General features: G+C 36.2%; 3 protein-coding genes across 4 annotated transcripts; 1 reads left to right on the top strand and 2 right to left on the bottom strand.

The window, feature by feature from the left end:
* Nucleotides 1-31,252: 31,252 nt before the first annotated feature.
* Nucleotides 31,253-33,693, bottom strand: LOC145035563 (Major facilitator superfamily protein). 2 transcript variants are annotated; one of them, XM_078984093.1, is made up of 2 exons: nt 33,195-33,693; nt 31,253-32,832 (listed from the first exon to the last, which is right to left on the bottom strand). In XM_078984093.1, the coding sequence occupies exon 2, from the start codon at nt 32,819-32,821 to the stop codon at nt 31,445-31,447; it is 1,377 nt and encodes a 458-aa protein (XP_078840219.1). In that variant the 5' UTR covers nt 32,822-32,832; nt 33,195-33,693; the 3' UTR covers nt 31,253-31,444. The 2 variants fall into 2 exon arrangements, with proteins under 2 accessions (XP_078840219.1, XP_078840218.1); XM_078984092.1 differs by having other exon boundaries at nt 33,327-33,693.
* A 157-nt stretch (nt 33,694-33,850) lies between these two features.
* Nucleotides 33,851-36,258, bottom strand: LOC145035381 (protein MIZU-KUSSEI 1-like). The gene is made up of 2 exons (XM_078983927.1): nt 35,649-36,258; nt 33,851-33,903 (listed from the first exon to the last, which is right to left on the bottom strand). The coding sequence occupies exons 1-2, from the start codon at nt 36,256-36,258 to the stop codon at nt 33,851-33,853; spliced, it is 663 nt and encodes a 220-aa protein (XP_078840053.1).
* Nucleotides 36,259-70,324: 34,066 nt separating this feature from the next.
* LOC145035380 (auxin-responsive protein SAUR27-like) lies at nt 70,325-70,735 on the top strand. The gene has a single exon (XM_078983926.1). The coding sequence runs from the start codon at nt 70,325-70,327 to the stop codon at nt 70,733-70,735; it is 411 nt and encodes a 136-aa protein (XP_078840052.1).
* Nucleotides 70,736-72,089: the final 1,354 nt, after the last annotated feature.

Below are 72,089 nucleotides of genomic sequence, written 5' to 3'. Positions count from 1 at the left end.
ATTCACACAATTAACTATCTGTTCGATATTAGATTATATATAGCTAGTATAAACTAAGTGATTATAGAAGGAACTACTGTGGTTACTATTTTATTATAAGAAATAAGGGTTTTCTTAAAGAATCTTTTCATAAATTATAAAGGAACTATTACAGTTAACTCCGTGAGTACCAAGGGAATACGTCAGGGTTATATACAACAAGGATCTAACAACCAATGAGATGTGTGTCATACGCCTCATTCCATGTTCCTTGTTTGGTTGTGTGCTTAGGGCAGATACACACAATTGATTGCTTGTTTACACTGGGTTTTATATAACTTGAATCCATTTAGTACTCATAGAAAGAATTGCAGAGTCATTTTTACGCATCTTTCAGCAAAGCATGAAATATAGGATTTTCTGGAGTAACAGGCGAACTTTTCTAAACATAACTTACAACTTACTACATTTTACAACTACATTTTTCAACAACTTTCTACAAATTAATTACATTACTAACATCTTATGAACTCACTAGCTTAATTGCTGACCAACTCTTTTAAATAACTTGTATTCTCAGGAAACTAGTAGATAGGTACTCGCGCTGGGAATTCAGAAGATGAAGCAGTATAGCTTCAAGTCTTGTTTTGTTATTTGTTTATGTACTCTATGTTTTGTGAACACATCCTTATAAACACTTCCTTTCTAATAAAATGGTTGTTCATTACTTGCTTACTATGATACATGTCTTGTGATACTAAACATTACGTCCTCCACCCCCGAACGTTTCTGCCGTTCCGGTTTTGGGGTGGGACACTGGTTGTAGACTCTTATATGATTATCTGCTATATATGCATATGATTGATTGGTGGCTAAGGCTTCTTTGCTTTGTGCGTAAGCCAACAGGTCGGGGCATTCCAACCTGGTAGTTGAGGGTTGAGAGTATTCCAACCCCATGGTTGATTGGACCCATAGTATGTTGGCATTCCAACACGATGGTTGAGGGCCTAGGGTATTCCAACCTGATGGTTGATTGGATGCATAGTATGTTTGTGACAACCCGAAATTTCCATTCTGAACAAACCATATCAAGCCAATAGATGTAGATCAGTTACAGTGAAAATTCAGACTCCGAGTGTAAGTTAGGCAGTTTTCAGTATTTACACTTAAGAAGATATTAGGAGAGTGGTTGCACTAGGGTTATGTGCAACACTGTTATTCCATTACTCTAGGACATTAGAGTTCGTTCCAGGAATAAAAATATTTTCTGCCAAAAATATTTCAGGATTATAAATAGAATTCTGAACCAAATTGGTTCATTAGTTGAATTCCAATTAGAGAAAAGCCAAATTCTCTCTCACCGATCTTTGGGTTTTTATCCCAGATTGTGAGTATACTTCCCTAGTTATGTTATAATGCTTGTTTTATGCTTATTAACATAGATTATATGTCAAATATATGAGATCCGGGAGTTTACCGCCCAAGAACGTTCTTGGGGAGTAAACTCCAAAACGGAGCTTAAAGGCCATTTAGTCCCATTTCCTTGTTAGGTAACTAGCTTAGGGTATTGTGTATGATCATTAGAGACTAGAAATCAATCAAGAACACATAGGGTATATGAGTTTACGGCCCAAGAGTTCTTGGACCGTAAACACCATTTTCAAGGGCTTAAATGTGCCCTAATCATCCCAAAGGCTTGGACTCTATTTTAGACAAATACCCTAAAGTGTTTAGAACCTAGAAAACTCATGGAAACACAAGTGTGGAAGAGTTTACGGCCAAGAGTATTTCTTGAGCTGTAAACTCCTTTAAAGGGGTCAAAGGACACCCTAAATCCTTCCTTAAACCAAGAGACAATTTGGACATGAACCTAGATGAGTTTTGGACTAGTTAAAATACTTAGAACACCAAGAGTGAGAGACTTTACGGCCCAAAAGGTTCTATGGCCGTAAACTCCATAAAATGGTGCTAAATGTGCCATAAACTCTTCTAAAGCCAAGTACCAAAGCCTATATTTGTTCCTAGTTAAATTAGAGACTTGAAAGCACCATATAAACCCTCCCAAGGGAGTTTACGGCCGTAAACTCCAAGGGAATAGGGCCAATAAGCTGTAAACTCCCCAAAGGAGTTCATATGGTACCCAAAACACTTGTATAGCCTTGAAACAATTCCCCACCAGAGTTGTAGTAATTCTAAGCCTCAATTAGGGACCTTAAGGAGAGTTTACGGCCAGGAGTTTACTCCCCTAGGCCGTAAACTCCAAATCATATGGTTATTTGACCATAAACTTCCATTAGGAGCATTGCACGCCTTTGTTGCAACCCATTAACCTCCTAGCACTTGACCAAAAGTGTTTTCCTCGCGCTTAAATGTTATTACTTGTATAATTAGTGTTTTAATCACTAATTATTTATATACATATGTTTTCATATGTAATTAGGATCATTGTGTGTGTCTAAGTCTTCACTTGACACCAAGCACTTGTCCGATCCTTCCGTACGATAACAGTCCGTTCAATTCCAGTCACTTACTGCAGGTGAGTTCATACCCCTTAACTAATGTTTTAAACTGTTTTAAATGTTTTATGGGGGGGATACAAGTAGAATCATGCTACTTATTATGTCAATCACATGTGATTAGTAAGTAGGATTATATTACTTATTACATCAATCACATATGATTAATATACAACATTCAAATGATTTGGCTACTCATTAGCCGTTTTACCAAACAGTTTCCTTGAAATGACTTTTTTTTAAACATTTTATATGTTTTAAACTCCTTATTACACTGTACATCTTACTTCGTACATTACCTTTCAAACTTATTTACAACTGTGTTTCAAACAAATGTTTCCTTATACTTAAACTGTTTTATTAAACTTATGCCTTCAAATTGTTTTATAGATTGACATCAAGTCGATCTTTTCTTAAAATAATATTTATGTTTCAAATGTCTTACAAAACTTATTTATGCTTTTATATTATAAATTGCAATGCTCTATATGTATAGTTATATAAGAAATGTTTAAAAGACTTAGGAAGGCTATCCACCCTATTTCCTTTTCGCGCCTTGAGATGTGGTCTGGTGGGATATCGGGTATTCGTCCGAAAGTCGTTTAAATATTAGTTATATATCATGTGTACATATATAGTCATAAAAGGTCCTTCTAGTTCAACATATGCCCTTGGGTAGCAAGGGTATACATCCATGTCCATACTTACCAGATAGATTACTAGTAAACTACCATATGGGTAGTTTAGGAAGATACTAGAACAATTACTAGAACGCGATATCGTACAAATGAGTCAGTTCATTCATGAGTCAATACCTTCTAGAACATTATAGTTAGCACACGTAGATCATTACAGTACATTACTATACTTGCTAGATAGAGAGAACACACATTACAGCTAGCACTTTTACATAAGTACATATACATGATTACTTTTACATGATTACACTTACATGAGTACATTTACATAAGTACATATACATGATTACTTTTACATGATTACACTTACATGAGTACATTTACATAAGTACATATACATGATTACTTTTACATGATCACACTTATAGGAGTACTTTTATATAGATATATCAGGAGGAGTCCTATTACATTTTATATGTATCGACTCTGTTATCAAATCCTCATTCTTATCTTTACTTTGTGATACAATCACAAAATCGACGAGATAGATTGGATTTAATATCCTAGTACCAAAGGATACGTTGCGGGATTGACCATTCCTAGAATCTCTGTTAGCTACAGAGGTAAAAGCACATCCACGGATGTCAACGATTGATACTATTACAGGTATACTTTAAGGGACTGACTATTCTTATACCCAGCTGTTAGCAACAGAGGTAAAAGTACGTCTACGGATGTCTTAAAGTTAATAATGTTAGTTACCCTAGTACCAAAGGGTAATATTCAGGCTAGTTGTATTATTACCTTTATTTTGTGACTCTTTCACATACCAATGAGGTGAATTATATTTAAGTATCCTAGTACCAAAGGATACAATTTCTTATAATGATAATAATAGTAACACAGTTAGGTCTTGGTAGAAGACTACATTCAGAACAGTTAGGTCTTGATAGAAGATTACATTGAGAACAATCAAGTCTTGGTAGAAGACTCCTTTTGTTACTAATAGGAATCATAGGGATTTCTAGGGTTTTTCATGTTGGAATAGTGTCTAAGGCTGCAACTATATTAGGCAAGTATTTGATCCGGTTGTGCATGGTCCTTTTGGGTTGCCTTCACCATAGCAACTTGATGGATGATTTGTTAAAAGAGAGTAAATATTATAAGGAATAATATATGGTTATTTGATTAATATAAGTCATAGATTAATTGGAATTAATTTGGTGACTTAAAGGGATTAATTAAATAAGAGGGTATAAACTGTCAATTGTTTGATAGTTACACTTTAGACTATAAATCCTTATCCTAGATAGGATGGACGATTTCTAGGGCTTGGATAAGCCAAAATCGTCCATAGGGTTATCAAGGAAAGGATATGGATCAACTTAAAGTCTAAGTTATCCAATTAGGGTTAAAGCTGTAATCCTTAAGGAGTCTACAAGTATAAATAGACCCTAGGGGTGAGGGAATTCGACACACCATCCAAAGTAGAGATACTCTGGCCAAATTCCTCCCCTCTCCTCTCTCCTAAATCATCTTGCTTGCTATTGGTGTTTGTAAGCCATTAGAGGAGTGACATTTGTGACTCTAGAAGCTCCAAGACAACAAGATCAACAAGGAACTCAAAGGTATGATTCTAGATCTATTTCAATGTTGTTATTTAACTTAATTAGCCATTAGAAGTCTTGGATTCAAAGCATGTTTAATTAGAAAGCCTAGATCCAAGCATTAGGGTTTTGCATGCGCACATAGGAAAGTTCTTATGGCTAAAACCCATCAGTGGTATCAGAGCCTAGCTTGGTTTTCTTTAAATTGTTGCTTGATTAACTGAAACAAACTTGCAAAATTCGATTTTGGGTTTATGAGTCATGGACTCGGCGAGTTCCAAAGTGGACTCGGCGAGTAGGCCTGACTCGGCGAGTCCCTTTGTGTACTCGGCGAGTCCGGGCGTCAAGATTAGGCAAAACCAGGATTTTTTCATGTTTATCTTATGGAAACTTACCTTAATCATATTAGATCAACCCTAATCCGAATTTTTGATATATATGACTATTATCTTGATCTAATTAAAGATATTTATCATCTAATAAAATATTTAATTTCCTTATATGATAATTGATTAATTATTTTGATAATTATCTTAAAAGAAATCTTCGATAAATCAAATAAAGATAATTAGGATATTAATTGTTAATTGGAATTATTTGTTATTTGATCCTCCATGTTTTAAATGTTTAAAACCTACCCTAAAGTTTTTGAAATTTATATTTGTGATTAAAAGTTTTAATTTAGACAACTTAAATTTCAAACCCTAGATTTTAAAAGGTTTTAAAATACAACCCTATACTAATATGATATTACTCGAATAATATATATATGTATAACTAAATGCTAGTCTTACCGTTAGTAGGCCTCATTCACGAAGCCGATCTATAAGGTGGGTATAAGGTTGCGGCCTATAAAATGGCGCTTAATGGGTGTACACTCACACCCACCGCTTGCTTGATTGGTGGAGGGTCGTTAGCCGAACGGGTAGGATAGGGCAACCTCATCTTCTCATTAAAAGTATAATAAGAAATACAAAGTAACTACACGTTTTAAAAATTTCCCAATCTTAGTTACTTTAGGAAAAGTGAATTGATGCAATCCCATGAAATTACACTTTGCACCTTGCTAAGAAGTTAGTGGAGCGTGTGTGGTTTACCGGCACACTAATTGATTCTAAGCGAAGGTGGCAAAGGGTGATTCATTGTTTATCATAGTTCGATGGAGCGTGTGTGGTTTACTGGCACATCGAATAGGTGATCGTTACAATGAAGGCACCATGTGAATTTGCATGGTAATTCACACCCGCTTTGTGATCCTCGGCATCTCAGTCACAAACGAGAGGGGCATATCGAGATTTAAACATGCCATTGAATAGTTTCAATGAATCTCATCCGAACCTAGGAATTCTCAAAAACACTTAGGACTAATAGTTTAAGTTTTGTAATGGAGAATTAGTGAATCGTCATTCACTTACCTTCAATTTATTTGCATGTTAGATTACGGCATCCCTTTTCTAGTATGTAAATGTTATTGTTGGATCCTAGCCCTAATTTTCTTATTGGGTGATAATTAGGGATTATTATTCTAATCTATCTTTGTCCTTTTTCTAATTGAAGATGTCAAACGCAAACAACGCTGCTACTAGTTCTTTCACGTTGATGAGCCTTTGCCAAAAGGTCACCTTCGATGGAACGAACTTTAGCGAATGGATAAGATACATTCGCACCATTGCTCGCTATGAGGATAAAGAGTATGTCCTCGATGAGAAGCTCGAGAAAATCAACCCCGAAGTTGCTACTCCCGAAGAAATCACCGCCTTTGAAACTCATGAGCGAGATGCAACGAAGGTACATTGCATCATGATCGCCACCATGAACTCCGAATTCCAAAAGTCCTATGAGGACATGTATCCATATGAGATGCATCAAGACTTGTTGGAAAGATACCACCAAAACGCGAGACAAGAGCGTTATGAGATTTTCACTAACATGATCTCCGCTAAGATGGGTCATGGAGAATCTCTTACCGTGCACCTGCAAAAGATGCAAAGGTATGTCGACCGCCTTCGCAAGTTAAATGTTGACTTCGGTAAAGACTTGGCGATCGATATGGTGCTTCACTCTTTGCCTCCGATGTACAACCAATTTAGGATGACCTACCACATGAACAAAGAAGAGGTCACCCTAAGCAAACTCCAAGGTCTCTTGAGGGTCGCTGAGAGCAACTTCAAGGACAAGTCTGTTGCACCTACTCCCAATCCGTCCGCTGCTCCTGTCTTGGCTATTGGTCAAGGGAAGGGAAAGAAGAGGAAAGCTTCATCGAATAACTATCGCAAGGTGAAAGACCAAGATGGTGCCTCTTCTAGTGGGACCAAAGTTGATCCCGCTAAGCCCTGCTCCAACCCAAAGGAGGCAGAGTGCCACCACTGCCACAAGATAGGACATTGGAAGAGAAGCTGCCCGGATTACCTGCAAGCGATCAAAGAAGGAAAGATCAAGCCATCTTTCGCAGGTATATACATAATCAAGTCTAACGATTCTAATCATGTTATTTCTTGGGTTCTTGATACCGGTTGTGGTTATCACATTTGTTCTAATGTGCAGGGACTAAGAAGAAGTAGGGATGTAGAGCAAGGAAGGATCAATCTAATCATGGGGAACAGAAGATCGTCGCCTGTGACCAAGATTGGAGTGTATTCTTTAGTGCTTAGGAATAGTTTGATTTTAGATTTGAACAATTGTTGCTATTCGCCAGAAATGGCAAGAAACATCATTTCATTTCATGGTTTATATAGACAAGCATTTAGATTTTCTTTTAATAATGAGAATGGTTCTATTTTGGCTTATCTAAATGGTGTCTTTTACTTTGAAGTAATACCATGTAATGGAATATATGAAACTGTTATGATTGTTGATAACTTAGGAAATGATGTTTTGAATATTGATTCTTCCACTAGTTTGGATAAAGCATCCTTGTGGCATTGTCGTCTTGGACATGTCAACAAGAAACGCATAGCACAACTCCAAAAGGATGGAGTGTTGGAGTCATTCGACCTTAGGGAAGATGACACATGCGAGTCTTGTTTACTTGGAAAGATGACTAAGTCACCCTTCACGAGTACTTGTGAAAGGGGTGAGGGGCTATTGGACCTAATACATACCGATGTATGTGGACCCTTTAGATCAACCACGAAGGATGGGAACCGCTTCTATGTGACTTTTACCGATGACTATAGTAGATATGGGTATATCTACTTAATCAAGCAAAAGTCAGACACCTTTGAAAAGTTCAAAGAGTTCAAGAATGAAGTGGAGAATCAATTGGGCAGGAAAATCAAGATGCTTCGATCCGATCGAGGAGGAGAGTACCTAAGTCTTGAATTCCACGATTATCTCAAGGAGTGTGGAATAGTTTCGCAATTGACGCCTCCTAGGACACCGCAGTTGAATGGTGTGGCAGAAAGGCGTAATCGAACCTTATTAGATATGGTTCGCTCTATGATGTGTCGTGCTTCACTACCTATCTTCTTTTGGGGGTATTCCTTAGAGACTGCCGCCCATATCCTTAACCGAGTCCCTACTAAGAAGGTTGCCAAAACACCTCACGAGATGTGGACAGGGAAAGCTCCCTCGTTGGCACATATCAAGGTTTGGGGTTGCGAGGCTTTCGTAAGACGAGATACTCACGACAAGCTTGAACCTCGAAGTGAGCGATGTATTTTCATCGGCTACCCGCAAACATCCTTTGGATATATCTTCTATAGACCGAAAGACAATGTTGTCTTTGTTGCGAGGAGAGGAGTTTTCCGAGAGCGAGAACTCATAATCCAAGGAGACAGTGGGAGGAAAATCGAACTTGAAGAGATTCAAGAATCGATAGATGAAGGAACCTCTACCGCTGGCATTCAACCCGAGGAGGAAACTCCGGTTGAACCGATTGACGAATCCTTACCTCTCAGACGTTCCGATAGAGTTAGAGTTCATCCCCAGTTTTATGGTTTTCATATTACTACCGAAGGGGACACGTATATTAGTGATGGTACACTAGTAAATCTTGATGAACCTAATAGCTATAAGGAAGCCATGGCAGGCCCGGAGTCTGCAAAATGGAAAGAGGCAATGGATAGCGAGATCCAATCCATGTACGTTAACCAAGTTTGGAATTTGGTTGATTATGTGCCCGAACGTAAGACCGTTGGGTGCAAATGGATCTTCAAAAAGAAGACCGACGTGGATGGGAACGTACACACATATAAGGCGCGATTGGTCGCGAAGGTCTTTACTCAAACTCCCGGAGTTGACTATGATGAGACCTTCTCACTAGTTGCGAAGATTAAATCTATTAGAGTGATGCTAGCAATTGCCGCATTTCATGATTATGAGATTTGGCAAATGGATGTCAAGACCGCTTTCCTTAACGGAAAGTTGGCTGAGGATGTTTACATGGCTCAGCCAGAGGGGTTTGTGGATCCGAAGCATCCGAATAGAGTGTGTAAGCTTGAGAAGTCCATTTATGGACTTAAGCAAGCGTCTCGCAGATGGAATCTTTGCTTCGATGAGAAAGTCAAAGAGTTTGGATTTGTACGAAGCGAAGACGAATCTTGTTTATATGTCAAAGCCAGTGGGAGTATAGTAAGCTTCCTCGTTCTATATGTTGATGACATATTACTCATAGGAAACAACATCCCGACTTTGCAGGAAGTCAAGTCCTGGCTCGGGAAGTGTTTCGCTATAAAGGACCTCGGAGAGGCTTCTTATATTTTGGGAATAAGGATAGTAAGAGAAAGAAGTAAGAGACTAATTGGACTTAGTCAGAATACTTACTTAGAGAAGGTACTAAAACGTTTTAGTATGGAAAACTCAAAGAAGGGAGAATTACCGATACAAGGAAATGCCAAGTTGAGTAAGACTCAAAGTCCGAGTACCGAAGCTGAGATAGCAGAAATGAGCCGAGTACCATACGCTTCCGCAGTTGGCTCAATCATGTACGCTATGACTTGTACTCGCCCTGATGTAGCCTTCGCTTTGAGCATGGTTAGCAGATATCAAGGGAACCCTGGCAAAGCACATTGGATTGCGGTGAAAAACATCCTTAAGTACCTTCGGAGGACGAAGGAATGGTTCTTAGTCCTCGGAGGGAGTGATGACTTGAAGGTGCAAGGGTATAGTGACGCCAGCTTTCAGACCGACAGGGACAACTATCGTTCGCAGTCGGGCTGGGTCTTTACCCTAAATGGAGTAGCAGTGACTTGGAAAAGTTCCAAGCAAGAAACCGTAGCTGATTCAACGTGCGAATTAGAGTACATTGCAGCGAGCGAAGCGTCGAAGGAGGCAATATGGCTAAAGAACTTCATTGGTGATCTTGGAGTTGTGCCGGCCATAAAGGAGCCCATGGAGATTTTATGTGATAACGAAGGTGCGGTTGCCTTGACCAAGGAACCGAGGGATCATGGTAGATCTCAACATATCGACAGAAAATATCACTTCATTAGACATCGTGTAGAAGAAGGACAACTCGTAGTGAAGAGGATATCATCAGAAGATAACCCAGCAGATCCGCTTACGAAGGGACTGAGTAGGGTTAAGCACTTGCAGCATGCTAGGAGTATTGGGCTGAAGGATGATATTAGTATAGATTAGATAGTATTAGAAATGTATAATAGATAAATGTAATTAACATTTGATGATTAAATAAAGGAGTTTTATTTATAAGTAAAGTTACTGTCATATGTTAATTGTTTAACTATTGTTTCACTTTGCATGTTTTGACTTCCAGAATAATTGAGTTTATTAGGAATAATCGAATTATTCAAATTGTCCACAATCGTTCATATGTTGGAAGTAGATATGAATAAAGATTGTCATGAATTGGTGTGTAGAATGTCTAAATGGTTTTAGACATAGCAAGGGTTGCTGCAACGTTCATGAGTGCTTATGAACTGGTTTTGAGCATTGGAATAAACCCGCGCTTGCTGGAATCACTTTATGGAATATGATATAAAAGGTGATCGCAAGGCGATAATATCATATAGTCTTAAAACCTAGATATATGGTTTATTGTTTGTTAATTGATTGTACATTGATAATGCGAAAACGCATCAGTAACTTGGTGTTATAAAACGCATTGTTGTGTATAGTTGGTTAATGAATAAGTAAATGCATATAAGTCGAAGTTTATCTGTAAATTTTATACTAAGAGGGTAGAAGAGATATCTTGGCCACTCGATGATTTGATTTGACTTATGTGCCGGGCCCGATCAGAACTGAATTGATGTGTTTGATTAAGTTCTATGTCAAATAAATCAGAGATCGAGAAATCTAAATGCTTGACTAACCATTCCATAGGATTGTCAGCATGATATCTAACAGAGGACTATACGATCCCTTATCTAAAGGACAAGATTGATTAGATTAGAGTTTGATAGCGTCTTTGAGAGCTACGATTGCAAACCGAATTGTACTTGTATAGTTACTAGACTTATCCAAGTGGGAGACTGTTGGAATAGTGTCTAAGGCTGCAACTATATTAGGCAAGTATTTGATCCGGTTGTGCATGGTCCTTTTGGGTTGCCTTCACCATAGCAACTTGATGGATGATTTGTTAAAAGAGAGTAAATATTATAAGGAATAATATATGGTTATTTGATTAATATAAGTCATAGATTAATTGGAATTAATTTGGTGACTTAAAGGGATTAATTAAATAAGAGGGTATAAACTGTCAATTGTTTGATAGTTACACTTTAGACTATAAATCCTTATCCTAGATAGGATGGACGATTTCTAGGGCTTGGATAAGCCAAAATCGTCCATAGGGTTATCAAGGAAAGGATATGGATCAACTTAAAGTCTAAGTTATCCAATTAGGGTTAAAGCTGTAATCCTTAAGGAGTCTACAAGTATAAATAGACCCTAGGGGTGAGGGAATTCGACACACCATCCAAAGTAGAGATACTCTGGTCGAATTCTTCCCCTCTCCTCTCTCCTAAATCATCTTGCTTGCTATTGGTGTTTGTAAGCCATTAGAGGAGTGACATTTGTGACTCTAGAAGCTCCAAGACAACAAGATCAACAAGGAACTCAAAGGTATGATTCTAGATCTATTTCAATGTTTTTATTTAACTTAATTAGCCATTAGAAGTCTTGGATTCAAAGCATGTTTAATTAGAAAGCCTAGATCCAAGCATTAGGGTTTTGCATGCGCACATAGGAAAGTTCTTATGGCTAAAACCCATCATTTCAAACATTTATTGTTGTTCTACAAACATTTTCATACTTATACGAGCTTTCTTTCAAAACAATGTCAAGTCTTAAAAATTATAAGTTTTACAAATTAAGACACATTAATACTTATGATCTCACCAGCTTCAAAGCTGATACTCGCTTTCAAAATTACTTGTATCCTCAGGTCATCATAAACAGGTACCGATGCAAGGAGAAAGGAAGATGGAGCTTGTTCAAGACTTATCTTTCATTTTGATTTACGCTTTAGTGTTTATCAAAATTTGACAGAACACATTTGTATAATAATTATATTATTAATGCAATGGATGATGTTGTTGCTTGTTTACTACTTTACATTGTTTTTGATACTATACATGACGTCCTCCGCCCCAGAATGTTTCCGCCGTTCCTGGTTTTGGGGTGTGATAATGTTGGCATTCCAACCCGATGGTTGAGGGCCTGGGGTATTCCAACCCGATGGTTGATTGGACCATAGTAAGTTGTTTTGTATATGTGCTATTGTTTTTGTGTTAGTACTTTGGGGGAACTCACTAAGCTTCGTGCTTAAATTTTTGGTTTATGGTTTCAAGTACTTCAGTAGATCGTGGCAAGGTGAAGGCGTAACCGTACACATCCTCGTGTTTTTGGAACTTATGTTTTCTAGGATACTCTGATAACATGAATGTTTTTGAAAACTATGTGTAAATGATTCCGGTTTCAAATAAATGTTTTGGAAACAACGGTTTTGTAAACACCTCTTTAATAAATGGGTTGTTTTGAAAGGATTAAATTTAATTGAGAATTTATGGCTGTTACATCATCTACACATCCTTTGCCATTTTCATGTCAGCAAAAAGTCCTTCGCCATCGATATTTTTGTTAGATTTTTGGGATGTAATAACACTTTGAAATTTTGAAAATCATGTAACACTTTCAAATTGAAGTGTTTTGGTGATACTCCCGAGATCAACAGTTGGATAAGACTCAAGATGAGAAACTAAAACAAATGAAAAGATTGTTATGAATTTCATAAGTACTAGAAAATTGATCAAAATTTGGTGAAGTGTCTCCCTTGTTTGAAAATATTCACAAGATAGCTCAACCAGGGGCTCTGCCCCTTAGACCCCACTCCCAGGGGTGCTGCCCCCAGACCCCCGTTCGTTCCATGACTACCTCAAGGAATGTGGAATATTTTAACAATTGACTCCTCTTAGGACACCACAAATTAATGGTGTGGTTGAAAGGCGCAATTAAACCCTGTTGGACATGGTTCGTTCCATGATGAGTCAAGCCACTCTTCCCATTTCCTTCTGGGGGTATGCCTTAGAGACAGCCGCCCATATCCTCAATCTTGTCCCTACTAAAAAGGTTTCCAAAATACCTCATGAGATGTGGACAGAGAAAGTTCCCTTGTTAGCACATATAAAAGTCTAGGGTTGTGAAGCTTTCGTTAAACGAGAGACTCATGACAAGCTAGAAGCCATAAGTGAAATATGTATTTCCATTGGCTACCCACAAAAGTCTTTTGGATATTTGTTCTATAAACCTAATGAAAATGTAGTCTTTGTAGCACGAAGAGGAGTCTTTCAAGAGAGAGAGAGAGATAGATCACATACAAAGAGGACAGTAGGATCACAATTGACCTTAAAGAGATTCAATAGTCAACCAACGAAGGAACCTTAGAAGACACTAGCACTCAACCATAGGAAGAAGTTCTAATTGAGCCAGTTGATAATGTTCTAGTAGAGTTATCATGCCACCTTAGTTCTATGGTTTCCATATAACTTCATATGGTGATATGTTTATCAGTGATCAAACACTGATAAATTTGAATGAGCTAGCTAACTACAAGGAAGCAATGGCAGGCCCTGAGGATTCTAAATGGAAAGAGGAAATGGACGACGAGATCAAGTCCATGCATGACAGCCAATTTTGTAATTTGGTTGATCAACAACCTGGTTGAAACAGTTGGTTGCAAATGGATCTTTAATAAGAAGACCAACATAGATGGAAACATGCATACCTTCAATGCATGACTGGTTGTGAAGGGCTTTACTCAAACCCAATGGGTTTACTATGATGATATTTTCTCACCAATAACTAAGATAAAATTAATTAGGATAATGCTTTCCATAACTGCCTTTCATTATTATAAAATTTGGTGGATGGATGTCAAAATCATTTTCCTTAATGGGAAGTTGGCTTAAGATGTCTACATGAGTTGACTAGTGGGAGTATAGTAACTTTTCTAGCATTGTATGTTGATGACATACTACTCATGGGAAACGACATTCAGACCTTGCAAGAAGTAAAATCTTGGATTGGAAAGTGTTTCGCTATGAATGATCTAGGAGAGGCTCCCAATATTTTCAGGAGAAGAATTTTGAGAGATAGAAAGAACAAACTAATTGGACTTAGTCAAAGTTCATATTTGGACAAGGTACCAAAATGATTTAGTGTGGAAAATTCCAATAAAGGAAAGCTACCTATTCAGAGCAATGCCAAATTGAGTAAGACTCAAAGCCCAAGTACGGATGAAGAGATAGCTGATAGGAGTCAAGTCTCTTATGCTTCGGTTGTAGGATCGATCATGCACGCTATGACATGTACTTTCCCTGATGTGTCTTTTACTTTAAGCATGGTCAATCGCTATCAGGTAAAACCTAGTAGAGCTCATTAGACAGCAGTTCAGAACATTCTCAAGTATTTGCAAAGGACAAAGGTCATGGTTCTAGTCCTTGGTGGCAGTGATACGTTGAGAGTCACTGGGTATAGTGACACCAACTTTCAAACAGATAGAGATAACTTCTGTTCTTAATCTGGCTGGGTATTTACTTTAAATGGAGGAGCAGTTACTTGGAAAAGTTCCAAGCAAGACACAGCGGTTGATTCTACCTCTGAATCAGTATACATAGTGACAAGTGAAGCATCAAAGGAAGCAACATGGTTGAATAACTTCATTCGAGATATTGGAATAGTTTTAACCATTTAAGAACCAATGGAACTTTTCTACGATTATAAATGAGCGGTTACTTTAACCAAAGAATCGAGATATCATGGAAAATCAAGACATATCAACAGAAAATACCATTATATCAGACATAGAGTTGAAGATGGTCATCTCATAGCGAAAAGAGTCTCGTCGGAAGATAATCCTATAGATCCTCTCACAAAGGCTCTAAGTAGGATTAAGCATAGACAACATGTTAGGAACATTGGATTAAGAGATGACATTAGTTTTAGTAGTTAGATGATTAGTTTGAAACTTGTAACAAAATAAATTTAATTGACTTTTAGTGATTAAATAATATGGATTATTTATGAGATCGAATTTAATCGGATGTCCCCGAAGGGACATATTATTTATGAGTTTCTTTACTGCCTTTGTCAATTATTTATTCTTGTGTTTCGTTTTGCGTGTTTTACTTCCCGAATAATTTAATTATTCATATTCCACGATCGCTCATACCTTGGAAAGTAAGTAGTGAATTAAGACTATCATGAATTGCATTGCAGATTGTCTAAGAAGGTTAGACAAGGATATTGTATTGCTACATGCTCAAATAATTAATTCATGGATTATATCACGAGTAATTCTGAGACGATAATATCTTATATTCTTGAAACGGATATATATGAATTGTGATTTACAAGTCGGTTGTGCATTGGTGTTGTGTAAACGCATCAGTAACATGATGTTATAAAATGTAGTATCATGTATGATTTGATGAGTAAAAGATACAAGCATATAAGTCAAAGTTTAATCGTTCCTTTTTCCCTAACGAGAAAAGCAATATATTTGGGCCCCTCGGTGATTTAGTGTTGACTTATAGTGTTCGGCCCAGCCAGGACTCAATTGATGTGTTCAATTTGAAGTCTTGTGTAGTCATCACAAATCAGGAAATCGGGAAACAAAATTTGGACAATGAGATTAATTCTAATGCATGTCTCATGTTTGTATGATATCTAGTAGAACGGATGAATATTTGATCACTTATCTAAGGACCAATGTCTGTTTAAATTAGAATTCGGTAGATGCTTGTAATTGTAGTTATAGACTTATCCAAATGGGAGACTATTGGATTATATGTCTAAGCCATTAACTAAATTATTATAAACTTAAATTGTTCGCAAAGTCTTTTCGGGTTTCCCTCAAACCTAATAAGAGACTGGAATGCTATTTGGAGAGAGAGACTGATTTATTAAATTATTAATTGGTTATCAAACAAATCAGAAATCAAAAAATATAATTTATTAATATATTTTGAGAAAAATACATTAATTCGAAATTATATTGTATAATTTTATATTAATCATAAATTAATTGGAATTAATTTTGGGATTAATTGGAATAATTAAAAGTGGAAGGACTAAAGGTGACCATGTTTAAATATTGAGAATTAGCTAATTCTAGAACCTCTTTAGAGGTTGGACGAATTATAAGGGGTTCTAGAAGGTTTATCGAGTTTTTCTTGGACTTTAAGGAAACTTGGGGGAAAGAAAAGGGATAAGGCTTATCCAAGGAAACCTGCCTTATCCAAGCCCCTTCTAGTCACCTATATGAATCGTCCCAAAGCCTCATGTTTTCGTCACTCATTCTAAGAAACTCTAGAGCCGAAAATCCTATCCCCTCTTCTTTCTCTTCAATAACCTTCAAGCTCTAGTGTTTGAGTGTGAGCCATCAGAGGCACGAGATTTCAGGTGCTGGCTTTCTAAAGTTCTACTAACAAAGAATTCAAAATTATTTATAACAATAAAATAAAAGGTATGTTATTCTAATAACCCTTCTCAATTTCGAAAATAGCAATCTACTTTAGGGTTCTTGAATTCAAATTGTTGTTTGCAAATCATAGTGAGAACATAGTTCCTTTAGGGTGTTTGTAAACTTAGGATTTTATTTTTCTGCCAAAAAATATGTTTTTGTTATGTAAAAAACCCATCACCTAGTTCCACAACCTCCTAGTTGGTTACCCCTAGCCCACAGCCTTCTGGTTGGAATGCCCTGACTCACAACCTCTCGGGTGGATTACCCCGGTTTGTTGACTGACAACACAAAGCAGTACAATCCCAACCCCACCATACCATGTCCACATATACATAACAAATAATATCTAGCAAAAAATAATCATATAATCAAATAAATAGGAAAATCTACATATCACTACCGCATAGCAACATCCTATATACCATGACACAGATCTAACATATCACTACAACATAGCAACATCCTCCATGCCAGGATACATAATCTAGTAGGTCAGCATTAGTACCTTCGACCCACAAGTATAGTGAGTAAAACTCACCTCTTAGTCTGAAAAAATAGTTGAATAGGTCATTGCTCCGAATATCAACTCTACCAGTCAACTATTCATCAAATTGTGACAAATCTCAACTTCAACTCAAAATATCCAAAATACCCTTAGGTGAAACTTGGCCAAATCCTGGTTAAAGTAAAAAATTCAAACGTGTCAACTTAGTTAAGTACTCCTAACGTAGTCAGCTTGTATGCATAGCGTGCTCGAGACTTGACCAAACACGGGGTGTTTGACCATGTATGTGCAACGTACCACATGTACACCGAACACACACTGATACCACCTTCTCCTTCTACTAAGAGCTTAATTATTAAGCTCTTTTGTCCAAAACCTAGATCTGTTCATCAAATGACATCCTTAACCATAAAGTTTCCAACTGTATGGTCTTGCATGGCTATAAAGTGCTCAATACCAAAATATCCTAACTTCTTAACTCATTAAGCCATCCTAGTTCATGCATGGAAGGAAACTAAGGTCCAAGATTACATTTTTATGATTCTAAACCCTCCAAAATGTCTTGAATGACACCTTATATAAATTAAAGTAACCCATAGTCATAATACCAAGCTTATGGGACCAAAAAGAACACAAATCAATGGCTAGTGAAGATCTAAACAAAACTTCATCAAGATCATAGCTTTTTTCCTCCAAATGGTGCCAAATGATGATGTGGTTATGGATCTAAAATTTTCTACTCTTATAATATGGTATCATCTTCTTTCTTCCTCATTTAAGATCGCCAAAATACACACCAATGGCTCAAAGATGTTATCAAAATGGATTAGGGTTTGTAAGGGTCGAAGATGGGGTTGGAGGTTGATGAATGAAATGGGTAGTAGGAGTTAAGGATGTTTAAATAGGGTTCAAACCCTAAAAATTAGGGTTTGACCCCTGACCACGTAAGCCCATCATACATGAGTAACTCCATGTATGTCCAGCGTATCAGTATGTACACCCAACATACCATATTAAGTCCGAATTTTCATTTAAGTCCCATTTGTGACCAATTTGAAAACAATTCTCATACCAATGGTCAAAATGTAAAATATTTGGAAATCAAGATGTTACAGAAGTCCTTTCAATACCTGTTCTATAGACCTAGTGAGAACATGGTCTTTGTAGCTCAAATATGAGTCTTTCGTGAAAGAGAGCTCATATTCAAATAGGATAGTAGGAGTGCTATTGATCTTGAAGAAGTTCAAGAGTCATTCAATGAAGGAACCTCAAACAACACTAGCATGAGAAAAAATCCCAGTTGAGCCATTTGACAAATCATTACCTCTTCGTCGATCCAGTAAGGTTAGTATGCCAACCGAGTTTGATGGTTTCCATATTACTACAAATAGTCATATGTTTGTTAGTGATCGTACACTAGTAAATTTGGATGAAATTGCTAACTACAAGGAAGAAATGGAATGCCTTGAAGCTACTGAATGGAAGGAGGCAATGGAGAGTGAGATTCAGTCCATATATGATAACCAAGTTTGGAACTTGGTTGATCGTGTACCTGGTCGAAAGACAGTTGGGTGAAAACGGATATTCAAGAAGAAGATCGACATGGAAGTGAAAGTACACACTTTTAAAGATAGACTGATTGTAAAGGGAATTACTCAAACCTAAGGGGTTGACTATGATAAGACCTTTTCACCAGCAGCTAAGATAAATTCTATCCATATAATGATTTCTATAGCTTCATTTCATGATTATGAGATATGGTAGATGGATGTTAAAACCCTTTTCCTTAATGAGAAGTTATCCGAGGACGTTTACTTGAGTCAGACTAGAGGGTTTTGTGATGGGTTTTGAGCATTCTAACACTTCCTAGGTGTACATGCAACCCTAATAACCTTGGATCTATGTTTGTCTAATTATTGTGCAAAGTTGAACTCCAAGGTTATATTCCTACCTAGCATACATGGGGAACATTTTTAACTTGAATAAAAGATAGAATAACTTACCTTGTTGTTGATTATGATCCTTGAAACCTTGTGAGCCTAGCACCCCAATTGTGATGCCTCAAATGCTTCACACAACACCAAACGCAAAGGAGTAAACCTTGAGAGAATCTTATACTTGCAAAATCGGCTCTAGCCCTCTTATTTCTTTATATGTAGCCGGTTTTCGTGGATGAGATGCTCTTTAAATAGTGTGACACATCTAGGGTTACACCATGTAAACCCAATGTGTCATGGCTCTTCATTTCCATGACCCATGGGTTTGTAACTCCCATGAAGCATCCATGGAGCATCCTATGGGTGTAACCCAACTTGATAATCCATGGAGCCTCTTAGCCCACTATACAAGTTATGGATGATTTACATAATCAACCCATATATTTAATTAGTTATCTTTTGATCACTTAATTAATTCTAAATTAATTCTTGATCAAACTAATTAAATAATATTATTAATATATTAGAACTTATTATATATTAATAAACCACAAGTGTTATTTCTCCCATTTAGTCTATCCAATTGCATGGTGCCCTACAACCCAAATGGACCATTTCGGGTCAGGTCAAGTACATACCAGAAATAGTTATGGACTTAGATACCTTATCGAACAGTCTCCCACTTGGATAAGTCTAATAACTATAACTGCAAGTATGACTTCAGGAACCAATCAGTAATCGTAGCTCTTTCAAGGTCTCTTGGAACTAAGAAGATGATGATACGCCATTTAAGATAAGTGATCATATAATCCTCAGTTCTAGATATCAGACGGACAAATACATGGAACAATGTCTTACTTATTGTCCAACAGTTTGTTTCCCGATTTCCGATTTGTTTGACAAAGAACTTAATTGAACACATCAACTTAGTTCTGACTGGGCCCGGTACATAGGTCAAAAAAAATCATCGATGGGCACAGATATCAGCTTCTAATCCAAGAAGGAACATATAAACTTCGACTCATATGTTCGTACAATCGATGCATAACCAACTCATAAGTAACAAATCATATCTCTAGGTTTGAAGACTTATATGATATTACCGTCTCACGATCACTTGAGATAAATTCCATGAAGTGATTCCAGTGAGTGTGGGTTGAGTCCAATGCTCAGAACTTATGAGTACTCATGATTTTTGTAGCCATGTCTAACAACTTAGACCTCTACAACCAATCATAACAGTCTTGATTCATACCTACTTTCGACATATGACCAACTGTGGAGGTTCGAATAATATGATATACCAAACATAATTATTCTGGAAGTCAAAACATTCAAAAGAAATATAGTAAACGATCGACAAGAGATAGCATCACTTTACTCATAAATAAAACACCTTTTATTCATCATCTAATGTCAATTACACTTTACAAATTTCAAGGTTATCTAACTACTAAATGTAATATCATCCTTCAGCCCTATGCTCCGAGCATGCTGGAGATGCTTAACCCGAGTCAGTCCCGTCGTGAGGGGATCTGCTGGATTCTCATCCAATGATACCCTCTTTGCCACGAGGAGTCCTTCTTCTATTCGATGTCTGATGAAATGGTATTTTCTATCGATGTGTCTGTATCTCCCGTGATCCCTTGGTTCCTTGGCTAAGGCAACTGCACTTTCACTATCACAGAAAATTTCCATTGGATCCTTAATAGCTGGTACAACTCCAAGATCTCCAATGAAGTTCTTCAGCCATATCGCCTCCTTTGCTGCCTCGCTCGCTGCTATATACTTTGATTTGCAAGTTGAATCAGCCACTGTCTCTTGCTTGGAACTCTTCCAAGAAATTTCTCCTCCGTTTAAGGTAAAGACCCAGCCTGACTGAGAGCGGAAATTATCCCTATTAGTCTGAAAGCTAGCATCACTATACACTATAACTCTCAAGTCATCACTCCCACTGAGGGTAAGGACCCAGTCCTTAGTCCTTCGTAGGTACTTGAGGATATTCTTTACCTCAGTCCAGTGTGACTTTCCAGGATTCCCCTGATACCTGCTAACCATGCTCAAGGCAAAGGCTACATAAGGTCAAGTACACGTCATAGCATAGATGATCGATCCTACAGCCGACGCATAAGGTATTCGACTCATTTCTACTATCTCAGCCTCAGTACTAGGGCTTTATGTCTTACTCAATCTGGCGTTACTCTGGATAGGTAACTCTCCTTTCTTGTAGTCCTGCATTCTGAATCTCTTCAGCACCTTATACAAGTAGGTACTCTGACTAAGTCCAATTAGTCTTTTACTCTGGTCTCTCAAGATCATTATCCCTAGAATATAGGTAGCTTCTCCTAGGTCCTTCATAGAGAAACACTTCCCAAGCCAGGACTTAACTTCCTGCAGATTTGGGATGTCATTTCCTGTGAGTAGTATGTCATCCACATACAATACCAAAAAGCTAACTATACCCCCACTAGCCTTGACATATACACAAGATTGATCTTCACTCCTAGAAAAGCCAAACTCTTTGACTTTCTCATCAAAGAAAAGATTCCATATGTGAGGTGCTTGCTTTAATCCATAAATGGATTTCTCAAGCTTACACACTCTATTAGGGTACTTTGTGTTGACAAAACCCTCTGGCTGACTCATGTAAACATCCTCAACCAACTTTCCATTAAGGAAAATGGTTTTGACATCCATTTGCCATATTTCATAGTCATGAAATGCGGCTATGGCTAACAGAACCCTAATAGACTTAATCTTGGCTACTGGAGAAAAGGTCTCATCATAATCAACTCCCGGAGTTTGTGAGAAACCCTTTGCAACCAGTCGTGCCTTATAAGTGTGTACATTACCATCCATTTCGGTCTTCTTCTTGAAGATCCATTTGCACCTAACAGTCTTACGACCTGGTACATTCTCAACCAAGTTCCAAACTTGATTGTCATACATGGACTGTATCTCGCTGTCCATTGCCTCTTTCCATTTGGCTGACTCAAGGCCTGCCATGGCTTCCGTGTAACTGTTAGGTTCATCCATACCTATTAGTGTCTCATCACTGATAAGTGTATCACCTTCCACAATAATATGGAATCCATAGTAATGCTCAGGTGCATTGCTAACCCTTGTGGAATGCCTCAAAGGTACAGACTTGTCAATTGGCTCAACAGGAGTTTCCTCCTCAAGTTGAGTGCTAGGGTTTGAAGTTCCTTCACAACTTGACTCTTGAATTTCTTCAAGGTCAACTTGCCTCCCACTGTTTCCTTGGCTTATGAACTCTCTTTCTCGAAAGATAGCCCTCCTTGCTACAAAGACCACATTTTCACTAGGTCTGTAGAAGAGGTAACCAAAGGATTGTTGTGGGTAGCCGATGAAAATACACCTCTCGCTTCGAGGTTCGAGCTTATCATGAGTCTTGCGTCTCACGAAAGCCTCGCAACCCCAAATCTTGATGTGGTCTAGTTTGGGTACTTTACCAGTCCACATCTCATGAGGATTTTTGGCAAATTTCTTTGTAGGTACCATATTAAGGATATGGGCGGAAGTCTCTAAGGCGTACCCCCAAAATGAGATTGGTAGCAATGCTCAACTCATCATGGAACGAACCACGTCCAACAAGGTTTGATTACGCCTCTCAGCCACACCATTCAACTATGGTGTCCTGGGAGGTGTCAATTGTGAGACAATCCCACATTCCCTAAGATAGTCGAGGAACTCTGAACTAAGATACTCACCACCTCGATCGGATCGAAGCATCTTAATGTTCCTGCCCTATTGATTCTCGACTTCCTCTGTAAACTCTTTAAACCTTTCAAAAAGTCAAATATCTACTGTAATCATCAGTAAAAGTCAAATAATAAGTCAAATATCTACTCTTTAAGTCTCTGACTTATGCTTGATTAAGTAGACATATCCATATCTACTGTAATCATCAGTAAAAGTCAAATAATAACGATTAGCATCCCTTGTGGCATGTTTGAAGGGTCCACACACATCCGTGTGTACAAGATCCAACAAACCTTCACCCCTCTCACAAGAACCTGTGAAGGGTGAATTTGTCATTTTTCCAAGTAAGCATGATTCGCAACTATCATCTGACCTTAGGTCAAATGACTCCAAGACTCCATCCTTTTGGAGTTGTCCTATGCATTTCTTGCTTATATGTCCAAGACGACAATGTCATAATGACGCTTTATCCAAGTTATTATCATTAACATAATCAATACACAATACATTATTTCCTAAGTTATCAACCACAAATATAGTTTCATACACACCATCACAAGGTAATTCTTTAAAATAAAGGACATTATTAAAGAAAGCATTAATCGAACCAACTTCATTATCAAATGAAAAGGTAAAACTTTGTTTATACATTGCATGAATGGAAATAATATTTCTTGCCATTTCTGGCGAATAACAACATTTATTCAAATCTAAATTAAACCCACTACTTAGCGATAAAGTATAAACTCCAATCTTGGTGATAGGTAAAGCTTTCCTATTCCCCATGATTAAGTTTATTCTGCCATGCTCCACATTCTCACTTCTTCTTAGTCCCTGTAAATCAGAACAAATATGAATACCATAACCGGTATCAAGGACCCAAGAGTTAGAATGAGGTGAGTTATTAGATAAGATAGTGTAAATACCAGCATGGTTGGGTTTAACTTTCCCATCCTTCACATCTTGCTGGTACTTTGGGCAGTTCCGCTTCCAATGAGACTTTATATGATAATAGAAGCATTCAGCCTCTTTTGGGTCAGAAGAAGGAGTGATGAAACCTTTCTTTGTTCCACTTGAAGAAGAGTCATCAAGGTTCCTAGCCTTGGTACCCTTCGAAGAGCTCTTTCTCTTCTTCCTTTACCTTTCCCGATTGCCAACACAGGGGTGGAGTTTTGAGTAGGAGTCTTAACAACCGACTTACCTTTAAGACCTGTTTTTGCGGTCTTGAGGAGTCCCTGAAGTTTGCTGAGTGTGACCTCTTCCTTATTCATGTGATATGTCATGCGGAATTGATCATAGCACGATGGTAAGGAGTGCAAAATGATATCTATTGCAAGCTCCTCAGGGAAGTTCACATTAAGTTTCAGCAACCGATTCACATACCTTTGCATTTTCTGCATGTGACTCGTGATGGATTCCCCGTCCTTCATCATGGTTGTTATGATGGAGCAGATGATTTCATACCTCTCTTGTCGTGCACTTTGATGGTATCTTTCCATTAGATCTTGGTACATTTTAAAAGGGTAGAAGTCCTCATAGGACTTTTGGAGTTCTGCTATCATGGTGGCCAACATGATGCATGTTACTTTGGTAGCATCCATTTCATGTGCCCGGAAGTCAGCGATCTCTTGGGGAGTTGCAGTGGTCTCATCAATCTCCTGAAGCTCCTTATCGAGGACATATTCTTTGTCCTCATAGTGGGTAATCATCTTGTTGTTTCTGATCCATTCATTGAAGTTGGATCCATCAAAAGTGACTTTCCCACACAAGTTCATAAGGGTAAAGGAGCTATTAGGATTAGAGCCAGAAGCAGCATTGTTTGAAGACATCTGAAAGAAGAGAACAAGATTAGTTTAGATATTAAGAGAGTCCTTAATAAAACACCCAAATGTAATATTAAGGCTAGGATCTAATCACAATATATTATAACTTAGAAGATGTATGTCGTAATCCAAGCTATAACATATTTGAAAGGTAGGTGAATGACGATTCACCAATTTCATGAAAAACGAAATATTGATATTAGGTTTTTAATTTGTTCTTAGAAATTCCTAGATTCTTTTGAGATTCAATGAACATTTCAAAGGCATGTTTTAATCTCGAGTGTGCCCTCCAAATTTTGTGACTGGGCTATCGAGGATCACAAAACGAGGTGTGAAGTAACCATGCAAATCACTTGGTACCCTTAAATTTTATCACTTAATCGATATGCCGGTAAACAACATACGTTACACCGATACTATGATAAACCTTAAGTCACCCTTTACCTACCTTGTTAAATCCAAGTTAGTGTGTCGGTTAACCACACATGCTCCACCAATGACTTAAACAAAGTGTAAAGTGTAATTTCATGGATTAGTACCTCATTCACATTTTTCCTAAAGTAACTAAGACTGGGAATTTAATAAAAGTATTTAGTTACTTTATAATATTCATCATACTTTTAATGAGAATTCATAAGTCCTTGTCCTACCCGTTCGACTAACGACCCTCCACCGATCAAGGAAGCGATGGGTGAGAGTGGACACCTATTAAGTTGCCATTTCATAGGCAACAACCTTATACGCCCCTTATAGACCGGCTTCGTGAATGAGGCGTACTAGTAGTAAGACGACTTGATCTTATATATATATATATATATATATATATATATATATATATATATATATATATATATATATATATATATATATATATATATATATATATATATATATATATATATGTATATATATATATATATATATATATATATAATATTATAAAGTATAAGGGTTGAATTTTAACTTTTAAAATTCTAAGGGTTGGAACTAAAGTTTTAATCAAGACTTTACTTGTTCTAAAACTTTAGGGCAAGTTTTGTAAACTTTCAAAACTTTTTATTTCTTATAACTTATGAATTAATTGAGTAATAAAAATGAAGACACTTCATTTTTTATAACTATTGTGTTCTTTTAATGGCTTTAATAAAAGTGTGACTTTTGGTTTTCCATAACATGAGGACAAGTTATGGACTCCATTAAAACACATTATGATCATGAATTAAACTACCATGAAGGTTACAAGCAATTCATATGATCATCTAATCTTCATAAGTTCAAGAACATGAATATAAACACTTTCAAGAATAAAAAATTACACTTAAAAACTTGTAATTTTGATAATTGCCATTGAAAATGGGTTAGCATAAACATTACACCATCTAAAACAGGTTTTCAAGTACCAAAACAGTTTAGGGTAACGTTTCTAGTCCATTTCCAGCAACAAATGTCGAAATTCTGAAAACTGCAGCCTCTACTCATCGAGTGCAAGAACATACTCGACGAGTAGCTTGCATTTGTTCATGGACTCGTCGAGTCCCCCCATGGACTCGGCGAGTTCATATGAGCAGAAAACAGAAAAACAATTTTTTCAAGCAGTTTGCACAAAAAATCAACAAACAAACCTGGGCTCTGATACCACTGATGGGTTTTGAGCATTCTAACACTTCCTAAGTGTACATGCAACCCTATTAACCTTGGATCTATGTTTGTCTAATTATCATGCAAAGTTGAACTCCAAGGTTATATTCCTACCTAGCATACATGGGGAACATTTTTAACTTCAATGAAAGATAGAATAACTTACCTTGTTGTTGATTATGATCCTTGAAACCTTGTGAGCCTAGCACCCCAATTGTAATGCCTCAAATGCTTCACACAACACCAAATGCAAAGGAATAAACCTTGAGAGAATCTTACACTTGCAAAGGAGTAAACCTTGATAATCCATGGAGCCTCTTAGCCCACTATACAAGTTATGGATGATTTACATAAGCAAGCCATATATTTAATTAGTTATCTTTTGATCACTTAATTAATTCTAAATTAATTTTTTACTAAACTAATTAAATAATATTATTAATATATTAGAACTTATAATATATTAATAAACCACAAGTGTTATTTTTCTCATTTAGTCTATCCAATTGCATGGTGTCATGCAACCCAAATGGACCATGTCGGGTCGGGTCAAGTACATACCAGAAATAGTTATGGACTTAGACACCTTATCTAACATTTTGTACATGCCAAGTTTCCTGATAGAGTATGTAAGCTAGAGAAATTCATTTATGGATGGAAACAAGCATCTTGCAATTGGAATCTTTGTTTCCATGAGACAGTTAAACAGTTTGGATTCTCTAGAAGTGAGGATGATTCCTATGTATACGTCAAACCTAGTAGGAGTATAGTGACCTTCCTAGTCTTGTATGTTGATGGCATACTCCTTATATGAAACAACATTCCAACTTTGTAATAAGTTAAGTCTTGGCTTGGAAAGTGTTTCGCTATGAAGGATCTAGGGGAAGCAACCTATATTCTTGGAATTAGAGTTCACCAGGATAGATAGAATCACGTTATTGGTCCTAGCCAAAGTACATATTTGGATAAAATAATGAAGCGTTTAAGTATGGAGAAATCAAAGAAATGAGAAATGCCCATTCATAGTATTGTTAAGTTGAGTAAGACTAAAAGCCCCAGTATTGATGAAGAGTAGTTGACATGAGTCGAGTCCTATATGCTTCAGTTATAGGATCGGTCATGTATGCAATGAAATGTACACACCCTGATGTGTCTTATGCTTTGAGCATGGTTAATCGATTTTAGGGAAATCCTGGTATAGCTCATTGGATTGCGGTGAAGAATATTCTTGAGTATCTGCGAAGAACAAAAGACATGTTCCTAGTCCTCAGCGTCAGTGATATGTTAAGAATGAGTGGTTACAGTGACGCCAACTTTCAAACATACTGATACTATTGTTCGCAGTCTGGCTAGGTATTCTTATTGAATAAGGGAGCAGATACTTGGAAAGTTTCCAAGCAAGAAATGGTGGTTGATTCCACATGTGAGTCAGAGTACTTTGTATTGTAGCAAGTGAAGCATCGAAGGAAGTAGCTTGGCTGAAGAACTTTATCGGAGATCTCAGAGTTATTCCAACTATTCAAAAACCAATAGAACTCTTATGTGATAATGAAGGCGTGGTTGCTTTGATAAAAGAACCAAAGGATCATGGTAGATCCAAGCATATCGATAGAAAGTACTATTACATTCGACATCGGTTTAAAGAAGGACACCTTCTGGTGAAGAGAGTATCATCAGAAGATAATGTTACAGATTCGCTTACAAAGGCTCTGAGCATAGTCACACACTACCAACATGCGAAGAGCATAGGCTTAGGAGAAGATATTAGTTTTAGTAGCTAGGTGATAGTTTTGAAACTTGTAACAAAATAAATGTAATTGATTTTGGTGAATGAACAATAGAAAATTATTTATGAGTATTGTATTGTCTTATTCAATTATTTATTCATGTGTTTCATTTTACATGTTTTACTTCCTGAGTAATTTGAGTTATTTAAACTTCCACAACCGTTCATACTTTTGGAAGTAAGTAGTGAATTAAGATTGTCATGAATTGATTGTAGATTTTTGATTGAGGTTCAGACATTGCAATTGGAATTGCTACCATATTCATGAGTACTTTGAAAATTGAGATTTTATGTATTAGATAAACCCACACTAAGAAATTACTTCATGGATACTGTCACGAGTAATTCTAAGACGATAATATCAACTATTTTTCAAATGGAGATATATAAGTTGTAATTCACAAATTGGTTATGTATGGTGTTGCATAAACGTATCAGTAACTTGATGTTATAAAACGTAACATCATATATGATTTGGTAAGTAATGGTTACAATTATGTAGTGAAAGTTTATTCGTTTCTTTTTCCCTAATAGTAAAAAGCGATATCATTGGGCCCCTTGATGATTTGATGTTGACATTATAGTGGTGCGCCCAAGCATGACTAATTGATGTGTTCAATTGAAGTCCAATAAAGTCTTTACAAATCGGGAAATTGGGAAACAGGATCTTAGACAATGAGATTGATTTTGATCCATTTCTAATGTCCATACGATATCATGAAGAACGAATGAATACTTGATCACCTATCTTAGGGCCAATGGCTAACTTGGATCAGAGTTTGGTAGTGGATTTAGAAAGCACACTTTACTATTTAATTCATGGTCTATACTTGCAATTCATAAATTGGTTATGTATTGGTGTTGCATAAACGTATCAGTAACTTGATATTATAAAACGTAGAATCATATATGATTTGGTAAGTAATGGTAACAATTATGTAGTGAAAGCTTATTCGTTTCTTTTTCCCTAATAGTAAAAAGCGATATCATCGTGCCCCTTGATGATTTGATGTTGACATTATAGTGGTGGGCCCAAGCAGGACTAATTGATGTGTTCAATTGAAGTCCAATAAAGTCTTTACAAATCGGGAAATTGGGAAACAGAATCTTGGATAATGAGATTGATTTTGATCCATTTCTAATGTCCATACGATATCATGAAGAACGAATGAATAGTTAATCACTTATCTTAGGGCCAACGTTTAACTTGGATCAGAGTTTGGTAGTGGCTTTAGAAAGCACACTTTACTATTTAATTCATGGTATATACTTGCAATTGTAGTTATAGATTTATCTAAGTGGGAGACTATTTGATTAAGGTGTCGAAGCTCGTAACTAAATTGGTATATTATTGAATTAGAAGCAAAGACTTTTTTGGGTTATCCTCATAAACAGTAACTAAATAGAACCAAAAATTTGCTCTCTATCTTCTTTCTCATAAAGTCTTCTAATTACTAGGGTTTTTGATACAAGCTATTACAGGCATTCAAACTTTTGGTGCTTGCTTTTCAAGGAACTTCAAGATGATTTGTGGTGATTATTTGCTATAATAATCAAAATGTATGTAACCCTAATCTTTGTGTGAATTTTGATTTTCATAGGCTTTTCTTAGGATTTCTTGATATTCATAATTTATTGCTCTCGGTATAGAAACCATTGATCCTTTCTATGTTGCACGCGAACTTAAGGATTTAAGTGTTTTCCACTCATATGTAATTTTATTACCTAGAAAATCCAACAAATACATGAAGGTAATACACACATCATCAGTTCTAACTTCAATATTTTACTAGCTCATGTCCTATCCGTCAATAGCCATAACAAAGTCAAGTTTCAACTTCTGGAAACAGCTAAACTTCATATTTATATAGCTAGTTGTTTTGTTCTTACACCTACAAAAACAATTTTACAAACTATAAAAAATTTTAAAAAAAAAAAAAAAAATTCCAGCCTTTTTTACTTACGGCACTAATACCTCATGATGATACTAATAATGTGTTCCTATTTTTGTCGGTAACTGTACATGATCTAATTTTGAATGTATATGGAATAATGGAAATCACTAGTATGTGGCAATTAAAACTCTTTGATAAGGTTTTCGCAAAAGGGCTGAGGTAAGAACATAGTGGTCACAAAGACACAAAGTTTTAGAGAATTGTTAAGAAAAAAAATATTGAGTGTTTGCTTTCCATATATACGACTGTTTCAGTTTTAATAATGATGATTTTTTGTCTATTTTATATATTTCTTTGTCGTTTCATCTACTAGTTGTTTGGTATGAACTGATCGATGAAGGAATAGTGATACTATTACATTATAATGAGAACAACTATTAGTTTTGTCAATGAATACTTTTTTAAGGATTTTAGTTCTTCTATTTTGTTAATTTTAAAATTTTAAATTAGAATTTTATTATTTAAAAGTAATTTTTTTTTTTGTATTATTATAATCTATTTGCTGTTTAATGTTCTGCTTATTATGTTTTTTTTGTTTGTAACTAAAAATTTAAGTAATTATAATTTAATAATATATAAATTAAAGTTGAAACTAATCACTTTTGTTATATATAAATTAATTTTTTTTTATAATAATTCAAATCACGTAAGGCTAACCAAACATATAAGAATAAGAAAATAAGAATAATCACAAAAAGATCATATGATTATGGAAAGTATAAAGAAATTATGGAAAGTATAAAGAAATGACCTGATTTTTAAATATTTACCAACATTATTAATCACGAATTTGGATATGGATTATAGTGTATTTTAATAATATACAAAAAGTTTTTTTTTTTTTCTTTTTAATTTGCATCGAACTTTTTTTTTTTTTTTTTAAATCTCTACGCTTTAAATTTGAATTGTTAATCACTGTTTTTAATAAAAAGATAACTTTATATCAAGTTTCGGTAAAAACAAAAAAAATCTTGAAATTTTTGATTTATTCATCGAATTTCGACGATGTTTTTAAAACTGCGGAGTACGTTTTCTTTCTATCGTAACACTTGGTTCAAATATTGAAATTCATTTTTTTATAGATAAATTATTTTTATTGTAACCTGAAGTTTGTGCAAAACAATATTTGATTTCATCAGAGAAAATATAAAGATTTATTTTGATTACTTTATGTAATGCAATAGTTACAACAAAGTATAACAAACATGGCAAAATCTTTAAAACAACGAACACATTCTTTTGTTTAAATGCATGTTTCGACATATCCTCTTTCTCAAACATTTACGTGATCAATACAAACACCAATAACACATCGCTACTACTCCCGTTTCCAAGGTAAAAAAATATCGTCAACAATTTACAACTTCCTATGCATATAGTATAACTCATTACGACATCTAAAATCCACTTAATTCCCTTCGTTTTTCACCAACTGTTGAGTATCCGATAACTCTACTTCCTCTTCATTCCAATTCCTGTCCTTTTGGAACAACAACTCAATCTGTTCCAACGACTTCCCTTTCGTTTCCGGAACAAGTTTATAAACAAAACCAACCGACAAAAACGAAAGAATTGTGAATATAAGAAACGTTCCCGCCATTGAAATTGCACGAGAAACCGATAAAAACGACATTGCCACGACTCCACTGCAAACCCTGTTTCCGACCGCTCCCAATGCCGATGCCTGAGCTCGAAGACGTAATGGAAAGATTTCCGATGTTAAAACCCAACAAACCGGCCCGATTCCGATCGAAAAGAACGCTACGTTTCCACATATCGATAGAATCGCTAATTCCACTCCGAGAGTTGTTCCTTTGAACAACGAAAGACTTATCGCTAGACCGCATAAACAAACGGTCATTCCGATTGTGCTAACGTATAACAACGGTTTTCTCCCGATTCTATCGATGAGCATAATGGCAACCAAAATGAATAAGGTTTTTGCAATTCCGACGGCTACGGTTGCGGCCAAGAGTCTCGACTTTTCCTCAATTCCGGCGGTTTGTAGAATCTCGGGACTGTAGTATACGGTCGCGTCGATTCCGGTGATTTGTTGGAAACACTGGATTCCGAATCCGGTGATGAGCATTCTTCGTAAAGAAGGAGACGGATTTAGTAATTCCCGCCACACGGCTTTCTCTTCTTGATTCTCTCCGGTTCCGGTTCCGGTTCCAGTTCCGATTCCGGCCGCCTTCAGGATTTCCGATAGTCTCTCCTCTACCTCGGATTCGATTTCGTTTGTTTTCATCAAAACGGATCTAGCTTCATCGACTCGGTTTTGCATCACTAACCATCTTGGAGACTCCGGAATTATGAACAATGCGAATGCTATGAACACCGATGGAAGGATTCCGACAGCTAGCATGATTCGCCAGTTTATATGTGAAGAAAATCCGGAAAATGCATAGTTGGACACATATCCCAAGAGAATCCCGATATTAATAAATATTTCAGGGAAGGAAGTGAAGGAGCCTCGAGAGATAGTCGGAGAAATCTCGGCGATGTACACCGGAGCAATCATGACACCAAAACCGATACCAATTCCGGCGAGGAGGCGACCCATCATCAGAACTTGGAAACTAGGAGCTAAAGTCATTATAAGTGCTCCGATCTGAAATATAATTGCAGCTATGCCCATTGTCCATTTCCGGCCAAGTGCATCGGAGGCACGGCCGCCGCCTAGACTGCCCAATAGGGAGATGACACTCAAGATTCCGACGAGAATTTCTTCTTGAAACTCGGTGATTTTTAAATCTTCTTGGATAAATATGATTGCACCACTCATAACACCCACATCTGAAAATTCAATAGTTCTTGAATCAAATTTCAACATCGCATTAATAATCACATTGACACAATACGCAATTAGCACAATTAGCACAACGGGATACGCATCGAATAATGTACGATATGCATCAGGTATCTGTACGTAACAGTTTTTTTTAGAATGCATTTAAAATTCCAATGAATTAGGCGAAATTAGGTATTATAGCATTTATGTCGTGTAGCTTGGAAACGGCTGACAGCCAAAACACATGGATCGCATGAATCTTTGCTGTTTCGATCAAGAACATGATTCGAAATCTCGGGTTTTTTCGGGTTTTTTGGGGGATTCAAACGAAAGATCAATTAGATGTAGGGGATGAAGAAAGTCAAACCTTAAATCCAGCCCAGAAAAATGGTTGTAACATCAGCTGAAACAGTTGTACATTTGTCTGTCGGCTACAGACTTCTAAAGCTGGATTTGAAGGTTTGAGATACCATTAAAGAGATAAGAAAAGATCGAGTACCATAACCAAGGAGAACATTGTTGAGAGATGCAAATACAGCACAGGCGAATACATATTTCCTTGTGCTTTTCGTCCTCTCCTGCTGTGTCTGCTTATACGGTGCAACCTCCAAATCATCATCACTGTAATCGTTAAGCTCAGAATCCATTCTTCTGTATTTGTTCTTCGCTCCAAGAGGAACACTAGACATACCCTTATCGCCACCACTCCCATTTTCTTGGACACCCATACTGTTAACGATCGGAAAGATACTAATCGATTGAACGAAATCCCAATTAACTTATGGGTTTTCCGATTCGAAGTCCGATGAGAAGAACCCAGTATGGATTTGGGTTAATTCATCTCATCCGATGAGATCTGGATCGGGAAGAAATCAAGAAGTTGAATATGTATCTTTATTTGAAAACTATGAGCAAGTGGGACCCTTTAAATGCGATGTAAGGTGATATTTGTGTAGGATTGGGAGAGAAAAAATAAAGAATTGTATGACTTTATGTATAACGCGGTTTGTGACCCTTTAAACCTTAAAGAAGAAAAGATGAAGATGAGCTTTCGAGGTAACCGTAGTTGATTGCAACTATTTCCATTAGAAAAAAAAAAAAAAAATTGAGATTTATCTACATATTCTAATAAGATATAATATCAATATAAACGTTTACTTTCTTAAGAAAAAAAGTTTACACATAAAAAGAAAATATTAAATGCATATTTATACAACTACGTGATATTCTATCTATCTGAGTTAACAATTTAACATCAAGGATCTGGGCCTGAATGTCTGACCTAATGGGCTAAGCTCAAAAAGGCAGCGAGCCATATCTAGTCTTTATGGGTCCGCATTTTTTGTTGGATATATAAAAAAAGTCTAGTTTTTTGTATAAAGGAATAATAAAAATTAGGAAAATTATGCATAAAACTTCTCCACTAATAAGCAATATTCTGATCAATTTGATTTTTTTATCTAATTGATTATGATGTGGTTTACGATCAAAAACTTCAGAAAAAGACATTACATATCAAGTATGACCTAAATTGAACAAATCAAATTAAACATACCATCATCATCATAATAATAATAGAAAATGACAAAAATAACCAATTATACTAATTACATTACAAAAATAATAAAAAAAAAATCGAAATTACAAAAATAGCCCTCAATTTCGTAGATGAAATTGCCCCATCTGCGAAATGACCATTCCATCTGCAAATGTACAAGCTGCTAAAGCACAACTGTGCTTTAGCAGCTTGTACATTCGCAGTTTTTTTTTTTTCTGTATATATATTGAAAATGTAGGGTAAAATCGCAGATGGAATAGCTCCATCTGCGATTTACTCTCATTCCATCTGCGAAATTGTGATTTTATTTATTTATTTATTTATTTATTTTTTTAGTTTCACTATGAAATTAATACATGTAAAATTATGTCTTTGAAACCACCATTGTTTTATTGTAGCACGAAAAAAATCGATCAACATAAGTGTTGGCACCTTACGTGCATGTCTACAAAACTTTTTATATAGCAACATGATTTCGTAGTCAAACTAAAAAAAAAAAAAAAATCACAATTTCGCAGATGGAATGAGAGGAAATCGTAGATGGGGCTATTCCATCTGCGATTTTACCCTACATTTTCAATATATATACAGGAAAAAAAAAAACACCTGCGAATATACAAGCTGCTAAAGCACAACTGTGCTTTAGCAGCTTGTACATTCGCAGATGGAATTGTCATTTCGTAGATGGGGCAATTCCATCTGCGAAATTGAGGGCTATTTTTGCAATTTCGATTTTTTTTTGGTTATTTTTGTAATGTAATTAGTATAATTGGCTATTTTTGTCATTTTCTCTAATAATAATAATAATAATAATAATAATAATAATAATAATAATAATAATAATAATAATAATAATAATAATAGGTGTCAACTACCTAAGTGGTGTTTTTACATGGATTCATAAATCAAATATTTATTTGCTCCAAACAAGTATTTGAATTGTAGACTAGTTTCCATTTGGATAAATTATAGACAAAACTATAAATTTAGTCCCTGTGGTATTCAAAAAACTTTGGATGGGGTCCAAAAACTTTCTCACTTGCATGGAAGGTCCAAAATCAAAACATTTCCGTGATTTTGGTCCAAAAATATTTGAAAAGACGATTATGCCCTTTTATTTTCTATTTTGTATTTTTTATAATTATTTTAATACTATTCTAATTAAAAAATAAAGAAAAAAGAAAAAAAATATCCCACATTGTAGAAATTGATATTTTGCCTTTAGATCTCGTTTCGTCTTCAGATCTCGGTACATCATCTCACCTTCATCTTCTTCATCACCTGCAGGCAACACACCAACTCCCATGGAGATCGGCTCTACAGCTTTCAGAACTCTCCATTCTTTCTCTCCACACTCCCTTTTAGTCGCAAAACCACACTTCTTCCCATTGCAGAAAGTCCTCCAAACACCCTCTTCCAAGAGCCTTCTTGAATTTCCAACTTTCTTGATCTTTTCATCATCTTTATCACACTCGAGAGCAATTCTAACGAGCCCAGAAGCCATTTCTCTCACCAAACCACTGATCGGAGTTTGAAGCTCGATCAAGAAAGCAGGTTGGGATGTGGGGTTCTTCTGAAATGCAAAATGGACATGGCCACGGCGAGACCCAAATAGGGTTCCGACGACCTTCGGTCCCAACCCATGCAGCAAATTTGGGCAGTTTTTACTGAGTGAAGTAAGAACTGTTCGAAATCTAGCTATTGTAACGGTTTGAAACTTGTTTCTTGTTAATGGTGATGGTGATTCGTTCAAGTCTTTCTCAATCTGGTGACAAGGATTGAAGGAAGGGGCTTCTTCTTCTTCTTCTTGATCTTCGTTCCTGACTTTGTTTGACCAGTAGAAGTGTTTCTTGTCTTGAGAGGTTTTCGCCATGGCTGTTTTCATATAAAAGAGAGATAATAACCGAAAGAGAAGAAGGCGACTCCTTAAAAGAGAGAGAGAGAGAGAGAGAGAGAGTATCGGTAGGGGTGGTGGTGGGCCCAATTCTTTTATTTATAATTTTTGATTAACAAGTTATTAAAGAAAATATAAAAAAATACAAAAAAGAAAATAAAAAGGGCATAATCATCATTTAAAGTTTTTTTGGACCAAAATCAAAGAAATGTTTTGATTTTGGACCTTCCATGCAACCTCGAAAGTTTTTGGACCCCATCCAAAGTTTTTTAAATACCACAGGGACTAAATTTGTAGTTTTGTCTAAATTATAATATGGTCTAGTGGTTTGAGGTCTTCCTTGTTTGGTTTGGTTTTCAAATTGGTCTTTACTTAACGCAAAATAACGCAAAATAACGCAAAATGATTGATTTGTCTTTACTGGTTTTTTAATACTATTAATTAATGGAAAAATATTAATTAATTATATTATAAATATAGTAATTAATAAACGGGTACCTTTTAATTGAAAACCCAAACGACTATCATCTTCTCTGTGACCGGAAAACCAACTCTGGCCACTGTCACATTAAACTCCGTCACAGTAACGAGTCTAGAACGTAAACGTTCACGGTTGAAATGAAATTGATATAAAACAAAATAGGTGGGTCAAGTGACCCACCTTTACCTCAACACGGAGCTTCGTGTACCAGCACCACTAAATTCTAGAAATGCAATTAGGAAATTGAACACTTGTATAAACAAACACACACGCACACAAATACACACACATAGGCACAAAACTTTCAATACCACCAATCTTTTGAAATAATAAACATCTTATTCTATACACCTATCATTCATCTATAAATCTGAAACACAAACAACCATCCCTAAACGAGATTAAAGAAGGACATGAATGAGACAGAATGTGATTCAAGAGAAGAACAGGTGGAATGGTACACAAGAACGAGACGTTAACAAATCGGGATATTAGAATGCTTGGATCAATGAGAGTTGTAACAACACTTTCATATTAAAGCATTTCGAGGGTACATTTGAAAATCTCTAATAAGATAAAACTCAATGTTCAAGAACAAAGAATGAAGAAGATGATATGATCTTATATGTACCAGAAAAATTATAAAAAAAAAGGCATATAACCCTTGTCTGGAAATTGACAAGAAAACCTATTATAAATAGTTTCACAACCACCATACCTTATCATAAAACTGCCACTAAAAACGGGTTCAAATACAAGATCACAAAACCGAGTTTAAGACAAAAATTCGACCCAGACAGGGGCTTTACCCCTTAGGAGATATTTCTCAACTCTCTACTTGAGCTCGTCCCTCGACTGAGGTATCATCCATTGTATCTTCTTTGACCTTGGGAGAAAGCACTAGTGACAAGGAATACCTCGTGACCTGGGACGTTTAGCGTTGCTAGAGTAAACCTATCGTAATATGCTATTATTGATTCTCCCTACTTTTTCTTTCATGTCTTGATTGAGTTCGCATCTCCCTTACCCTTCCTTAATTATATTAAATTATTGAGGAAAAGGTATCGTAATTGCTCAAAGCTCGAGATTCTTCCAGGTCATAGTGCCTTGAACCATTTTCCCGCATATCCCGATAGCCTAACATGGAAATACGTGCATGTAAACCGATTATCCATCCTTAGTGAAGTCATCGTCCACTCGTTATTGTCGATGTGCTCGTCTGGATCAGTGGTAACGTCGTATTTTGGGATGTTCGGTATCATCGTCGAGTGCATAATCTCATATTATAAGAGTTCCTGGCTGAAAGCAGAGTTGGAAATCCTCACCGGGTTTTCCATATATGGATATGAAAATCCACTATACATCATGAATTGTTGAGCATAATGTGGGTTGCCATATGTCTGATTATACAACACTACCTGCGATATGTATTGTTGCTGCTGTGAGCTCATTTGCATGCTTTGCTGCATTTGTGAGCTCGATCCTGGCTACTGGCGGATGTACAGATTTGGTCCTTACGATTGTTGTGTGTGGGCACTCAACTGTTGTGCCAATGATGAGTGAGGATTAGATTCCTGCACCGATGGTACTTGAGGAATGGATCCCTACACTTACTAAATGTAAGGATTGAACATTAGCGGCTGATGTGTGATGAATGGAACGTGTGACATGCCTACTATTAGGGAGAATTGATAGTTCGACATTGGTTGTTGCACGGAGGACGACATGGTTCTTAGGGACCAACTATTTTCCCCTACTTGCTGCAACAATGACTGTAGCTGAGAAAATGGTGGTTGTGAGTATTGAGTCGGTGGTTGTGACTGGTGTGGGTCACTGTTATCTATGGGCTGAAGTTGTGGTTGTGATTGGATGCTCTGCTGTGACGGGTGGTAGTCACCATAAGGCGGCTATTTCTGCCACTACTGTTTCCGGTGTGGAGCCTGGTGCTTGTGCGATTGGCGTTTGGGTAGAGGCTTGTCCTTCTAATAAAAAATCTTTGCATGTCGTCGAGCGACGACATAGATTTGAGTGGACTTGTCTCTCCTACGCCGGACGTCGTAGGTGCTTTTCCTGTCATCGCCGGCGTCTAGTGTCTTATCAAGGTTGTGTAACTCTGAGTACATGTCCAGATGACGTTAAATGTCGTGATATGTACTTGGGGCTTAACTCTGTCACTTGATGGTACCAGTTCGGTTGAACCTTGTAATCACAACAATGAAGAAAGAACGTTAGCCGTCGTACGGGGGGCAGTCTTGGGACAAAGCTCCGATGGTCTAGTTAGTATATGTATGAGGATATGGAGATTAGGGTTTAGGAGAATAGTGAGATCATTCCTCCTTCTAAAAAAGAAGGGTTCCTTTTATACCTATTGTCATTCGCACATGATCCCAACAGTATCATTTGTCCAATCTCAGCCGACAGGAATTGGAGGATTCCTATTGGTGGATCTTGCACCACTAGTGGTCATATGCCACTAGTGCAGAAGAAACGGTGGACAGCGCCCTGAGCGCTACACTTGTCACTATGAGGAGTGACCAATGATGCTTTGGCTTATTATAGATCGGAGATTGTCGTCTAGAGTCGAACCTAGGCGCAAGAGTGCCATGTACCAAGGTTCTAGCACGAGACTGCACGGCCGACCCGTGGGCATGGGCAAGTTGGGCGACCGGCCCGGGCCCCCAAATACTATAGGGCCCCAATTTTTAACTTGTTATTTTGGTTATATATTAACAACTCATTACTTTTTAGCTAATTGGACTACTTCAAGCTCCAATACTCTTATCAGGAACTAATCCAAAAGATGGAGCGTGGGAGAGAATGAGACTTACCTGGCATGCGTCCTAATTACAAGGCGTCGTAACTCTTCAACAGTCAAATTTCTATAGAAAATCCAAACATTGTCATGGAAAATCCAAACGACGTCTTCTCCAAAAGCAAGAGTTAACGATCATTCTTCTATTTCTTATTCAAGATTTCAATTTAATCGATTTCTTTCATTCTTTTCTGATTTTTCGAATTCGTCCACAACAACCATTAGTGAATCGAATGTTATTTTAGAATTGAGAGATTGATTGTGTCTCATTATTCTCACGATTTCAGAAAAAGGGAAACTCTATTGTTTCCCTTCTTGTTGTCGATTTCCTTTTTCTAATATAGCACCCATGGGAAGTTAATCAGGTTATTTGATTTATTTTAGGAATCTGGCCTAGAGGTTTGAATTGAGAGTACCAGTCATTGCCTCAATTGGATTTCTTTCTCAATTTCTAGAAATTTGAAGGTTCAGTTTTCAGAATCGAGTGTTAGAGGTGAAATTGATTTCTGATAATATGACTGTGAATCTTTGTATGTTCTATCGCTCTTGAAATTTCTTATTCTTTTTTAAATTTCGATTTTTATGAGGCTGATCAAGTTAGAGACATAATCAAATGTTAATATTTTCGAGTTAGAGACAATTCTTGAACTTTATTGCTTAATTTCGATTTGTAATGTTAATATTCTTATTTTTTATTTATGAATGATATTCTTTTTTATTTCTATTTCTATGTTTTTGATACGTATAGATTTTTCTGTTGTTGTATAGTTTTTTCAACTACTTCCAGGTTATTAACAATAAGTATTCTGAATTTAAGCAATTCACCTAACAACTTTTTGTCGATGATAAATCTACTTCTGTTGGAGGTCAACAAGTTATGTACAGGAACAGAACTGAACAAGTTAATGAAGAAACAAAGGGGATGAGATTTTAGTATTTTTATACTTCTTATAGCATTGTATTTTTAGTTTTCCCCATTCTATGGTATATGAATTTAAATGTATTTTTATGTATGTATAAAATACTGTAATATACGAATCTATAATTTTTTTGAAAGGGCCCCATTTTTTATTTTGCTCCGGGCCTCCAATCGTGTTGGCCCGGCCCTGACGAGACTACGGGGGGTGAGGGCCTGGATTAAGCGCTAGGACAGGCAACGACTGTTAACTAGGTCATCCTAAAGATAACGGTCCTGCTATTTTTAACGTATTGCTAGAGGGATACGTTAACAATAACGATCAAATGGTCTTCATCCGCAAATGCAATCAATCTGCTAATATGTGATGGAAACCTCTATTTAAAATTTGATAATAATATAAAAAAAATATACATGGAAAACTTAAAACAAGATAATAATATATTTTCATTTAATAAAGATATAAGAAAAAATTGATATTTTTTTTTAAAGAAGCTACATGTATATAAAAAAAAAGTTACCAAAAGGTTTTTAACCTACCGGTACTAAGTAACAGTCTGAAATGAAAGGTTATGATTTCAAATCTCATTAGAAGATATAGGTGATTTTAAGAGCATGTTAGTTCGGTTAAAAAATTATAAAAGAAGTTTATGAAAATGAATTTAATTGAGTAAACATTATACACCCGGTAATAAGGATATATACTAAAACAAATTGTTTATTACCAGAAATTTACGAAAAAAGAGTTTGGTTAAACTAAAAAATATGAATAATTGCATAGTAAATTTCAAATTTCTCTGCTGAAGTCTATTTTGTTATATTAAGTTATTAAGTACCCTTAGCTTTTTATTGTAGATGGATGAGGTTTTTTTTGTATAATCCAGTTGCTACACGTCTATATCAATTATAGCACAACATAGGGACTCATTTCTCTTACACATAACTAATAAAAGAGAGATGCAACTCTTAATAACCATCTTCTAGTATATAACAAGAACAAAAGAATATTTCGATTCGGGGTTAATTACAAGAGCAAATTCCTCAATTTTAGTTACAAGTCTCAATCATTTCTAATATAAAATAATTGATTACTCTTGTAAAAACTATAATATATATATATATATATATATATATATATATATATATATATATATATATATATATATATATGTAAGTTTAGAACAAGCCAATAAGACAAATTTAGAAAGAAAACAAACACAAAATTCAAATGTTTTAATTTAAAAGCCAAACATGAGCATTTCCCTTCCATATCCACTGCACATACACTGCTGTTTCTTTCTGATAAATGCTGGGGAAGAAGATTAGGTCCTTCAGAAAACTAGCAATGAAGATTAAGGTCAAAGGCGCCTGGTCAAACCACGAATCAAAGAACCAGGAACATTTGCTAGGGACATATGATGAAAATGATTGCAAACTATCAACCCCAAGAGGTTTTTTTGTGCTTTATGTTGGAGAGGAGAGGAAACGATTTGTTATCCCTACGCGTTATCTTTCCCACCCACTATTCAAAATGTTGTTAGAGAAAGCTCATAATGATGAGCACCAGAAGAACCGGTTGGTGGTGCCATGCAGTGTGGCCAATTTCCGTGAGGTGGTTAACAAGGTGAATTGTTCTAATGGCATGTTTGATCTTGGGAACTTGGTTGAACAACTTATTTGACCTCAGCAACGTAAATAATTTGGCCTATTATATTTTGATTTTGTTATACTTTTTTAACCGTTTGAATTTTATTAAGTCATTTGACTATTGAATGGAATTTTCTGGACATATTTTAATACTATCAGTCGACTATATTGAATGGATTATTTACTTATGAAGATTAGGATAGAAAAACACTGAATTTACCACTAGATTCATTAATGTAAATTTATACACATTTTTTTCTTTTTAGTTGTTATGCACGGATCTCTCTCTCTCTCTCTCTCTCTCTCTATATATATATATATATATATATATATATATATATATATATATATATATATATAAATGTAAAAGTTCAAATATTTCTAGCAACTATTGTGTGCATGTATGTATCAATGAGAATTTAAGAAAATAATAAATCATTAAATAAATCATGTAAGAGTATTATAGTAATCTTTGCATATTTAATTATGGCAATTTCATTAACTTCCTAAAACCTAGTCTTCTCTCATCTTTAACGTCAAACGATCGGCCTCAAAAATCTATGGCCTCACCTCAATCGACAACTTCAATGCCGCTCCTCTACCAGCCGACCATCAGCACCTCGAAATCAAAGCTTTTAGTTTCATCTTGCATTCCTGCACCACCTCTGTAATAACCGATGTACATCAAATCCATCGCAACAACCTTATACCACCGAATGATTTGAGCAGCAACCTATCACCCACAATCATCATCTAGGTAACCTAATTATTTCATCCTTGCTTTTTATGGTTGTTTTGTTTATTCATAGGTGTAAAGCCCAAAACCTAATTGCGATAATTGCCTTTTTTTCCAGATCTTCCTCCCTCTCCATCGTCACCTTTTTTCTAGATATTCATCCCTGGTATGTTCTTGAACTAAATTTTTAATTTTTAAACCTAATTTCTAATTTTACAATCAAATTTCTTTTGAGAATGGTGATGTTCGTTCTTTCCTATCATTTTTGATTTCCAAGGTTTATCAATTTTGACTTTGGAATGGGTTAAGATGGAAACGGTTAAGCACTCCATCACAACTACTCAATTCTTCCATTATTCCATGAAATATTTGATTTCTGATTCTTCTACTTCTTGATTGCTTGCAATTCTTCCTCTGAAAGGGTTATAAATTAACTTTTCAGGATTGAATTATGTGATTACAAAATATATATGGATCTACGTTCCTTTTCAGTCGAATGCTTTGGGCGTTTTTTAAGTGTCATATAACGATGAGTAGGTAGAACTTAAGTGGGGTATAATGTGTATGACTACCCCAAGAAATCAAGAAAGCTTTCTTTCACTAAAATACCAATTTTTACCTATCGTTTTTTTGTTTGCAGGTTTTCGAATTACATTTGTTGGAGCTGTTTGACAAGATGAATGGGGCTGCATTAGTTGTTATCATTGCCACAAATGACAATCTTTTATAGGGTTGGGATAATGCTACAATTATAGGTACTCAATTTGTTTCTCTTGGTTTTGAATCCAAATGAATTTCACTTGTCTTATCAAACTTATTGGGGTTCAAAAGCATGGGATCCAAGCTTTAGAATATCTATAACATGTTTCCTAATGAATATAAGAGCTGTAGTTTACATAAAGAAGGAACTAACTCTAAGAAGTACAATAGAAGGTCTTGCCGTTGCCATGTCACTAATATACTTCCTATTAATTTCCGATTTCACTAATATACCCATTGTGCTCTCATTCTTCTTTAATTTTAAATACCCATCATTCAAGTTGATTTTGCAATTTAGAATCTGACTTAAATAATGATAGATTGTTCTTGATTTTCCATTTATTCGTGATACTTGATTGTTCTAAATTTGTCTTTGATGAAAAGGGTTAAGTGAAAAGGGTAAAGCTGGGGATTTTTTTTTCATATTAGAATGTAAACACATGTTTATTCTATGAGAATATATATATATATATATATATATATATATATATATATATATATATATCATAAAACATGTGTTGCTAGTAATTCTAAGAGAATACATTTATATATGTTTTAGAATGTTTATGCATATAGAAAAAAAGACTATGATTTAAGTGTTTTCTGTAATGTATTCTATTAGAATTTATTTATATATATGCATTATGTTAGAATGTCTTTTGAGAATGTTTGTTAACAACAAGTATATTTGTTTAACTGGTAATACTAACGAGAAATGTATGTTATTCTTTCAGAATTGCATGAAAAAGGAGTTTAATATTGATCATACAAGAGAAATATTTGGAATCGAGTTCAACAAGTATGTATGCGAAGATCAAGTGGATTATATGGACCACCGAAGAAGATCAAGTGTATTTGTTCAATAATTGTATATTCAAGAATGTTATTTTTTAAGAATTTTTTTTTTTTTATGATATTTTGTTAGAATATGTATAAATATATTAAAATGTATAAGGATATTAGTCTGTACGAATATGTATTAATTTGTATTTTATTTCAGATGTGTATTAAGAATAAAATCATAGACCTAATTTGGATGTATATGAAGAATAATGTAGAATTCTTAAATCAGGTTAGTTATTAAAAATATCTGCATTGGAAATATATTCTACAAGAATGGAATTGAAAATATATTTACTAGTTTATTTTTGGCATTTTGTCATTCTGACAGAATAAAATCGGATTTTTAAATTTGAATTAATTTAAAATATTTAGATTTTTAAAAATAAATGAATTAATTATCCCTAAAAATACGAAAATTCCTTTTGTTTAATATAGGTTAATTCACTAAAATGCCCTTATGTTGAAATTTGTGTGATTATATGATACATGTTACCCTACTGTAATAACATAGACCCTTAGATCATGAATTTTGATTCTATTCCATCCGGTGGTCCAAATCGATGCATTCCATCACATAATAGTTAGTAAAAACAAAATAACCTAAGCCTATATATATATAAAATAGATCATTTGAGAACTTATAGTTTCCCGAAAAACCAAAAACTAAATAATAGCCGTTAGATCAAAATAATAAAAGGTTAATATGTTTCATAGTATTTTTATAAATAATTGGAAAAATAAGACACGATGGGTATCTTATGAAATTAGATAAGGGCATTTTAGGGATAAATTAATTAATATACTTCCCCCAAATTAAATCTCGTAGATTCAAATCAAATGCAATCTATCTAATTTTTCTTTCATTCTACGCTTCATCTCGCCTCCTTGACGGTGGAAGATTTGTGATATCCAATGATGTACCTGATCTTTCTCCGATGGTTTTGATCTTTCCTTGATGGCTTTAATCTGTTGCACATCTAACTTTAACGTCAACAAGAGAGAAAAGTCGAAGATTGTTTTATCAAATACCTGGCTATCATGAGATTCCTTCCACTCTGATCGATCACACCAGACTATTCTATATGTTTTCAATCTTCTTCCTCTGGTCTTCGCTCCTTCATCACCAGAGATCTCTCTCCTGCACATCGATCTCGATTTTAGAGATAGTGATCCAAACTGATCAGTGATGATGGTCTTAGCTTTCAATTCTTCCACATAATCTACCTTTTTCTTGATGACATATTACTAGGACACTCTAGATTTCGTTCCCCACCTCTAAGGGAGGTTATAGAATGCTTCAATTATCCTATTCCATTGCTAGGTTTGAAGGCAATCCAAAAGGACATTGCTACTATCAATTCAAGTACATGTCAATTATAGTTATGGGCGTAGACACCTTTAGATAAGGGATCATATATTCCTCCATTGTAGATATCGTATAGACATGAGACATGGATTTTGATCATTCTCTCAGTCTATGTTCTATTTCCCGATTTCCGATTTATAACGGCCATGAATGATTGAACAAATCAAATCAGTCCTGGCTTGGCCAAGCACTTTAGGATGTCATCACTAAATCATCGAGGGGCCACAGATAACGCTTTTATCCCACTTTGGGTAAAAGGAATGGATAAAATTTGACTCAAATACTCGCTTGCACCTACTGATCGAATCACACACAACAATAAGTTTATAACACCATATTACTGGTGTGTTTACTTATTATCAATGTGCAACTGACCAGAAAATAACAATTCACACATCTCGATTATAAGAATATACAATATTATCGACTCATAATCACTCGTGACAAAATCCATGAAGTGATTTTTCTAAGCGTGGGTTTAATCCAATACTCTAATCTTATTAAAGCACTTATGAACTCTGAAGCAAACTTGTGCTATGTCTAAACGCTTCAGACAATCTACAGACTCTTCATGACAGTCTTCCTTCATACCTACTTCCAACGTATGACCGTCTGTGGAGGTTCGAATAACCCAGTTATTCTGGAAGTCAAAACATGCAAAGAGAAACACAATGATAATACTTAATCCTATATGACCCCAAACTTGTGAGTATAAATAAAACATATTTATTTAATCACCATATTGATTACTCATTATTCATTGTTTAATGTTTCAGATAATCAACTTTATACTTGAATTATAACCACAATTATCCCGTGCTCCAAGCATGCACACTTTGGTTTCCTATGGTCCATACTTTATGAAATAGATCAATAGAAAAACTTTTCCAATGAAACTCATTTCACAATCCCCAATCCTCATTATTAGTGTAAGAATACCAAATTCTTGCCATTTTTAGAATATGTCAGATTCTAATATTTTATGCAATGATCTTTTCGTGAAGTCATGACACAAAAATCACAAAGACTCGGTCAATGAAATCACAAGGTACTCTATCAGAAATTGTTACAAAACAATTCTATAGATGTGATGTCTCTCACTCAAAGTACATTCCTTTGAACATCCTTTTTGCATAAAATTTTCTAATCTAGACATAAATTTTTAATTTCCAACTCCCAATTATGGAGACATTTCCATATTTTCCATATGAAAACTCATTCTAAATAGAATCTTATCTATTCATAATAATGTTGATATGGTCCATCCAATACTATACTTCGAACTACTCACAAGCAACCAATCCTCAGCGAACTTTGGATTGTCCTTTGATAGTTGTTTAATTATTTTAGTCAAAACCAGTTCTAGTCCCATTTCCCTCTTAATGCCCTTGGCATTTGGAAAATTTTAGAACGATCAAATATTATAGCATTTGCAATCGATCCTATACCCCAAGCGTATGGGACACGATGCATAATGTCTTACATAAAGATATAATACTTTATCAATATTCTGCCATAATATTTTATGTGTCATGTTCTCACTATTCGAACTATGAAGAGGGATGTCGTAATCATAATCGAAATTTGAGAACACACTATGTATCCTTTGACTAAATTTATTAAAATGTCTCAATCTAAGCTTTAGATTTTGAAACGAAGTACAATATTCTCTCCTTTAATTATAGCAAAACAACTGTTCAACCCCTACAACTTTGCAAAGTGAATCTTTGTTTTCTATAATTAATATTGCTAACTTGCAATACTTACCAAAATAATCATACAAGCATAACACTTATTCTCCCACTATTATGATGATTATTTGAAGCATAACACTTATGCTCCCACTAGCTTTGACATGTATTAAAAAAAAAGTTGAACTTCCAGAAAACAATGCTTATTGAATTCCTTAAGTTCATATTTCTAATACCAGATGCTTTGATAATCCTTTATCTAAGCTTCTTAAACTCATACACATTTTCTTAGAAAGCTTACCTGTGTGTCTAAACAAATTCAGAACTTATGTTACTAAGTCCCAAATGTTCAGACTAATTGCCAAATCTCACAATTCGAACTATGAAGAGGGATGTCGTAATCATAATCGAATTTGAGAATACAATTTGCACAACTGCTATCTCCTTAAAATCTCTCTTAGTGAAAGCATTTCCTCACAATCATTTTCATGAAGAAGGGAAACCTTATGACACTTAGATTTTATGGTGTATGCGTTCCTATCCATGTAAATTTGTCATAACAACAATCATAAGACAATGTTTGTGACAAATCCATCTCTTATGGACAGAATTTGTTCAATCTCAACGTCCTGCCTCATGGCAGCACGCGTGCCCACCATTGCTTCCAGGTTGTTAAGCAGCTTACCCTTACCTATCAATGTACTTTTCATTGATCAAGGTGCTTGGCTTTATGAGTTCAAATGAGAACTCACAGAACTCAATACATAGTTAATTCAAATGGAATGGCACATAAACTAGAGTATGTCAGTCATGATAGGTTATAAACCTCAAGTCGTGTGCTAGTGATGATCAACTAGGTTTATTCTTGAATTTGTTCTTGAAACTTTTCAAGACATTTAAGACTCCCACTGACTCCTTGACATATAAGGTTCTCTTGTCAAGAAACTTTTCTTGATAAAAAAATATTCAAGAGTCAATGTAGCTTTTATCAAGACAAAACACTTCACAAAATTGGTCCTAGTTGGTCTTTGTGTTATCCAAGACATCACAACTTACCAATTTCAAATGTGCAAGAATAAGAAAAATTTTCCAAATTCCACATTTGATGAGTGTTATAAACCTACTTAAGACTTTTCACTCAAGTCACAATCCTGACTCTAAGACTTGATATGATTGACTTCTTGATTTAACCATTTCTACAATTCTCGATTCCTCTTCTTAGACATGCAATTGTACTAAGACTCGCTTAGAGGATCAATTGAGACATGGTTCTTAATCATTAAGACTTATCATAAAACACAATAAAAGGTAATCTCCCTTCTTCTTAGAATAGAACAACTTTTATTATTCTGCCTACTTGATTCTTCTTATTCTTTCTGCTATTGATTGAAACTCTTTCAATCAACCCAAAATTATACTCAATCTTATAAGTATAACCATATTTACTAAACTTTAGTAAATCATGATGAATATCTTTGTCACTCTTGTGGTAGACTTGATAAACATACGACCTAGTGCACTCGATCTCCTAGTCCTCCAATTGACACTTTGTCAAAGAATTAGTCTAAATTTTCCAAATGTGAAAGTTTTTCATTCATTATACAATACTCGTGGCATGATTCCAAGTTTCTATCCACTTGAAACTTGGGCAATGAGAAACTCTCCCTATTTGGTAAACTCTTGACACTTCCACAAATATCCTAATTAAGACTCAAATCCATTTTGCTAATAATAGAAGTACACAAACATCAAGTTTTCATACACACCATTGTAAGGATAAATAAATAAGATAAAACCAAAATTTATTTTATTGTGGAAAAATTCGTCCTTACAATGCAATTCAATTGAAAAACTATGTTATTTCATATTTCTTAACAATCTATTCTAAATCCAAGTAGTAGCTCAACAATCTAATCTTCAAGCAATGCGATCGAAATCCATTTCTTCACGATTAGATTCAGCTCACTTCTTCCCTTAAGCTTCCTCTCTTTTCTTTGATCCTACAAAACATCAAAATCTAATCTTATCACATCATGTATTAAGAATCTAGAATAGGAACTTAAAAGAGTTAGTTAATGGATTTTACCTGAAGTAGAGTCATACGTCTTGACTCTCCCATCTCTTAGATCTCTCAGGTAAATAGGGCAGCTTCGTCTCCAATGCCCCTTCTTTTGGAAATAAAAGCAAATGGACTCTTTTGGAATGGAACAAGGAACTATCTAAGAGTTTACCTTTTTTGGATTTCCAATGTCACCATTTTCAATGTCCATTGAAGTTTGGGAGTTTCATTCACCAGATAAATTTTCTTGACCAGTACGCTAAATCATTGCTGATTCAGCAGCTATAAGATAATAGGTGAGATCAATGAGGGTCACATCATGATCCATCATATAGTACTCTCTAACAAACTCACTATATGACTCAGGAAGCGACTAAAGAACCCAGTTAACAGCCGACTCGCCTGAAATCTTGACACCTAACATCCTTAACCTATCAATGTGTGACTTCATCTCTAAGACGTGTGCATACACAGGTTTCCCATCTTCGTGTTTACTTACCAAAAGGGCTTGAGTGATCTTGAACTTTTCAAGCCTTCGAACTTGTGGGTTAGGGAGAATAATTGGAGGAGGTGGAGGACGTGAAGCATGATTTCTTGTTCCTCGATCATATCGTGGAACATCATCTTCATTTGGAAAGCTTGTTTCATGGAATTTGGGAAGACCATGATCTACAAAACGGGAGAAAATTCAAGTTAAGATTATTAGAATCCTTGATGTAACACCCAAATGAAACATCGAGGATAGGATCCAAGACAATACTCTACAACCTAGAATAGGGATGCCGTAATCTAGTTGCAAAATATTTGAAGGTAGGTAAATGACGATTTACCAATTTCCACCATGAAAAGCTAAAAGGAAATTTAAGTTTTAAATGAATTGAAACTCCTAGATCCTTTTGAGATTCATTGAACTTTTCAATGGCATGTTTAATCTCGATTATGCCCTTCTATTTGTGATTGGGATGCCGAGGATCACAAATAAGGTGTGAATAACCATACGAATCTACATAGTGCACTCAACGCTACTATCACCTAATCAATGTGTCGGTTAGCCACACACGCTCCATTGATCTATGATAAACATTGAGCCACCCTTTTCCACCAATGTCAATCCCAAATTAGTGTGCCAGTTAACCACGCACGCTCCACTAATGTTTGACAAGGGTACGAAATGTAATTCCATGGATTAGCATACAATTGCTCATTTTTCCTAAAGTAACTATGATTTGGGAATTTGTAAAAGCATTTAGTTACTTTGTACTTCGTTATACTTATAATGGAAGGTTAATAATCTAATCCTACCCGTTTGGCTAACGACCCTCCACTAGTCAAGAGTGCGGTGGGTAAGAGTGAATACCCATTCAAGCGCCATTTTATAGGCAATTTCCTTAAACACCCACTTATAGACCAGCTTTGTAAATGAGGCCTACTAACGGTAAGACTGACTCTATACTCATATATATATATATATATATATATATATATATATATATATATATATATATATATATATATATATAATGTTAGACTTTTAATGTTACATATAGTATAAGGGTGTATTTTATACTTTTAAAATGCTAGGGTTTTAATCATATTTAACTTTTTCGAAAATTAAAACCTTTTAATTTTAAACTCTTAAATATTAAAATATTGATTTAATAATTATCCAAAATTAAACAATTAATTTAAAATTATTAAATCTTGTAGGATTATTTATTAAATTAAACAATTAATTTAATCTAATCCAATATCTCCTAAGATTTGAAAATTTATGGAATGGAATAATTCATAAGATCTTTAATTATTTGTTTAAGGAATCAAGGATAATTACAAGATATGACATTATCCAAATCTCTAAAATTTGGGAATCATATCTTGGGGACAATGCAAATTTCGAAATTCTAGGGTTAGACAACCCTAAAATCGAAATCTTGGGGCCAAAGGAAAAGGGTTTAGGAAACCCTACCAAAATTTCAAAATCTAGGGTTTAGAAACCCTAATTTCGAAAATTAAGCCTCCAGGGTTTATTAGCCATAAACCCTAATTGTCATATTCATACATTTGTATCAAATTTGAAAACAAAAAACCTAAGGCTCTGATACCACTGATGGGATTTATACATAACAAACATTCCTATGTGTGCATGCAACCCTAATTTGAGGATCTATGTTTTTCACTATTAGACATACAAGCATTGAACACAAAACTAGAAAACCCTAGGAGGAACATGTAATTTTCGAAACTAACATATAATTAGGGTTAGGATACATACCTTGATTGTTATATTGTAATAACAATCAATTCCTTGAAGATCTTTAACTTTAGTAGCAAGCGCCACAAGTGTTGCGCCTCTAATGGCTCACAAACAAACCTAGCAACCAAGGATTACTACGGAGAGAGAAGGGAAGTCGAAAATTTGGCTTTAAGCCTCTCTTGGAGTGCCTTTTTATGAAACCCAACCCTATAGGGGTTTATATAGGTGATAAGGAAGGTTTAGGATAAGGCAGGTGTATCTTAGATAACCCTAATCCCTTAACTTCCTCCCTAAGGCTTCTAAGGCACCTTTAGAGCCCAAGGAAACCCACTCTAGATTTTGTTCCCCACCTCTAAGGGAGGTTCTAGAATGCTTCAATGCTCAACTTTTGAGCATTGTCACCTTTAGTCCCTGCAGTTTTAATTAATTCCTTTAATCCTAAAATTAATTCCAAATTAATTTATGATTAAATATTAATTAAACAATATGATTTCTAATCAATATATTATATCCATAATACATTAATAAATCATTTATCTTGATTTCAAATTAATTTATTATCCAAGTAATAAATTAATAAATCATTCTTCTCTCTCCAACAATTATCCTATTCCATTGTTAGGTTTGAAGGCAACCCAAAAGGACATTGCTACTATCAATTGAAGTACATACTAATTATAGTTATGGTCTTAGACACCTAATCCAACAACTCTTGCATCTTGGAATAAACCAGGATATCATCAATAAAGACTATCACAGACTTATCCAACATCAGTCTACATATGCGGTTCATGAGATACATGAATGTGGTAGGAGCATTGGTGTGCCCAAATGGAATCAACACAAACTCATAAAGGATATGACGAGTCTGGAAAGCTGTCTTCTACATATCCTCATCCCTGAACCTCATTTGATGATAGCCCGATCATAAATCAATCTTCGAAAACCAAGATGCACCTTGAAGTTGGTCGAAGTAATCATCGATCATCGGGATTCAGTAACAGTTCTTCACCTTTACCTTATTCAACTCCCGGTAGTCAATACATATCCGATGGGATCCGTCCTTTTCTTCAAAAACAATATTAGGACTCAACAAGGCGAACTGCTCGGTCTAATGAGTCCCTTGTCTAATAGCTCCTTCAGTTGTGTAGACAACTCCTGCATCTCGAGGAGGAGACAACCGATACGGTGCTTTAGCTATCGGAGTCGCACCTGGGATCAAATCGATCCTGAACTCCACCTACCTCTTCGGTGGTACCCCAGGTAAATCCTCTAGGAATACATCCAGATACTGATACAAAATCGTGTAATGCTTGTTCCAGGTATCATTTAATTTTCTAAGTAATTTAGGGTTTTAGATTGAAACTCGACGAGTTGGGGAGCTCCAACTCATCGATTAGAAATCCTTTTCGGACGCGGGACTTAGGATCTACCCGACGAGTTGGATGGCCCAACTCGACGAGTAGACACTGTAAAAGTGAAACCCTAATTTTCAGGGATTTGTACCATATTTAAAGAATTTATGGCTCATTGTAGCCTCTCTCATTGTCATTACATCCTATAGAAACCCTTCAGTCATCATCATTAAATCCCGAAAAATGGGTGAACCTTGTCTGACTCGTCGATTTGGCTAAGCAACTCGTCGAGTCCTTGGAATCCACTGGAAAGGATTGGACATGAAAATGACGGAAGGGACTCAACGAGTTGCTTAGCCAAATCGACGAGTCAGAAAAGTTTCACCCATTTTCAAGATCCATAGTGATCTCGGTGAGCTGGTTAGGGGTTTTGGTCTAGATATTTCGATATAGAGTTTTCAGCCCTTGGACACTAGTGAACTCGACGAGTTACTCGGCGAGTTGACTTGTGATTTCATATTTCTTGACTCTGAAGGAACTCGACAAGTTCCTAGATGCACTCGATGAGTTCGGGTCAACATAGACTCTTGAACTTGATTGTTGACTTGGACTTTGACCAGGGTTGACCAAGTGTGACCTAGAGGATATTTTTGTTATTCCGGAGTTTGATAAACTAGTCACATGATGATTGCATGAAACTGAGTTGTAGCTATGTGTGGGGACTTATGCGATCTTATCTTATCAGTTCAACATTTTTGAGAGGTGGGTCTTCTCACCATACCAATGTGTCGAAGGCACCAAGGTCGGCCCATTACTTGCTATCTTTGTGCTAGTTGATTACGTGATATGCAATATGCTAGTTGTATCTATGATACTTGCATGAAAGACCTCGAGGGGTTCCCATGGCATGTAGGTGTAAGACCTTGGAGGGTTTCCACGACATCCTAGGTAAAGACCTCGGGGGGGGGGGGGGGGGTTCCGAGGAATTTAGGTGTAAGACCTTAGAGGGTTTCCACGACATCCTAGGTAAGGACCTCGGTGGGTTCCCAAGGCATTTAGGTGTAAGACCTTAGATGGCTTACATGGCATCCTAGGTAAAGACCTTGGGGGTTCCCTAGGCATTAGGGTATAAGACACTCGATGGTTTCCATGACATCCTTAATCTAGACCTCGGGGGGTTCTTGAGGCATTAGGCTAAGACCATGTGGGGGTTCACATGGCACCCGGAGTAAGACCCTGGAGGGTTTCCAAAGCTTTCCTATATGTTTGTATGCATGGCTTATGTGGTTATGTAGCTTTTATAGCTAATATGGATTATGTGATTATGTAGATTGTGTGGGGTGTGCTCTAGGGAACTCACTAAGCATTGGACTACAGTTTGTTGATTGTTTCAGGTACTTCTGAGCCTAAGGGCAAGAGCAAGGCTTAATGGTGTGACATGCACTCTCTCAGACGTTTTTTGTAGGACACTCTGATATTTGAAATAAAATTGTTGATATTATGGATTTGAAAACAATTGTTCTTGAGATTTTATGGATAATTTGAATCTTTTTGGTGAGTTAAAAATGAATTTTTTTTTTGAAATTTGGGTAGTTACAAGTTGGTATCAGACCCTTGGTTTGAGGGATTTCAGGCAAACTCTCGGGTGTCTCAGGACTCAAACTAAGGAAATGGTAAAATTGTTTTCAAAAATAAAAGTTAAAAACTTCTTAAAATGGAAAAGACGAGAGTGTAATGCATGTGATCGGCCGAGCCAAGTAAGTAGTTACCCAATATGATAGGTATGTTATACTGCTATATGAGTTATGATAATATTATGAATCTTGCTACGTGTATGCTTTCAAAATTGTATACGTTAAGGGTCTTATATCCTCAGAATGATTGATTTGGCCTTATTTCATGTTCCTTGTCTGGTTGTGGTCTTAGGGTAGAGTCTGGTATACAAAATTCTATTTGATCTTGTTCTATGTATAATTTTCATGCATAAGGCAACCTCTTATGATTGGGTTATGGTTTGATATGGATGGAGGAAATCTTAGGATAGCATAGGATTTGAGCTATGTGGTAGCCTGTGAGATTGGGATGAATTAGAGTTATCAGGTATAACCTTGGGGAAGGTACAAATAGGTGTGGAAGGTTGTATTGGGCCCGTACTACTGAAAGCACATGACATATACCCAAACCAATGTTAGATCTGGGAGCTCTAAGGAGAAATGGTGTGCGGGAGAATCCCCTCTTTGGACATCTTGATCATTATGTTTATGGTATTGCAGAGCAGTATGGTGGTGACACGATGTGGAGCAGGGGGATCTGGATCCAAGTCTAGGTTAGGTGACACTACAGAGCCCATTGATGAGAGGTTGTGCGAGCTTATTGCAGCCGAAGTTATGAGGGGCATCCTTGACGCTACCCCCATGATTTTTGGGACGGTCAAGGAAGGAATGAAAAAGATTATGGAGGAGAGGATTAGGACATTCAAAGCCAAGATTGTTGTGGACCAGGTTGGGGCCCAAAATCCCTCATTCCAAGAATTCAAGGCGTGTGGGGCCTCGAAGATCTTTGGGGTTAGGGACCCCATAGTTAGCCGACGTTGGGTGGTAGACATGGAGAACACCCAACACACTAGTTCTTGCAAGGTGGGATTCGCTTCATGTATGTTGAGAGACCGAGACCGTGACTGGTGGAGAAAGGTGAACAATCAGGTGGGGGAAACTGGAGTAGCAGAGATGACATGGGTGGAGTTTTTCAAACAATTTGATTTGGAGTTTGCGCCATCTGTTAAGCTGCAACGACTAGTGAGAGAGTTTCATGAGCTCCAGCAGACCACCGAGACTATGGCAGAGACCACCACCAAGTTTTGGGAACGAGCATTGTTGATCCCACAGTATGCTACAGATGAGGACATGAGGAGGATGAGGTATCATTCCATGCTGAGGGATGATATCCTAGAGTTTGTGAGCTTCACAGGGTGCATAACCCTGAATGAGATGGTGGCGAAGGCCTGTGAGTGGGAGATGAAGTTGGAGTTCTGCACCAAGCGGAAACCAGAGCAGGCACAAACAGTTGTAGGTTAGGCTAAAAAGCCTAAGTCCTCTAATTCTTTTAGTAGGGGGGCAACAGGGCCGTTTCTGGTGTGCCAATTGTGGGAGATCTCATGGTGGAGCTTGCCGGGGAACGGGCCCGATATGTTATACATGTGGTCAGCCAGGCCACGTGAGCAGTGATTGCCCCAAGAAGGGCTTGATTTGTTTTCACTGCAACCAGACTGGGCACAAACGGGCCAATTATCCGAGCTTGCAGGGAGGAGGAGGAGCAATGGCGGCACCTGCACCCGCCATAATGAGGATCACTGATGGCCGCCCTGCTATGGCGGAATCTCCAGCGGTGAAGAGCTGCGCGTTTCAGTTTACTACCGAGGGGCTCCTAATTCGTCGAGTAGGGTCCTTAACCCACATCTAGAAAAAATCTCTACATGATGAGTTGGAGCTCCCCAACTCGTCGAGTTCCTATCCAAATACCTAAAACATGAAAATAAATATATATTACCTCGACCAAGTGTTACAAAAATCCCCCACTTGAACTATACTTCATCCACAAAGTCTGTTGATGCGAACAGATCTGGTTAGTGCTCCCGCATCTCATTCTCCAGCTACCATATTCATTTCGAGTCCCTTCGGTGCTACCATTACACCTTCACTAGCTTCACGTATTTATTACGAATGACCTTAGCTTTCCTATCCAAGAAAGCAACGGGCCTGCCAATGTAGTTCAAAATCTCATCCACCTGAATGTCATCCAAAAATAGAACCACACCCTCGTCAATAACACACTTCCATAGCTAATACATATAGAAGGTGTTGTGATTCTGGCTAAGCTCCTTTGGCAGATCCAAACGGTAAGCCATCTTTCCCACCTAGACGGTAATCCTTGGTGGACCAATATACCGGGGCCCTAATTTACCCATCTTCTAGAACCGAATAACACCCTTCAATGGTGACACTTTCAGCAATACGAAGTCTCCCACCTGGAACTCGAGATCTGAGTGATACCGGTCAGTATAGCTCTTCTGACGGCTTTACATGACCTGCAGCCTGTTGCGCATGTGCTGGATCCACTTGGTAGTCTTAAGCACTACCTTGGTGCTTCCCATGACTTGGTGCCCAAATTCTCCACAACAAACCGGGGTCCTACACCTCCGACCTTACAACATCTAAAACTGGGGTTGGTCTATACTAGCATGTTAACTGTTTTTATATGAAAACTCTGCTAGTGGGAGGTATGTATCCCAACTCCCTTTGAAATCTAGAACGCATGCGCGCAACATATCCTCGAGCATCTGGATTGTATGCTCACTCTGGCCATCTATCTGGGGGTGATATGTAGTGTTGAGGTGTAACTGTGTGCCTAGTTCCTCATGGAACTTCCTCTAAAATCTGGATGTAAACTGGATGTCCCGTTCAGAGACCACTGACACCGGCACCACGTGCCTAACCACCACCTCTTTCATATAAATATTTGGTAATTTCTCAGCAGAGATTTGAATAAAATGGGCACTCTTCGTCAATTTGTCCACACTAACCCAAATGGCATCCACACCCCTTGTTGTCCTCTGTAAATTTGTGATGAAGTCAATGTTGATCTCTTCCCACTTTCACGTAGGAATGGGTAGCGACTGAACCTTTCCATAAGGCTGTTGATCTCCTACTTTAACCTTACTACAGGTCTAGCATCGCTCAACAAACCAGGCGATCTCTCGCTTAATGCAGGGCCACCAGTAGCTCAGCCGAAAATCTCTATAGATTTTTGTAGCTCCCTGATGTATATAGAACTTGGTCTTATGTGCCTCCTCTAATATCTTCTATCTCACTCCCCCAGTCACTAGTACCAACACCCGACCACACTGTGTCAAGAGTCCCCGACTGTCCCATACAAATAAGGGAAACTAACCCCAAATCCGCTATATCTTCCAGTTTTCTTTCTTCAAACCCTCCAATTAAGCCTTATTGATCATATCTAATAGTGGAGAGACCACCATTATCCTCAAATAAACGTTCCTGATTAGAGAACCCGTCGTCTTGCGGCTCAAAGCATCGGCCACCATGTTGCCCTTTCCTGGATGGCATAAGATCTTGCAGTCATAGTCTTTCAGTACATCCAACTACCTCTTTTGTCGTATATTGAGGTTATGCTAATCCATGAAATACTTATAACTTTTGTGGTCAGTATAGATGGTTCATTGCACCCCGTATAAGTAATGCCTCCAAATTTTGAGGGAAAACACCACTGCCCCTAATTGCATGTTATGGGTGGGGTAATCTGCCTCATGTGGCTTCAACTGCCTCGAGGCATACGCGATCACATGCCCCCTCTGCATCAAAACCACCCCTAACCTCGAGATTGATGCGTCACAATACACCACCAAATCATCCAACCCTTCGGTTAGTACTAGAATCGAGGACTCACTTAACCTCTGCCTCAAGGTCTCGAATGCTGACTGTTGGTCTGGGCCCCACCGGAAAGTCACATTCTTCTTTGTCAAATGGGTCAATGACACAACGATTTTGGAGAAATCCCTAATGAATCTCTGATGATACCTCGTTAGACCCAAGAAGCTGTGGATCTCAGATGCAATCTTCGGTACTTCCCACCGCATCATTTCCTCAACCTTGGCCGAATCAAACCGAAATACCCTCTTGGTTGATGATGTGCCCCAAAAACCGCACCTCTCCTAAATAGAAATCACACTTTGAGAACTTGGCATAAAGCTTTTCCGTTCTCAGTGTCTCCAATACCTCCCTCAGATGTTGCGCATGTTGCTCCTTGGCCTTAGAATAGACCAGAATATCATCAATGAAAACGATCACCGGCCGATTCAACATCGGTGTACATACCATGTTCATGAGATCAGTGAACATTGTTCGGGAATTGGTGATCCGGAATGACATCACCACAAACTCATAGTGTCCGTACCAAGTCCTGAAAACTGTCTTCGGTATATCCTTAGCCCTAATCCTCATCTAATGATACCTCGATCGAAGATCAATTTTGGAAAACCAAGACACACCCTGTAGTTGATCGAACAAATCACTAATCCTCGGAGCGGATAACGGTTTTCACCATTAGCATGTTTAGCTCCCTATAGTCGATATAAATCGTGTGTGACCCATCCTTTTTCACGAATAGGATCGGTAGTTCCCCACGGGGAACTACTCGGACGAATAAACCCTCAGTTTAGCAGCACCTGAAGCTGCATAGATAGCTCCTATATCTCGGGCGGAGCTAGCCGGTACGGTGCCTTAGCTATCGGAGCGGCAGCCGACACCAAATCAATGTGAAACTCTACTTGCCTCTCTGAAGGCACCTCAGGCAACTCCTCGGGAAATACAACCCGATAATCCTGTACAAACGGTACACTTCCCAAATCTATCGGGGTCTCAACCCTCATATCCAAGACATAAACCAACAATCCTGAACAACCCTGATGAAGAAGTATCCTAGCCCTCGCAGCTGCACAACTTAGAGTCGGCAGGGAAGGACTGAGAAAGTCTTCAGACGTTAGTGTTTATTCAACAGATTACTCAGAGGTTGCAGACAGCTTAGAGTCGACAGGAGAGTTATGCCGACAAGCGTCGATATGAGTTGGAGTTTCAGGTCGGTGAGATGGTTTTGCTGAAGGAGTTGCCCTGGAAGGGTGTAATATAATGTCATGATTTTCACCTCAAAATTTTCTTTTATCATTTTAAAAACCTTTTAACGGAAAATCGCAATGGAATACTTTATTATATTAGTTTAAAACATTTTCAAACCACAACGTTACTTAAAAATTCAAACATTATTCCAAACCAATTAAAATGTAGCAGAAGCAAAAGTACTTTAAAGTAAATAATAAAAAACGTGTCCAAGATTGGTATCGATATTGAAATCTATTACCCATTAGCAACCCCTCTCACCAATCCAAGCTCCTAAGCTACCTGTACCAATCACATGGCACAAAGTAAAAGAAACAAGTGTCAACCCCTGCTGAGCGAGTTAATAAAAGTTGCATATAGTCGTAGGAAAACGTACAATTTCCCAAACAAGCCAACAATTCAGTTTATGAGATCATAACACTAAGCAACACAAACTCACATATAGTAGGAAATTTATCACGTAACACCAAAAGCATAACATTTCACCGAAACAACACTTATCACCAAAAGCAACATATATCACCAAAAAGAAATAAATATCTTCAAACGCATATCACCATAAGCACATCACCAAATGCATAATACCAAAAGTATGTCACCAAATGCATATCACTAAAAGTATGTCAATAAAAACATATCACCAAAGGTATGTCACCAAAAGAAGAACACTAAAGAAATGTCACCAAAAGAATAACACTAAAGGAATGTCACCAAAAGCATAACACCAAAGGAATCTCACCAAAAGCATCACATATCACCAAAAGCGTCCTATGATAGTCACGAGACTCTATGTACATCCTACCCTAAAGGAACCACCCAGTTCACTACTTGTGTGCCCGCATTGTTGAATGCTCTAAGTGGCTCATGACTTCCACATGAAACACCAACCTCAGACAACCCTTTCGCTACTCCGACTATGCGAAATACAAGTATTCCGCGGTATCGTTTAGGATTGGTACCAACAGTGTCGTACATCCATAACACCTCCCAATTCCAACGTGAAGTTTGTACTAGTCCTCCTTGCTAGGACCACACAACTCCAGTCCACGAACACTGTAGTGATAGTGTACGTGTACCATGTATCGCGAGATCTTCTAGATAGACGAGGTGACTAACACCAAAACGGCTTAAGCTCTTTTGTATGGGTTCTCTTTCAACCTAATATGTCACCAAATTTATTCCGGATAGGGTTTAAGGCAAGTTTAATAAACTACCCTACCAATTACGCAACTCCCTGCAAGATTCAACAACACGCCATATAAAGCATGAAATTTCATACAATCAACCAATATCATAACACCAAATACATCAACAATTCACCAAAGCATAACAAACTATCATCATATTAATCAAATTTATGCTAGCATACCATAAACAACATAATCACCATAATGGAGTCGATTATCAATTTAGACCTTAAGCATGGAAACTAGCAAGCAAGCATGTTAATTGTACATATCATACTCATACACAAAACATTGACTAATTTATACATAAAGTGAATCAATGATCCATGTGTGAAATGTACTCGGGAATTATGCACATTTAGTGAGTAAAAATTACTAACTCACCTCGGCCTTGACGAATCATTTGTGTAACTCCAAGTTTTGAGCTCTCTTGAAGGCGTCAAGACCTCACCTAATGGCATATATCATCAAGTTACTAAGTACATTCAAAGTCTATAAGTTTAGCTTAACATATTTTAATTTTATATTGTATTTTTTTTTATAATTCCAGCCATGATCATTGTTCAGTGTTTTTATCATAAAATAGAATTCGTAACTCCGATTGATCTGATTCTGGATTTTCTGAAAACTAGACTCGATTTCCAACAACTTTCCTCTTGAGGTCATTTCCTAATTCGGGACTGAATGACGTTTATATGCCCCGCGAGACAGGTTAACGTTGCTGTGCAGAATCCCGACATTTACCAAAAATCACCATTTACTTTAAGATCAACACATGTGGTGAAATTTTAAACATGTAATTATATTATTAATATAATCCGAAACTAAAGGATTAAAAATGGTGATAATTATGAGATCTAGTGTAATAAGCCTCATGTTTAATAATAAGTTTTCCAAAAGTCAAGTTGCATGGTGCAATATCTTCTTAAATCGTTAACGGTTTCTCCCAAATTAATAAAATGGAAAACTTCATGTCTTATTATTTTATTGAATATTTCATTTATTATGCTCACCATCACAACTAGTTAAAAAGACTACATGTCGTCTATATTTATTGTATTTGTTTTTTATGGTAAAATTGTGGTTTAGAACACACTAGGTTATCACAGTTCAAGGTTAAGCAAGAGTCATATGTCAAGCATCCCATTTGATCATATACTCGATCAAAGGTACATAAAAAAATGAAATCGACCATGCACATGAGTTTATTGATGCGGTTTGGGTGAGATAAATGGGTTTATTCTATCCCCCTGCTTTGTTGTTGGATCAATGATAGATCATGATGTCCAAGAAAAAGAAAACACAACATCGCAACGATGCCTAGGGGACAGATTATAATAAAACACAGCAAGCTTTTTCGTTTTGGATACTTACTAGGAATTTCAAATCCCGTTCTTGTTGCTGGATGCTAGTTCAAGGCTTACAAGATTTGGGTTCGGTTCTCAAAGCTTCGATGCGTCACTAAAGAAAAACCTGTCGGCCTCACCTCAATTCTCCCCGACTTCCTCTCTCGCTTTACGATCTCTCTCCCCTCGCGAAGTAGCAGCCCCAAAGAAATGAAGATCAACGACATCTTTAATTAGGTTACAATGCATAGGACGTAACCGAAGGAAAAAGAGCGAGGAATCGACGGAGGTTTCAAACTTGAAACCTATCTAAGTAATTGCAATTCCCAAATTACAATAGCAGTCCCTTTTCTTCCTTATATTGATCCATAATATCCCCATTCTTATTTTATTTTAAAGTTTCATATTTTTTTAAAATTACATTCTAGCCCCTCAACCTTAATAATTTTTACATAAGTTACATTTACTCTAAATACTCCCACAAATTAATTTGTTAAATTATTTCTTCTTAATTATTGTGTAATTCTTTTATATATTAAAGACAAAACTTCAAAAATGGTCCCTGTGGTTTCCGAAAATATCAAGTTTAATCCCTAAGTTCAAAAAACCTCACAGATGGTCCCTGTGGTTTCAAAACTTTTAACAAATGGTCATTCCGCCTAACTCCGTCAGCTTTCTACCGTTAAGTGAGGGGTATTTTCGTTATTTCAATACACAGGGACCATTTATGAGATTTCTCTATTTAAAAAAAAATTATATAATTATTTAACTAAAGCCCCCCCCCCCTCCCTCTCTCTCTCTCTCTCTCTCTCTCTCTCTCTCTCTCTCTCTCTCTCTCTCTCTCTCTCTCTCTCTCTCGATGTGATGAAGAACACAAGTCATGGCGGCGTGGAATTAGTGGCGACGCTGCTGCGCTTGCTTATGTTAAACCGGATAGTCCTTACTCCATTCATCAAAGGTTGTTCACTGCCTTTGATGACATATATTGTTTGTTCATGGGGAGTTTGAACAATCTCTGCTCCCAAATCAAACAATACGGACTGTAAAAGAACACCAACGAAGCCATGTTTGTGATTGAAGCTTATCGGACGCTACGAGACCGTGGGCCTTACCCCGCTGATCAGGTCATCAAAGATCTTGAAGGAATTTTCGCATTTGTTTTCTATGATAGTAAATCCGGAACTGTTTTCACTGCACTGGTAAACTTCCATATTCATGGTTCACAAGACTCTGTGTTTTCTTTTTACTTTGTCTCACCTACCAATTGTTCGTGAAAATGCCTAAATGAAAAAAAAACTATAATTACAGGGTTCAGATGGAGGAGTACAGTTGTATTGGGGAATAGCTGCAGATGAATACCATGGAAACACTAAAATGGAAGGGATTAAACATTTCACAGGAAGAAGACGAGCCTTTGTTCAAACTGAATCCGGATGTGTCTTAGGAATGGAGCTAGATCAAAGTGATAATGCTTATACAGTCAAAAGAAGGTTACAAATAGCTCTCAGTCTCCCAATTGAAAAAAGTTCTTTAACTTTTGGAGACATGGTTTAAAAAATCATAATCAGATAAAAGGGAAGTGGGGGGGATTTTTTCTAGAGGAAGAAGAAGAATGGAGAAGAATAGAGAAGAAGAGAGAAAGGGGAAGAGATGAACGAAGAGAGAGAAATGGGGGGGGGGGGGTTAGGGGTGACCAAACAGTTGAAGCTTTTGAGTTTTCTTGGGATGAACACACAATGGGAGAGAGAGAGAGAGAGAGAGAGAGAGATGAGTGAGACCCCTTGCATATTTATTTATTTATTTAAAAAAAACAATAGAAAACCTCATAAATGGTCCCTGGGTAGTGAAATGATAGAAATACCCCTCACTTAACGGTAGAAAGTTGACGGAGTTAGGCAGAAGGACCATTTGTTAAAAGTTTTGAAACCACAGGGACCATCTGTGAGGTTTTTTGAACTTAGGGATTAAACTTGATATTTTCGGAAACCACAGGGACCATTTTTGAAGTTTTGTCTATATTAAATAACACCATTTTTATTTAATTCATTTCATTATAAAACGTTAAAACCAAAAATCATTTGCATAAACACTTATTGAGTAACGGATGTTGATATTGCTGATGGAAGTAAATTTGGGTCGTTACATGCATGTAATGTGCTACAGGAAGAGGAGAAAGTTGGGGCCCCGATATATTAGGCTATTTCGCGTGATTTCCAAGGTAGCTTATAGGTTGGATTGCATGAGGAGCTCAGTCAGATTCACAACACCTTCCTTTTTTCACAGCTACGAAAGTGTATGGATGATGATTCAGTGATTATTCCTTTGGATGATGTTCCGGTTGATGATCGCTTGAACTACATTGAGAGACTACAAGCGATTTTAGATTGAAAGGAGAAGGCTTTGCGCAACAAGGTGGTGTCTTTGGTCAAGGTCCAGTGACAACATCAGAAGGGTTGTGAATGGACTTAGGAATCCGAGTAAGTGATTATGGAGCATTACCTAAAGTTTTTTTGAGTAGCCGATTTCGAGAACGAAGTCTGATTCAATTGGGGAAGAATAGTAACATTTGTGGTAAAGGAATCAGGCGATGTGGCAATGGTCGTGGTATCATCGGTTTTAAATGGCTGCCACGATGTGGTAGCCTACTGCCATGTATAATGAGAAACTCTAATTTCCGGGGTTTGCTCCATAATATGAGGGCTACAATTTCTCACCCTCAGCCGCCATCACACTCTCTCAGTCTCCAAGAAAACCCTAACCTCCATTTTTGTTCTCTATGCCTTTTATGTTAATTTTTGGCGATTTATTCAGAAGGATGTAACTTCTATGTCAGGATTCAGCAAGCAAATCTTCTCACCATCTTCTTATGCATCTTTTGGACTCTTGTAAGTCCCTATGTTCCAAGCTTTTTTGATTAAAGTGAATAGATCTTGGTTTTTATGCCTTAATCTTCATGTCCCAGATTATTGGGTGATGAGATCTCATATAGTTTGTTACTTTATGAATCTCCAGGTCATTTTCGATCTTAGATGCTTTGGATTTGGAATATCACTGAGTTTTAGCAATATGCATTGAAGATTTGGCCAAAAACCCTTATTTTTTTCCTAATAGAGTCCAAGACATGCATTGAACATGAATATCTAAAAGGTAAGGTTATATTTTGATGCTTGAACATTTTGGAAAAAATGGGATCTAGTTGTCTTTAAGAGAAAGTGCTTAATGGGTTAAGCCAAGCTTTGTTCTTACCCTTTTAGGTCTAGAAATAAGGATATCTATCCCTTAGAGATTCTAGAGGGGTAAAGTTAGAAACTTTATCCACTTAGACCTTAGAATGGACTAGATATGGGCCTTGGAGCTCTTTAGATCAAGGAAATCGACTTAATCGATTAAGCTATTTTGGAGCCCAGTTCAAATGACGTGGCCAAGGTTCCCACAACTCGACAAGATTGTCATCTAGTAGCCACGTCATAGCCAAGGATGGCCACGGTGTGGTGACCAACTGTAGTTGACTTTGACCTTGACCAAGTTTGAAGTAAAGGCATTTTGGGTATTTTGAGTGGTATTTGAGAATGGTCACTATTTGATGAATATGTGACGGGTAGAGTTGAGATTCGGAGCAAAGACCTATTTAGCTATTTGTTCAGACTGAGATGTGAGTTTTCATTACAGTACTTATGGGTCGAAGGCACGAAGGCCATCCTATTGGATTAGATATTCAAAAATTTTGTATGTTATTATACGAAGATATGTGGTTACTAGTTTTGTGATTAGATTCGTAGATCTGTAGGACTACCTGTGTTTTTTGCTATTGATTGATAAGGTTTATATCGATATGTTCTGGTTTACTGGGTTGAGGCGGACCAGCTAGTACTAAAGGCCAAAATACCGAGGGAGGTCCAGATAGATTGAAGGCCTGTGAGGCAGTCAAGTCAGGCCAAAGGCCCAGAGAGCGGTCCAGATAGGCTGAAGGCCGATGTAACTGTCCAGTCATGCTGAATGCTTTGTATGCATGTTGTTGTTGTTGTTGTTATCTTTTATGGTGGTACTTTAGGGAACTCATTAAATTTTGGCTTACAGTTTCAATTTATTGTTCCAGGTACCTTAGATGACCGTGAAAAGGCAAATGCATGATCGTATACATCCTTTGGTTTTATGTTATTTGGATTTTGGGATACCCTGATTGCGGAAATACACTGTTGAAACAATGTTTTCATTAATATTTATGGTTTTGGGTTATTTTTTAAAAGTTCAAATTTGTTTTAATTTTTGATATGTTACAACAATTATTCAATAGTTAAACAAGAAAGAGTCCAGAACTGTCCCCGGAAGGAGGTGGACGAATTCTAGGGTATTTCATGGTATCTGGAATATTCTTTGTAGATAAATAGGAAGTTGGATAATTACAAATTTGTATAAATATTAGTTTATTCATTTAGAATTATCTAGGGTTTCCAAGTTGCATTATAAAAGGACCCCTTGAGCTTAATATTTTGGCCAACTCCTCCTGTTCTAAAGATAGCTGAAAATCTCATATCTCCTCTCCTTTTTCAAAAGCTTATTGTCGCTAATTTTGGGTGTAAACCATCAGAATCACGGCACTTTTGATGATAGCTTCCAAGTTATTGGAGAAAAGGATTCTTGACTGTTTACCACAATAATCAAAAGGTATGGCTTTTCTTCTACAATTTTCAGAATTACCTAGGGTTAGAGGGTTGTTGTTGTTCAATAGAATGTTACATCAATAGTATTAGGACTTAGATCTTTAGGTTGCATATACCCTTAAGTGTTAACGATTTATCCGTGTTAATACATGTAAAACCCATCAATATGAACATGTCGAAATACGTACTTGTGATAGTACTGGTGGTGATTGTTACTCTGGACGTGGAGATGCATTTTGTTGTGATTATGTGTTTTGTTAAATCCCACAGAGTTACGAATTTCCCATATAAAAAACGGTAAGTAATTCATGTATGTAAATTCAAAAATCACATTTGGAAATACTAAAATCAATGTAAATTAAATGTTTTATAACTTACCATTGTTTTTATTTCCTTTTCTGAAGTTCAAGTCCATTAGACTTCTGAATGTTTGCATCCTTCCAACATCCAACAACACTTAAGTAGGTTCCATCCTCTTGATGAGTATTGCTAGCTTTAGGATTAATGTCCACTAGAGACACCTACAATATAAATTAAGAAATACATTTATTAGAAATAGAAAATGAAAATGTTAGCAAAATCATAATAAGTGTCCTTCCTTTGATGCTAGAAATTGAGTTGATAATGACTTTAACTTCTCCTATTGTCAAGCCAACTGACTCATTAGTTTAGTAACCATTCCCTATGTTTGTGCTACCTCGTCGAACAAGTTCTTGATTACTTTTTTTTTCATGCTCTTGTCTGTCATTATTAAGTTTAACTTAAAGTAATGCAACTCTTTCATCTGATGCGTTTCTGTTTCGAGGAAAATCAAAATACTTGTCGTATGTCACTCCACTTCCTATATATTCCTCTTGCATACTCACAACTATCACGGCATCAGTGCGTTGATCAACCTCCACTTCCTATTACTAGTTTATCTCTCGCTCATCTAGTATGATCATTTGGGAAATGTCCGACTATGTTTAGCCTTGCTTTCAACCACATTAAACAAGCGGGGGTTCTTCATTTGGTAAATTTCTTTATTTTGGATCTCACAATTATCAAATACACATGAAAAATTAAAAGAAGATAAAGGAAAGTACGATGCTATCAAGTGCAATGTACCATTTTTGTTATACATGTGAAAAGCATAAACAAACATGGGATAATCTATAAGATTTTCTCTTTCAAATGTACATATCCACCTCGTCCCGTCGTACGTTGATAAATAGACTAGGAACACGCCATGTTTGTTGTTATTGACTTCCCCTTACAACACAAAATACTTTCCCTTACAACACAAAATAATAAGGCGTTTAGATGCAGACACAAAATTATGAAAGATACTAGTATATGGACTTAAATATAAGGGACTACAACACAATATTCCTCGGTGGTTGTATAATCTAAAAAAGCGACCCATTCTAGGGATGTAGTAATAGTTAGACTTGTTTACAAGCTTTTTGTACCTAAGAGGTTTCCCCTAGATATATAAGGTTTGTATTTTATCTTAAAAATATAGTATGAGTTATGACTATTCCGGGAAAATAATTAGTGTTACATACGGGTATTTTATTTTTACTTTTTTGTTTCGGGCATGGGAAGTATATTTAATTAGTCAAAATAAAGCTAGCTACCAAACCAAGATCAGAGATAAGACACTTGTAGCAAACCATATATTCCTGTGTGTTTGTTTTCTTGTTATGCTTTGAGGAACATATTCATGCAATAAAGATTTTGATAAAAGAAGTGGTCGGTCTTTTATTCTTGATATACCAAGTACATACCTAATCGCACGGCTCCAAAAGACAGATACATACTCACTTTTATGCTCCGGTGTTCATTACAGCCAACAGGCCTGTAAGTTTTGAGTTCGGATTAAAAAATTAGTTAAATGTTCACGGGGCAATAGAGTATATGTATAACAACTGATTGATGATAAAAGTAAAGTTTATTTTTATTTTTTGTTTTTTTCGAAGAAATCTTTTGTAATCGGCTGTCTTTTGATTTTGCAAATTGTTTAATTAATAAAATATGTGGTAACTAGTTATAATTTGAGGATGCATTTTACCAAAGGTATATAAATACTATATCCATCCAATTAATTGATCATTAATAATCCATTGAGTATCTGGATGTATACTTTTTAAAGTGGTCATTATAAGTTCAATATTCAGAAGTCATTTGATGAAAATTAATTAATGGCTAGTTCACTTTATATTTCCATTCAGAATAGTTTTTTTTTTTTACGAAAAATTCAAAACTGTCTATGTACATAATAACATCGGAATGAAGTTTTTTTTTTTTTTTTTTATCGCAATAAAACTAAAAAAGGTGTTTTGCAACACACCCGGACGTCGACATAACGTTCATAATAGTTGTATATATAAATTTTGATTTATACAGATTTGAAGATATTAATTGTAATATATTTAAGGAATATTAATTTGCTATATATAATTTCCACTATGGGTAGTGCTGTATGATTGCATCCAAATTTCTAAAACTTTGAACCATAGAAATTCATTGAAATTCATGAACGATGTTAAGGCATCACCATCATTTTGATTCTCATATATAAATAACATCATATACAAAGATAAAGATCTAGTATTGGTCCAACCGGCATACTCAAGTTCCTATATCCTTCATTGAGAATACATATTCTATAGATATGGAATTTCAATCCATGATTTAATTAGACATGTCCTATCATCCATTATATTTAAGATCGAGGGGGTCAGACATATATGGAAGTTTGTATGAAGTCATTTCTGTTGAAAAAGACTTAACCGAATGCATTAGACCTGTTGTAAGTAATAATTAAAAAGCTTGAATATACTGCGTATCTTTATCGATCAATGTTTCATTCGTTGACAGAACATGTTCATGCTCAAAAACAAGTCTTCGTGTGCTGTGCCGTAACTAAAATACCTCATCCGTAGATAATAAAATTAACTGGTTGACTCGTGCACATTTGTAAATCATGCAACGTATTTAGACAGAATCTTTGCTACTTCTCTACCTATTTTCAATTTTTATTTGGTTAAAATGAATGCAACCATTAAAAAAACATATAATATGTATAAAGCACATGAAGACGATACCTTGGGACATTTAATCATATCCCTACAATAATTTAACGAGTCTGAAAGTTAAGCTGCCTTCATTTTATATATCACCACTTCCCCTTCTACGATACCCTCCCACTTAATTTGGTTCTTCTCTAGAAACTGGTAAACAGACTGCTCACTCTACAAAATGTTGGGCAAGAAAATAGGATTCGTCAAGAGACTGGGAAACAAGATTAGGATAAGGACTAGCACTAGTCTCGGTTGTGAGCCATTACATTACGAGTGTCTGTTAAGCAGTGATCATGGCGACAATAAACAAGGGCATCAATCAAGCGTGAGTACCCCAAGAGGATGTATTGCATTATACGTTGGAGAGGAGAGACGACGGTTTGTGGTTAATACAGCTCATCTTTCTCACCCTCTGTTCCAGATGTTATTAGAGAAGACTGCTGAAGAATTTGGGTTCGTTCAGAAAGACAGGCTGGTGATTCCGTGCACCATTGACGTTTTCTTAGAGGTCGTGAAAGCTGTGAAATGCAACAATGGCATGTTCGATTTAAGATATTTGGTTGAAGAGATCAATTACAATGCTACTTGAAAGAGAGGTTGTGCTATGGCAACTCCATTTAGACCAAAAGTTTTTACGTTTTACTTTGTCATACATGATTTTCACACAAACTATAAGTGAATGAACAACAAAGTTCATATATTTATCGTTTGATGCAAAAAATAATAACTAAATCTTGTTTACACGTTAAAGTTGCCTTATTTGTGCATTTTAATTCTAATACATTAAAAGAAATATAATTTATGAGGATAATTATGTTTTTAATTTGCTTACATCTAGGTAATTTTTTTTGTACATATATCTAGTTAATAAATTTGTTGGAATTGTTTGCATTTGATCATTATGAGCAACTACAGCCGGTCATAACCGATTCTAACAAGTTGTTATCTAGATTTATAAAAAAAATTAGTTAAATAAGTAGGAAAAATACAAAAAGATAATTAACTTCATAATTTAGTCCATAAATTAAACTACAAATAAAATCTAGGAAGCTTTAATTAAATTAATCTTGGCCGTCAATAAAGGAAAAAGAAAACTACTTATGTAACTTCTAAAATGTATTTAGAGCATCCACAATGGTGAATTCAATGGGAGAGTTGAATGAGGTGACAAGTTTATATGTCATTCAATGGATGAAACTCAACCATTGTGAGATGCCACCTTGACATTCAATGGATTTGGAGTTCAATGACCATTGAACTCTTCAATGAGAAAAAGGAAAGTTTTAATCCTTAAATATTTATTATAAATTATATTTTGTAATATTCTATTAAACTTTGTAGAGTTCAATGCATTGTAGAGTAAACAACAATAGAGTTGTATGAATTTTAGAATGATAATGTGGCAATCTATTAAAGTCTATGAAGTTCAATGCATTGTGGATGTCCTTAGTTACATTCGGTTTTATGAATATGTGAAAGTAATACATGTTTAGACCTTATAACAAGAACGTCAAGATCTGGATCGTTTTTGGTTTGTAAGATCGGGATCGAGATCTTAATATCCTAAAAAGTAAAGCATAATTTTAATTTATAATTTTAAAACATAAAATATATTTCAAACATTCAATTTTTCGTTAAAGAATTATAAACACTTCAAAATATTAGTTCTAAGTCAAGGTAAATTGGTAAATGATAAAAAACATAAAGTTGTAAAAATATTTATTTGCAAAAAAAAATAGAAATAAAAAAATTAAAAAATTAAAAAAAAAAAATCAAGGTAGGGTAGGATCGGATCGGATCTGGATCCTATAATCCTACCTATAATCTTACGATAAGTAGTTTTTCGTTAAAAATTTATAAACACTCAAAATATTAGTTCAAAGTCAAGGTAAATTAGTAAATGATAAAAAACATAAACTCGTAAAAATATTTATTTGAAAAAA

The sequence above is a fragment of the Lactuca saligna genome, chromosome 3 (genome assembly GCF_052625555.1).
Source record: "Lactuca saligna cultivar CGN05327 chromosome 3, ASM5262555v1, whole genome shotgun sequence".
Lineage (NCBI taxonomy): Eukaryota > Viridiplantae > Streptophyta > Magnoliopsida > Asterales > Asteraceae > Lactuca > Lactuca saligna.
This window is presented reverse-complemented; position numbering and strand designations above follow the sequence as displayed.

What these genes read in the sequence shown, in the direction of transcription:
- LOC145035563 (XM_078984092.1), bottom strand. Translation starts at nt 33,555, where the DNA reads ATGGGTGTCCAAGAAAATGGGAGTGGTGGCGATAAGGGTATGTCTAGT. An exon ending in CAATGTTCTCCTTGGTTATG is followed by an intron (nt 32,833 to 33,326) that starts GTACTCGATCTT and finishes TTGAATTTTCAG; the next exon opens with ATGTGGGTGTTATGAGTGGT.
- LOC145035381 (XM_078983927.1), bottom strand. Translation starts at nt 36,258, where the DNA reads ATGGCGAAAACCTCTCAAGACAAGAAACACTTCTACTGGTCAAACAAA. An exon ending in AGGTGATGAAGAAGATGAAG is followed by an intron (nt 33,904 to 35,648) that starts GTGAGATGATGT and finishes TAATGGAAATAG; the next exon opens with TTGCAATCAACTACGGTTAC.
- LOC145035380 (XM_078983926.1), top strand. Translation starts at nt 70,325, where the DNA reads ATGTTGGGCAAGAAAATAGGATTCGTCAAGAGACTGGGAAACAAGATT.